This window comes from Podarcis filfolensis (assembly GCF_964270895.1).
Source record: "Podarcis filfolensis genome assembly, chromosome: 7".
In the NCBI taxonomy this organism is placed as follows: Eukaryota; Metazoa; Chordata; class Lepidosauria; order Squamata; family Lacertidae; genus Podarcis; species Podarcis filfolensis.
In genome coordinates this window covers 66,069,725-66,141,550 of record NC_139603.1, presented here as the reverse complement: position 1 = coordinate 66,141,550, position 71,826 = coordinate 66,069,725, and the positions used below count along the sequence as shown (strand labels likewise).

Here is a 71,826-nt window from a genome sequence, read left to right as displayed (position 1 = left end):
ACAGTCTCCACCTTTGCTGCTCTCAGTAATAGGACAGGAAGATAATGATAATATTAGTGAATAAGTTTGAAAGCTGCTATATTAAATAATGAAGGGGGAAAAGAATTTTGAAGTTTGAAAGATAAGACTTTCAACTGAGAAGAGCTAAACACAGCGGTCTGGCTCTGTTTGGAACATGGCTATTGTTGCTTCTAGACACCATTGCCATTTATGCTTGCCAGGGCTCACTGGTAGAGGCAAATCCTTATCAGGAGCTGCAGCTTTTTTAAGCCACTGGGAGCAACTTGGAAGATGTACTAGGTATATTCATCGATGTATTTCTTTTAAAAAATCCTGCTTAGAAAAAGACTCTCAGGAAACAGCTACTTGTGATCTGGCAGGAAGAGAATAATATAGTTTGGGGTTACGAATAGTAGCAGTCTGGTGTCAGAAGTTATGGGCGTGTGGACAGTAACTAGGAGACCAAAATATTTCCCTTCCTGTCTGAAACAGGGTCGGTCTACAAGTGGTGGCGCTTTTTGAGGGCATTATCTCCAGTTTGATTGCAAGGGTAGATTACCCTCTCTGGGCCATGTCTGCGGTAAGCTTGTTTTTTTTTACTTTTGTGATCTTGACAAGAGTCGTTTAAAATGAATCAGGTGGTGTTTCCAAAGCGTTTGCCGTTATGGGAGTGATGTTATCTTCTCCAACTTTTGCTTTAAACTAACAAGATTGCCCAAAGCTTAAAGCTTGAGATTTGCCTCAAAATCAGATCAGTTCTGAGCTCCTCTGCTTTAGAAAAATTGCAAAATATATCAGGTGGTTATGTTAGTAAGCTTAACAATGCCTTTGGTCTCCTTCACACATTAATACCTTGGCTATGTGGAATTGATAGCTCAGCTCAGCACAGCCAGCTCACCTCCCTTTCGGTGTCCTCTGTCTTATGCAAGATAAAATACTGTACTACACACTCTCTGAGCCAGACAGGAGGCTGACATACCAGATGAACTTTTACTCTTGTAAATCATTTTTAATAAGCTTATAAAATCTTTGGTTTCCCCATCTGAGATGGCACTAGGAGAACTCTATAGGGGAATTTTATTATTATTCACGAGGCCCGAGTCCTTGGGGTCTGTTTCTTTCTTTTGTTGCTATGCATTTCTGAGATCAATTGACTCATTACTCAAGAGAGTGGGCTGTGTGTGCGTCTCTTGCTATGCGCAATTGTTGCTCTCGCTGTTCTTTGCTGTGCCACTCATTCCTGGCTCCTTTGGCGTAACTGAGTGGGAACGAAGCCAAGAGAGCTGGAGCTGCTGGCATTTATTGATCACGTCCTTCATTAAAGTACTGGCTGTGTTCACCCCTTGTTCGGGAAAAGTGGTTCCTGGATTTCATGATGTATATATGATTCTAACAAGGTCCTTGTGAATTCTACCAATGGACAAAATAACATTTTAAATAAAGACACCCAATAGTCTGCCAGCCAGCAATCAAAATTCTGGAACCATTCTTTAGAACATTTGTGTTCTACAAGTGGGGCTTGTAACAAAATGTTGCAGCATGAAGTGCTCCTGTTAAGTGTTCCAGCCAATCAGGCATGTATTCTTCCAGGTTATTTCATTCTATTCCATTCCATTCTACTTAGTTTTATGTCCATCCATTGCCCTCCGTACCTGCACATCAGCTAGTGAGCATTCCGTAATGATGATAATGGTGATAATTTACTTGGAGATTCTGTCTACATGTAAAGCAGACTGTCTGCCACTGAGCTACAACTCCCACTTTAACAGTCATGGCTCCCTCCAAGGAATCCTAGGAGCTGTATTTTGTCATATACCTACAGTTCCCAGCACCAGTGGCGTAGCGTGGGTTGTCAGCACCCGGGGCAAGGCAAGTAATTTGCGCCCCCTAACCCGTGGATTTGCGCCCCCTAACCCGTGGATTTGCCCTAACCCCCAGATGTTGCGCCCGGTGCGGCCGGCCCCCCCTGCACCCCCCATGCTACGCTACTGCCCAGCACCCTTAACAAAACAGTTCCCAGGCTTCTTTGAGGAAGCCATGACTGTTAAAGTAGTATAATAGTGCTTTAAATGCGCAGATGCAACATGCACGATCGCCTCGGCTTTTCTGATGAAAAGGGCAGGCTGCACTTCTTCTGAAGACTAGAAACTGGGTCCACTTAAACGATAGCCAAAGAAACACAAACTCCAGATCAAGGTATTCCAACCACCCAGTCAGCCATGTGTTCTGCAGGCAATGGAGCAACCAATCACCTGCAAAGCTGGAAGTGACGCCGACTGCACGGTCAGCCAAAGAACCCAGTGTACTTTCAGTAACATCCCATCTTAGCACTGTCTCTAAGCACGGCAGAAACAAATCAGCTGCCGAGGGATTTTCGAAAGCAAATGAACAGCACTGCTTAAACAAAGCAAGTGAGTTTGCAGCAAACCTATGTTTGCAATAAGTAAAATGATGCAATTTTAATCAAATGAACATCTCAAAATCAGGGTGCTAGAGTTGTGTCCTGTTTGTTGTGCCTGCCAATATACAGCTGTGGAGACCATTTGGGATATGGAACTAGGAAACTGATGTTCAGATTTAACTTTTCCTTGCTGTCTGCAAGCATTTTTCTCCAGCACATCTGTTCTTTGTGGTTTGAATTGCTTTAGTTGATCCTCTGGTGTCAGGTGAATGCACTGTCTTTTCTTCCCAGTGGCATTTGTGCTAGGTGCTTAACAATGCAATTCTATGCATGTGTTCTCAGAAGTAAACCCCACTCAAGTGGTGTTTATAGGATTGCAGCCTTTGTTGTTGTTGTTTAGTCGTTTAGTCGTGTCCAACTCTTCGTGACCCCATGGACCAGAGCAAGCCAGGCGCTCCTGTCTTCCACTGCCTCCCGCAGTTTGGTCAAACTCATGCTGGTAGCTTCGAGAACACTGTCCAACCACCTCGTCCTCTGTCGTCCCCTTCTCCTTGTGCCCTCAACCTTTCCCAACATCAGGGCCTTTTCCAGGGGGTCTTCTCTTCTCATGAGGTGGCCAAAGTATTGGAGCCTCAGCTTCACGATCTGTCCTTCCATTGCAGCCGTAGTTGCTTTTAACTCTCTCAGTAAATTGGCATGACAAAGTTACATAAGTTTCATGTCAGATTATGGCTTCTCCCAAGGAATCCTGGGAACTGTAGTTTGATGAGGGTGTGAGGAATATCTGCCTAGAGATCCCAAGCCCTGCTCATAAAGTAACAGGGAATGGTTTAAACCCATGGTGTACATATACCCTCAATTAAGGACCTTCCAGATTGATTCCCACTCAGAAATAGTGACAAACACATAGTGGCAAATGAAGGTTGTGGAATTAAAGTTGGTTGGGTGTTCTTGCCCACTGGACCCGCTCCCACCCACCCTCACCCCAAATTGGACTTTTTGCTATAAAGGAAGTGATGGAGAAATGCTTTAGAAAGTTTGGGATAACAACTTCTTGACATTACATTGTATAGCCTACCTGTCAACAAATGAATGCAGGCCAAATAAAGAGCCGCTGCTGTCAAATCTCCCTGCAAACTTTGTGTAAACAAATCAGGATGAATGCTTATTAAACAGGTTGTCCGGATGCTACCTTGGTAGCATTTTCCTTTGTAACTTGGGGGCACCAATGCTGGTAAAAAATGGGATATTCTGCGCAATTTATTCCCTTGTTGAAGGAGGAGGTTGCATTCTTATATTCATCTAAGGGGGAAAGACTAAAATAACATTGTAGAAAAAGAGTAATTTTCAGTCTAGCATGGCCTTTAGGTCAGTTAAGACGTTTGCGACATTCCTGTGTTAAAGCGTCCAAAGTGATTTTTGAGAATCAGTGGTATCACCAGCATTTTAGAGCAGAGCAAGAAGGAACTCATGGATGTCTTTCTCCCACTTTTTTTTTGCTTTGCTCTTGTGAAAAAGGTTCTGTACTTGCACCACCGGCATTATGTGCACATACAGAATAAGTGACTGTATGCCTGCAAATAAATTGTTTCGTTAGCAATCGTAACTCTCTTTCTCTCTCTCTCTCTCTTCTGCATGCCTGCTTCCGTCCAGCTGGGGGCTGGCTGTCGGGCGGACAGGCCAACGACGTCACGGAAAAGCCCTGTCTCTGATCAGATGGGCTTAATATAAACCAGGTTTGCTGAGAAAGAATTAGAGAGGCAGCCCTTGGACAGAAGAAGGATTTCCAGTGGGAGAGTGGATCGGTGTTCAACACTCTCCCGAGAACTAGGGAGTGAGATTAACGGAGTCGCCTGTGGTTGGAACAGAGAGTAAAAACAGCAACAAGGTAGTGTTGACTTTAATGAGCATTGATTCGAATGCATTGCTTTAGCACTGCTGGCATGTGAGTAGATAGACAAAAATGTGCAAGTTGAAAGAGTGTTCAGAATTTGCATCAGACCAAACTTTATTTCTTTGTTAGACTATTAAAGTAACAGCATAGTTAGCTGCACATTGCAACGAGACTGCTCTAAATGCATCAAAGGAAAGGAAAGGCATCTTATTCTATCCCTTTTTAGAGAGCACAGTGTTAACTAGAGCCACAAAATAGTAGTAAATGTGTTCATATGTCACATATACAGAGATGAGCTTGATATCTGTTCACTATCATCTTTGGCTGAAAAAGTTGAAGTGACTAGTCAGTAAGGGAGAAAAGGAATAGTCTAAATTTGCATTGGATGCTGTTTCTGTTTCTGACCAGCATTCCTTTGTATCTCTCAACCCAAACAACAGGCAAGGCCAAATATATTAGCTTTGCAGGTTGCTGCAAAATGCATGAAAATGTGTGCACCTGAAATGTCATGGAGTGGAGTTTCCTTCTTTGCTGCATATTTTTGTTTTTAAATTGTTTGGAAGCCTCCTGAGGAAGTTCTCACGGAGCTTGTCTGAATGGCAAAACAAATGCATTGCTTGAAAAAGAGTTGAACTTGTGAATGCTTCTGCATCTGAATTTTGGAAATGGCCTTCAACAATCTTTTGGGCAAGTGCTCTGTTTGTTAGCTGGAGAGAAGTGATGTGAACTGAGAAAACTCAAGCATAAGCTTGGATAAGCAAAATGTCTAACTTAGCTGTCATGTTGGGAACTGGAGAGCATCAAAGCAACTTTCCTAAAAATGGTAGCTGCAAATGAGAGTGGCCATCAGGAATTAACTTGCTGCATTGTACCGCCCACCAACACTCAACAGTCCTTCCTGCAAAGTGTAATTAAAAGCCATCTTTAGACAAGGGGAGAGCACCCAGCTCACTGCTCCAGAGATGAGTTAGGGGCTCCCCAGTTTGACTGGACTTCTTGGACAGTAAACCATGGTTACTTATTTGTAGTGTTTCCTCCTCCTAACTGATCCTTTAAGGAGCAGAAAAAAGGAACTGAGGTATTTAGGAAAACCAAAGCAGGGGGGAGACCCAATGATGTAACTAACACCCTAGCCTCTGACACATCTATGAAGAAATACCCTGAAGTCATTCTTTTGTATGGTGTAAAACCAAGTTTCTTGGTTGCTTTGGGTGTTTCCCCCCCAGATGCTGTAGTACCATGAGAGGTGACCAATGCACTGATTCAGAGCATCAATCACACATGGACCACATGTCCACTTTTTAGATTGCTGCTAGTCCATATGAATGTGCAAGGTTTGCAAAGGGGGAGAGTGCTCTTGTCATGTGCAAACAGCAAAAAGATCTCAGAATCAGAAATAATCTCAAGAGGTACTTCCTATTATCATCACTCGTAGCAGCACCATTGACACTTCCAGGTGTCAAGTATTTGCAGATCTCGAGAACTCACCTGTTCAGATATGGGACAGAGAAATTCAACGGTACATATAACACTTGTGATTTTACTGTTGTTGTTTTTTTAACCAGGGCTGGGAAAAGCCATGACTCTGAACAATGTCACGATGCGTCACAGCAGCAACACCTTACAATCGCAGCAGCAACGCTGGAGCATCCCAGCGGACGGGAGAAACCTGGTGGTTCAGAAAGACCCCCACGAGTGCAACCGACACAAAAGGTACACCGTCAACCCCGAAGAGTATTACCGAAGAAGCTGGTCGTCGGAGTCTTCTGACTCTGTCATCTCCTCCGAATCAGGAAACACCTACTACCGAGTGGTACTCATCGGGGAGCAAGGAGTTGGCAAGACAACCATTGCCAACATCTTTGCGGGTGTGCACGACAGCATGGACAGTGACTGCGAGGTGCTCGGAGGTAAGTCGTTACGTTCCATGCTGCAGAGGTTTATTTAAAGCCTCTTGTGTAAGTGGTGATTAGCTCTGAGAACTTGGAGCTCCTGATATTGAGGCCGTGATTCCCTTGGCTCTTAGCCTCCAAGACGATTTTGGCACATTGGGTGCCCAGTGATGTAGGGTGGAGATTACGGTGGAGATAGTGGAAGGAGATTCTCTGTTGTCAGTGCTTTAAATCTGGCCAAGTGCACATGAAGCAGAGTGGGGAACCTTTTCCCCATGGAAGGGCTGCTTCTGCTTTTGGGCAGCTTCCCATGGGCTGCAATGGGACTGGTGGGTGGGGCACCAGAGACAAGAATGGGAGGAGGAACACTTTTATGCAGTAGTAGGCTGATTTTTGAACACAGCCCTCTCTGTCCGACCATCCAGGCAAGAAGCAAGCCACTATCAGAATTCAAAGAGACAGGGAAAACACCCATGGAAGATGCAAAGCAGGTTTTGAGAGGGGTGGCCTGGAGGGATGGGGTAGGCAGGGAGAGTTTGAAGGGCCAGATAGAGATACTTGAAGGACTTCATTGGCCCCTGTTCCTGAGGTTCCCCACTGTCCGCATAAAGGAAAGGAGATAGGGTTTATTACACCGCAACAGAAATCAAATCTTCCACATATTTATTTATTTTTAAAACAAAAAATCCTGTCATTTCCACAAGATACTCAGGGCAGCTTCTCCCAATAGTGGTGGCTGTGGAGTCCATTTATCACTGGGCCTTTGGTTGTGCGAGTGCTCCCTGCTTCGAATCAGTGTGTGCCTTCTCCTCAAATATTCTCAATTACAAACCAGACTGACTTAAGTGACCAATGACTTTAACAAAGTTTACATGCTACAGATTAGACTGATATGCAAAGTAGGATTGTCACATACAGAAACACAACAGCTACAAGCTTAAGAAATGTTTTCTTAGGGCAGAAGTAAAGTTCCTATAAGTCACAGTTGATCCGACAAGAAATAAAGAAGAAAGAGGAAATGAGAAAATAAACGTAGCTTTACGAGATTAGTACTGGTCTTGATCTAAATTAACAACCCTGTTGCAATATTCCTACTGATATGACAACAGGGTTAGAAAATTAGCAAAATAAAGAGGTTGCATGAAGAGAAGTTTGAAGTTCAAGAGACTAACAACGGAATCCTATAGCTTTCATTCCCAGCTTGCAACATGGAGCCCACTCTCACATTTTCATTTTCTGAGTGGTTTTCAACTAAATATTATTCAGAGTAGACCCACTGAAATGAATACACCTAACTTAATCATGTTCATTACTTTCACTGGGCCTGCAAAACTTGACTACAGTACTGCTCTTCGGGGTGGAATTAAACATGGCACTGTTTAGGGAAGTTTTTAATATTTAATGCTGTACAGTATTGTTTTTAACACTCGATTGGGAGCCGCCCAGAGTGGCTGGGGAAACTCAGCCAGATGGGCAGGGTATAAATAATAAAGAAGTATTATTATTATTATTATTGTTATTATTATTATTAATGTTTCATCTACACAAGCATCGCAGCTTGCTACGTGGAACGATTCCCCACTCTCCTCCCTCCTGCACCTTGTGTTGGGGGCTCTCTGAATGCCCCCCCCAGCCAATATCGCAGGGGGAGGAGTGGAGGCAAAAAACAAACAGTCCTTGTACAGGGCTTCTGCTGATGGGGCAGGTGCTAGGTGAGTCCCACCCTTTATTATCCCTGGACAGTGCTAATAACACACATGATTAATCCCAAAATGTTGAATTCAAAGAGCATTTAGTAGTAATGATATTCGTAGTAGCAGGCATTTGGGAGCAATGATATAGCATTGCTAGGAACTCATAGGGAGTTTCTTTTTATCGTCTCTCTATTACTCAGCAGTGATTGGCAGGGTGCCGCTGTGGGCTTTGTTATGTACTGAAATTCTCACCCTGGGCCAGCAAGGGAATACTGTAGATAGTTTTCACTCAGGTCCACATATGCAAATAAGGGATTGAAAGTGACGTTCAGTGATTGGATAGTTACAGAAAGTGGTTACTGTTGCATTGTAGTGGAGCTCTAGATAAGCAAGCTGGCTGAACCCTTCAGTTCAGTTCTATTCTGGCCTGTGAATAAACAAGAGCTGTTTGAAGAATCGCTGTGTTGCCTGATATGTTCACCCACAACTTAACAGGCTTCGTGGCCACTTTCCTTTCTATTGCCTTCTTTCACATCCCTCTCTATTGCCACTTGTCTGCCTGCTGTCTTTTCCTCCCTGCTCACTCTTCTCCTCACCTTCCCTTCACCTCCTCAGGCCTCTTTCAGGCTTTTCTTTCCCCTTCCCCTCTTCTACTTTATTTCACCTGATGCTGTTGCCTTTCTTAGAGGAGTGTGGTGGGGGAACCTCAGACCTGGTTCTCCAAGCCTCTCTGTTTGCCCTCAGGCCACCCACCACCCCCAAATGTGTTTTGAACTGGCTGTTTTTCTCACTCTCTTGGAGCATTTTTGCCTGGCTGGAATTGGTCCCTGAACTCTTAACAAAACCCTTGCTGTTGCTTCCCTGGATGGAGGATAGAGGGGGCTGTGTGTGTGTGTGTGTGTAAAATGTAGCCCACTGCACAAAGGTGAAATTTACATTTGTTGCACCATCTGCAAGAGGCAGATGAGCCACATTAGTGACCAAACACTTGCTTAAATAATTTTATTTTGCCTGCTGGACTTGTTTCAATTAATTGGCACTGAGATTCTGCCTTTCAACAAGGCTTGTGTGGCATCATATTTATACAGTGGTACCTCGGGTTAAGTACTTAATTCATTCCGGAGGTCCGTTCTTAACCTGAAACTGTTTTTAACCTGAAGCACCACTTTAGCTAATGGGGCCTCCTGCTGCTGCACGATTTCTGTTCTCACCCTGAAGCAGAGTTTTTAACCTGAGGTAATATTTTTGGGTTAGCGGAGTCTGTAACCTGAAGCGTATGTAACTGTTATGTACTGAAGTTCTCACCCTGAGCCAGCAGGGGGATACTGTAGATAGTTTTCACTCAGGTCCACATATGCAAATAAGGGATTGAAAGTGACATTCAGTGATTGGATAGTTACAGAAAATGGTTACTGTTGCGTTGTAGTGGAGCTCTATATAAGCAGGCTGGCTGAACCCTTCAGTTTAGTTGTGTTCTGGCCTGTGAATAAACAAGAGCTGTTTGAAGAATCGCTGTGTCATCTGATATGTTCACCCACAACTTAACAGTAACCTGAAGCGTATGTAACCCGAGGTACCACTGTATACATAATAAAGAAACAAGAGAACATTACAAACACATCGGCTCCAGCAAGCGGACTGTTCCCATGAAGCACTGGCAGGGTTTGCTGCTGCTTTCACTGACAAGCTAACAGGAGATAAAGGCTGGAAATCCTCTTGTACGAGTCACACCATGGTGAGAGAGCTTGGTTGCTCTTTGCCAGAGGCTTTCCCCAGCAGGTCTTACTATGTGATTAAAAGGAGAGCCTCAGATATTAGTTATTCCTTGAGCTAATAGGCATTGGGCTGCTTTTGTTTACTATGAGGCAGGAGGGGAGACTGAAAGGGGAAGATGGAGAGATACACACACAACACCAGGATCCTCTACTTGAAGGTGATTCTCCATTTTATGGTGGTATTGTGAAGAATTCACTGGGTGCATTCTCTTGTCCTCATATATACTAATTTCAGTCTTCAGTGAGAGAGGGCTCTAGCTCAGTGGTAGAGCATCTGCCTTCCATGCAGAAGGTCACGAGTTCAATCCCCAGCATCTCCAGTTAGGTCTAGGAGAGACCCTTGCCTGAAGCCCTAGAGAGCCACTGCTCATCAGTGTAGGCCATATGGAGCAAGATGGACCCATAATATAATAATAATATTTTTAAAATTTATTTATACTCCGCCCCAGCCACTCTAGGTGGGTTCCAATGCATATAAAAACACCAGCCGCTAATAGTAACAATCTGATCCAATATAAAAAGTCACAATAACTTTAAAATAAGCAACTTACATCAAACAAAGAAACATGCAAGAATCCATCAGAATCTAATAGCAAACAGCAAAATCAAACACAGGCAAATAATAATGAAACAGTTTGCACTTATCAACCACAATCAAAAAATTACTAATCTATATTCAATTAAAACCCCCCCAGCAAATCACAATGCATAAAATACCACCAAACATTCTAAACCATGTAAAATGATCAAATTGAGAAACAAGGCACACAACTGATATGGTCTGACTCAGTATAAGATAGCTTCCTATGTTCCTAGACTACTGTTGCTTACATAAGCAAAACTCAAGAGCGTCTCAACAACAGCTTGAAGGAAGGTGGACAAAAATGGGGGGTGGGGGAATTGTGATAGACTCCTAGGGGGTGAAGGGAACATGAAAACAGTCTAAGGCTCAGTGATCATTGAGTACCAACACTGGTTGCGTACACACCATGCATTTAAAATACACTACTTCCCCCAAAGTATCCTGGGAACTGTAGTTTGTTAAGGGGACTTGGAATCAGCACCCGTAGCAAACTGCAGTTCCCAGGATTCTTTGGGGAAGCCATGGCTGGTTGGATGCCATTTTAAATATACAGTGCAGATGGGGCCCCAACTTTAGAAAGGAAAAAAATGAAGAGAAAGGAATTAAGATTGCAGAGATGGGGGCAGGGAATCAATTTATCATATTGTCTGGGGAGCTTCTATAGACCAACTCTGGGGCCTCTAAAATTCTCTGAATTATAGGTTGGCTTTAGTACATAATCCTTCCCCTAAAGATAGTCAGACATGGATCACAGATGAAAGAAACTTGCAGGAAATACATTGCTGTGTCTGGCGTTTTCGCACATTCATCATATTTAGCAAGAAGCACTAATGTAAGGAAGAGTTATTGCCGATTGAACATCCTACATGGGAACTGCTTGTCTCTTTTTGAAAAGAAAGGCCAGCGTCCCTTTGCTTTCCACACACTTTTGCCCCAGGCGAAAGCTGCTCGCAGCGGCAATGCCTGTTCACCCATAAACTGAGTGAAAACAAATATTTTCCATTACTAAGCCTAGCTGGAGCCTTTGCGTCTGCCTGAAGCTCCCATAGGGTCAAACGTTCAGTATTTGGCTTATTTCTTCCAGTGGGTCTTCTTCTTCCTGTTCTTATTACTTTCCTTTGGATAAAGATAACTTCAGAAGAGTGAATGTAATCATTTGTCTTACCAGCTTCATTATGTCTACTAAGGAAATTATACGTCCATGTAGCTCATGGAAACTATAAGATCTTTGCCAGAAATTGTTATTTTAATGACAAATTGTTGGAAGATTTGCATCAGAACTGAAAGAGCTATATACACGCCCCCCCAACACACAGCTATTTGCAAGTCTTAGAAGATGCAGTGGAAGGAACAAAGTTAATAAAAACATTTTTGGTCAGCAGTACTGCATTGTTGGTATAAATAGAATCACAGATTTGGTAAAAACCTTAAAGGTCTAGTCCAACCCCCTGTTGATGCAGGAAACCTACTGCTACAGCACCCCTGATAGGTTGCTATCCACACAGAAGCTACAAAGCAATTGATTTTTATCTGACCTTATACAAAGGCTGAATTTGGTTCCCAGATGGAAACAAACAAATCCTGATATATTTTTCATCATTGCAATAGAATCACAGGAGATCCAAAATAATAACTTGTTGTCAGAGCAAAATTATGTTGGCTCAAAAATATCTCAGCTGTTGAGTTTCAGAGAATGCTTTCCATTACGTTGTGTGGACAGGTATGGTTTGTCTGATGAAGAGTTCTCTGCAACCCCAAAGCCTGCACACTCTTACACCAGTTTAATTTGTTTAATTAATAATGAATGATGCCTTTGTTTTGGGATCAATATGATAACTGTTGTCAACTATCATACAGTTGTAGGGTTGCTGCGAGATCCTAAATAGGAATCTTTTCTATAACAGCCTGTGACATTTCCAACAGCTTTCTCTCCAGCTTTCGAGTACATTTTTTTAAAAAATGACACTGTGTTGTTTTTCTTCTAGAAGATACCTATGAACGAACCTTGCTGGTAGATGGTGAAAGTGCAACTATCATACTAATTGACATGTGGGAGAACAAGGTAGGATGAAATATTCATTTTGCCATGCTGAATTTTTCAAACATTGCTTTGGAAATTTGACTTTAAGGGATCTTAAAAAACAAGCAAACATCCAAATGTTAATCATTGCTAAATTGTAAGGCAAGGAGATGAATCAGATTCAATAAGTTTGTTCTCTATCTTTATTTCATTTTTAAGCTTATAAATTCAACAACTGCTATGCTTGGGAATATATTATGATTACTATCATCATCATCATCATCATCATCATCAATTCTATACTGCTTTAATTCTTCAAGAAAAACAATCTCAAAGCGATTTACAGCCTACAAGAAAACATCAAATAACACAATCCAGAATAAAACATTACAGAAGAACGTCAACTATGAAGTGTATATTCAAAGCAGCATAATTAACAGGAAACTAAAACATTATCTTAAAGATTTCAAAATTAAAATCTAATCTAAAACTAAAACATTCTCTTAAAAGGTTTCAAAATAAAACATTACAAAGGAGGTCAATTACAGAATGAATATTTAATACAGCAAAAAACAAAACCCAAACCTATTTGAAACATTTCAAAAGAAAACATTACTAAAGAAGTCAAATATAATGCACATATAATTATCAAGAAACTTAAATATTCTCATAAGCATAGAACATATCTGCTGCTGTTGCTACCAATCCTGCCAGTGGTGGCGGCAGCTCAGGCTCAATGATTCGTGTCTGCACTATGCATAGCTGGCAATGTTTCCCTTTTTTAAAAGGAAATTCCCTTATTCTGAATAGGATTTCTCGAAAGAAAAGGGAAAAGTTGACACCTATGACACTATGAGACAGCCAAGATGATCTCTGGCCTCTTCAGCAGCCTCAGCTTTTGTAGCTGGAGTCAGTCAGCGCCCCACCCTCCGAGGCCAGGTGGGAAAAGGCCTGCAAGGCAGGGAGCAGGTATTCCAGGACTCACAGCCAATATGTTCTCCAATATTGAGAAGCAAAACTTGAAAAAGTTTCAAGGGGCCTTTGTGATGATTAGAAGTCTCTGGGATGAGCTCTTACTTTGTGCAGGGAAAGGTTGAATAACAGCAGCTGGTGGCTGGATCAATCATATTTGCCTGGTGCCTCAGAGTCCCATCAGTCTGTTCCATCCATATATGAGATCAGGCGGATGGTGGAAAGAGACAGGGCCTTTTTGGTGGTGGTATAAGGACTATGGAATGTTCTCTTGGGGAGATTAGCCAGGCTCCCTCTCTTCTTATATTTAATAGTAAACTGATATTGTTGTTTAAGGGTAGTTTAAGTAACCTGCATTTAATGATGTGTTCTTTATCACATTTTAGTACTGTTGATATCTAAGTAAGTCATACCGAGTGCACACCTATTGAATAGGTCCCACTTGTCCTCTGTTTTACTGTTGATTTCTTTAAATTGAGCAACATTTTACTGTTCTTTTATTATATTGCAATTTTGTGGAGCATTACTTTGTTCTTATTTGTTTTATTGCAATGCAGTTATTTCTGTTTTAATAGAAAAAATGATATACAGTATAAGTAATAAACAACTCAACTAAAGGTTTAGTTCCACGGGGCCACTGTTCGTGGGCATTTGAACTAACCACCACTGAAGTGTTACATATTTCATCCTTTCTGCAAATCTGGTCTTTCAAAGATCTAATTTTGCGCAGGGTGGCAGTTCCACACCATCAGCCGGCACTTGTGGGTTTTTTTAAGGGGGTGGCACATTCCTAAAGGTTGCCTGAACTGGCCCTAAATTTACTTAAATCTAAGGACTCTCTTAATGGGTCTGTGAGCTGTAACTTAAATCTCAATGAAGACATAATGCACTGTTTTTCTGGCAGCCATGCATTGCTAGAACTTAATAGGCGTTGTTAACGGTGCACTTATGGAAATAGTGGCAGTGGTGGAGGAAAGATTCATAACCTAGGTTTTAATAATAATAATAATAATAATAATAATAATAATAATAATAATTTATGTCCTGCCCATCTTGCTGGGTTTCCCCAGCCACTCTGGGCAGCTCACAACATATATACAAACACAACAAAGCTTCAAACATTAAAAAACAGAATATCCTATATGAACAACAAACAAACCAATAAACCAATCGTCTCCATAAACAGGCAGCACCAGTTTCTCAGGCCGTGACTGATGCAGCACTATTTGGTCACTATTCTTTCATCGTGTAGAAAAAGCAGACCTTACTACACATACACACCGTCGGAACCTGCTTTATACTGAGTCATATGATAAACCACACGATAACCATTGATTTATTTAGCTCAGTATTAGCAGTGACTCTCCAGGGGGTCAACCAAACCTCTTAACCAGCCTTGCCTGGAGATGCGAGGGATTGCCCGTGAGATTTTCTGTATGTAAGGCAGAAGCTCAACCACTGAGCAATGGCCTTTTGCAAACGTACCCCATGGACACCCATTTACTTCTGTTGCATCTTTCGATGGATTCCCATTGTAAACTGCTTTGAGAGATGAGCAGAGTATAAATATAATAAATAAATACACTAAACCAAGAAGATAGCAGAGAAGATGTACATTCTGAATTTCTCCTTCTCCCCAACCCAGGTGCCATGCCTTCCTTTGCATCTGGTCTCCCCATGAGGTGCAAAGTGTTTTTCGCCATATCTCTGCATAAATACATCCAGCTACTGTATGTTTGGAAGCAGAGAAAAGGGAGTAGGAATTGTTTTTTTAAAAAAAGCCTTGATGTTGAGATTCCATTTTGCTAGTTCCCTTCTCTCTCTTTGATCTCAAAGGGAAGCAAATTGGTTGTTGTTTTTTTACCAGTTCCTATAAAAATGCAAAGCATTTTCACACATTACACATATGTATAATATTATATGCACCCCACGTTTCCTAAAGTAACAGCACATAAACACACCCAACAGTGCATATAACATATAAAATACTTATGTATTAATGCTTATAAACTTATGCTGCAACAGCACAGCACTTTTTTATACATATTCAGTGTATAAATATATGGAGGGTTTGCATCTAATTTTGCATCTAATTAGTCAATTTTATATTGACAAATGCGAGAGCAGCTTAGACATAAGTGGGCACTTGGTGCTGCAAGAGACAGTCTGATGGTTTGAAATGGATCCCTCCTCCATCTCTCAAAGGATATATTGAAGGTCAAACGCAGAATTTAGATGCAGGCTTCAGCCACAAGTTAACCAATGACCACATAATGTAGCACTCATTCTGTAACCCTGAGCTACACACCAAAAGTAATGAAAACATGTTGTGGCAATATTTTGTTTGTTTCCTGTAGAGACGCAGGTCTTCCAGTTAAGACACCCAGTATTTGTTGACCCGCAATGCAATTATTATTTTTTTATTATTATTTAAACAGGGTGAAAACGGATGGCTCCAAGATCACTGCATGCAGGTTGGGGATGCATATTTGATTGTCTATTCCATCACGGACCGTGCAAGCTTTGAGAGAGCATCTGAGCTCAGGATACAGCTCCGCAGGGCACGCCAGACAGAAGATATTCCCATTATTTTAGTGGGCAACAAAAGTGATCTCGTTAGGTGCCGGGAAGTCTCTGTTTCAGGTAGGAGCTACTAGATGTCAACTGGTAGTGCTGTTACTTTGCTTCTATGCTTTTGACACTAACCCTGCTCAGAGGGTTTGTAATCTTAGATATGTCTATGCTACAAACAACATGTTCAGCTGTGTCTTTCTCCTGAGAAACCTTGGAAAATTTCATTCTGCATGGGAGATAGGACAAGGGCACAGCCACACCATATGTTTAGAACACACCCAACGCACACACTTAAAACCCCATGGATCCTGGGAACCACAGAGCTACAATTTGCAGTACCCTTAAGAAATGTACTGTGGCGCTGTGGTCTAAACCACAGAGCCTAGGGCTTGCTGATCAGAAGGTCGGCTGTTCGAATCCCCGCGACGGGGTGAGCTCCCATTGTTCGGTCCCAGCTCCTGCCCACCTAGCAGTTTGAAAGCACACCAAAGTGCAAGTAGATAAATAGGTACCGCTCTGGCGGGAAGGTAAACGGTGTTTCCGTGTGTTGCTCTGGTTCACCAGAAGTGGCTTAGTCATCCTGGCCACATGACCCGGAAGCTGTCTCTGGACAAATGCCGGCTCCCTCAGCCCGTAGAGCGAGATGAGTGCTGCAACCCCAGAGTCGTCCGTGACTGGACCTAACGGTCAGGGGTACCTTTACCTTTACCTTTTAAGACATGATAGTTCTCAGGATTCTTTGGGGGAAGTCACCTGCTTTCAACATGCGTTGGATGTGCTTTAAATGTATGGTGTGGATCTTCTCAAATGTCAACGGTCTCACAAAACCTATAGCCATAAGGCTGGGATGGGAACCTGTCGCCCTTCAGATATTGATGGACTCCAGTGCCCATCAGCTCCAGCCAGCATAGTCAAGGATAATGGGAGTTGTAGTCCAGGAACATCGGGAGGGTCACAGGTTCCCCATCCTTGCCCTAAAGGTTTCTTGGGGAAATTTCATGGCAGCTAACTGAATTCAGATAAGCCCTGTTCATAGGTATAACATAAATACTCTTGGGGTTGGACAATGAGTAAACACTGAAGCAAGGGTTGGAATATAATTATTACCAAAAATTAGCCATGGAATAGGCTGTCTAAGGCAGTTGTAGAATCCCCATGATAGGATGCTTTCACAAAAGTGGTGGAGACAGGCTGGGTGCCTGGGATTTTCTGTTGTTCATTCAGCTCTCTTCTTCAAAGGCAAAAGGCAAATCTCTAGCAAAATTTCTAGCAAAATTTGAAATCTCAGAAGCCCAAAGTGTGGTGGCTGAAAAGGAGTTCCATTATTTAGATGGTGGAATCCAGTGCCACCATGGATGGTGGAAGCAGACAAGAAAAAATATTTAAATTTGCTATATTTGCATAATTTATGCTTGCCTCTGAATTCAGCTTTTCCTGTCATAGAATGTGAGTATGCTGGGGTAGAACTCTGATAACTTTTAGCACAGCAACCAATGTAGCCCTGATTATATGATACGCCGTCTTAAGGCAAATGATTGGAGTGGGTGATTCTCTGGGTTGTTGTCAACACCAGCTCTTGTTTTTATGAATCTACCCCAGCTCATTGGCTCTTTGTCCATTGTTTAAAATAATGTGCAGTCACCTGAGCTCTCCAGCTAGTACAATGACAAATCCCCTTCAAATGTTTTGCAGAGGGCAGGGCCTGTGCTGTTGTGTTTGACTGCAAGTTCATTGAGACCTCGGCGGCCGTCCAGCACAATGTGAAGGAGCTGTTTGAAGGCATTGTGCGTCAAGTGCGGCTCAGGAGAGACAGCAAAGAGAAGAACGAAAGGAGGCTGGCATATCAGAAGCGGAGGGAGAGCATCCCCAAGAAAGCCAGGCGATTCTGGGGCAAAATTGTAGCCAAGAAGAACAAGAACATGGCCTTCAAACTTAAGTCCAAATCTTGCCACGATCTCTCTGTCCTTTAGGAACATTGGATCATCCTGAGCATTCTCTTTCCTGGACCTTCTTCAGCTCTCTTCTGAACAATAAACCAATCTATATTAGATTGGTCAACAAGAAATGCAAATCTGACTTGGACTCACAGTTGTGATTATTCTGATGAAATGTGCCAGCAATAAGGACAGCCTAATGCATGCAAGGATGAAGAAATGCCATTTATACTTTCCAGTTTATAGTTTAAGTGTGTGAGTGTGTTTGGGTTGGGGCGGGACAGAACTTTTGTCTTATAAACAATAACATTCCAAACTTACAATGAGACGTGTCCAAGGGGGGGATAAAACTGTTTCCCTTGTTGCCTTTTAGATAATAGTATAAGAAATTGGAAAGCATCGTTTATAAAACGGATGCCATCTTTTTGTTATTCTTTCTTACTAATTCTGTAAGCCAATGAAAAAGGGTTCCCACGAGATATGCCTTCTCCCTAATCAACCAGTTGACTTTCTTAAGTGCCCGCAGCTGAAAATCTTTGTTGGTTTGATATCATTTATCCCAATGAATAGAAAGATATCAACTGCAGTCAGATATTCAAGTGTTTGGTTAAATGGGAGCATTATTTACAGTGGGTTACATTGCCACAGAACACTATGGGAGATGAATGTGAATTTCACTAAATGTAGTAAGAATATTGGGGATATTAACTGCTAATGGCTGTAGCCCTAAAAACCACTTACCTAGGAGTAAGTCCCAGTGAGCTCAGTGAGGCTAACTACTGTGAAGGCATGTGCAGGGTTTCACGGTAACTGTATAATAAGTGTTGAAGTGTTTCCTTGATGCATCTGGAGCCATTCGATTCTCTTAAAAAACATAGGTATAGGAGAAAATTGTAATACAACTTTCTGTTGTGTTGTAACACAAAATTGTTTATATTGATAGAATAATTAGGAAACGTAAAATATAAAATCAAGTGCAAAATGCCAAGTTTTGGGAAAGAAAACCTCCTTTTCTAATAAACCACAAAGAGATTTTGTGCTGAAATCTCACGTTTGTATTATGCCATTGTAACTTTCTATTTATTGTCTTTCAACTATTTGCATTTTTAATGGGTGAACTGTTAGGAGTGGGAGGGTAGGGGGAGACATAGTGTTGAAATGTATTTATTAAGTGATTTCTTAAGAAAAACGATTTTATTACTGTTTTCTATATGATGTCTTTTGGACTATTTACATGCCTTGTAATAAATCAATAAAAGGTTTCACTGCCTTTGAACCTAGCAAGAAATCTCAAACTTGATTGAAGCTTAGCTCATACAAGAAAAGTTGCTGATTTGGTGTTACTTGTGAGAATGGGAAGAGAAATTAGATAGGTTCACATTTTGATGCGAAACAGCCTCATTCACAAATCAATGCATGAATTGAAAAACAGTTATTCTGTAAAAGTCACACTTCAGATTTTGCATTGCTGCTTCCCAATGGAAAAAAAATGCATTTAAAAAGGGCACAATGGGGAAAGGGGCATGCAAAAACGTATATATTCGTGAAAATAACATGAGCATCTTAGGAAATGCATTATAAAATTGCATTTTATTGGGGACTGAAATTGGCTTCCATTACTTATGTGTTACTTTTTGTTTCCCCTTAAACTCCCCCTACTAGCACAGCTAGGAGGCAAGGTAAAGGTAAAGGACCCCTGGATGGTCAAGTCCAGTCAAGGGCGACTATGGGGTTGTGGCGATCATCTCGCTTTCAGGCCGAGGGAGCCGGCGTTTGTCCTCAGACAGACAGCATGACTAAACCGCTTCTGGCACAATGGAACACCGTGATGAGTACCAGACCAAAGGGAAACACTGTTTACCTTCCCGCTGGAAAGTACTTTCAAACGGCTAGGTTGGCAGGAGCTGGGACGCAGCAGCATTGCGGGGATTCAAACCTCCGACCTTCTGATTGGCAAGCCCAAGAGGCTCAGTGGTTTAGACCATAGCACCACCCACTTCCTACAGCTAAGAGGCATGCTAGACTGGATGGTTGCAGCCACTGCCATGTCTATTTTCCCTATTGCTTTTGGGGCTTACTCTCCTCCCCACCTCCATGTAGCAAAGCTACATCAGGATCCAGAGGCAATAAAGTTTTGCAGCATTACAAAATAGGGAAGTCATTGAGAGAAACCAGTGCTCGTATCAACCTTAGGAAAATGACAGCATGCCTCTTGAATTTGCACCTTAATCAATGAGTAAATATTGAGGTTGTGAGATATCGAGATTTGCTTTGCTAGGCAGCATTTATATTTTGCTTTGGAATGCAGTTTTAAGAAAGCGCTCGTGATAACTGACTTCCAAGTGCTGGTGATCTCTTAAGGAAGGAGCGATGTGTGATGGTTGTGGGAAGACCCGTATTTTCAACACAGGCCACACCAAACTGCTGTAGAGCAGGAGGTGACCAGTATTGATCAGATTGCAGGTAAGAAGTGTTTTAGAGGCCCTTCCACTACTTCTTGTATGGGAATATACAGAGCTGTCCTATGCTGAAGACTAGCCAGTACTGTTTGGCATCAGGATTTCAGATACGAATCTGTCTCAGCCCTAGCTGGAAATGCATGTGATTCAAGCTGCAACCTTCTGCACACAAAGCAGTTGATCTACCACTAAGCTGCAGAACTTTCCTTACAGCCATCCCTCTGAGCCACTTTTCTAATAACACACTTTAGAGACCGGAAATGCCCTTGGCGAGGTGAAAAACTGCTTGCAGGAGTGGCTCTATTTACGATACGATAATCTTTATTGTCATTGTCCCATACAGAACAATGAAATTGAAAAAAACCTACAAAAGACATTCAAAAACCAACAAGCCTGCTATCCCAGCTATCCCAACCTGGTTAGCCCCCTAAAAACTCTGATACCCAATTTTTAAATACAATATACTCCCATAGAGACTCCTTACACTGCATTTAAAACTAAAATCGCATTTGGATAGGTGGCTAGTCCTAGTCTTATAACCCTGTACCTTCTTCCAGAAGGCAGAAGCTGAAAGAGATCATTTCCAGGGTGCGCACTGTCCTGCGCTATCTCTGCAGCTTTCTTATGCCACCTGGAAGCATAGATTTGATCCAAGGTGGGAAGAGTGTACCCAATTATTCTCTCCGCAGTCTTTACAACCCTGGACAGCATTGTTTTTCCCCTGACCGTGCAGCTCACAAACCACGCACACAGGCCATAAGTTAATACACTCTCAGCAGTACAATGGTAAAATGCCATCAACAGGTCCTTTGAGAGATTGTTTTTCCGGAGGATTCTTAGAAAATATAATATATTTATTTAAGGTTATTATTCATTTTAATATGTATATGCTGCCTTTTGGGCAAAAGAGGAAGAAGAAGAAGAGTTTGGATTTGATATCCCGCTTTATCACTACCCAAAGGAGTCTCAAAGCGGCTGACATTCTCCTTTCCCTTCCTCCCCCACAACAAACACTCTGTGAGGTGAGTGGGGCTGAGAGACTTCAAAGAAGTGTGACTAGCCCAAGGTCAACCAGCAGCTGCATGTGGAGGAGCGGAGACGCGAACCCGGTTCCCCAGATTACAAATCTACCGCTCTTAACCACTACACCACACTGGCTCCCCATTGCAATTAAAGCTGTTTCAATGCTGTTTCAATGCTAAAAACAATGGCTGTACGAAGTCTAGGTTGTAGTTCAGGGATGGGGAACTTCAGGTCCAGCAGCCAAACAGAGTTTCCAGTCCTCTCTGTATGGCCTGTGGGACTCTTACCAGGCCACACTCCTCACTAACCCTGGCAGGCTGGAACTTTGAACTCAGAGGTCTTTGAACTCTGATAGGCTTCTGGCTTGCCTGGATAGAAGAGGGAGGATGTATGGTGTGTAGAACTTAGCCTACTGTACAAAAAAATAAATCAGATTCATTGCTCTGCCCTCTGGCCTGGCAACCACTTGCATGTGGCCCCCATAAACCTCCCCAGAAGAGAATGTGTCTCTCAGGCTGGAAAAAAGGGTTCCCCATCCCTGTTGCAGCTGATCTCTCTCTAAAACCTGTTGCTGCAGTCCATTTCCGAAGAACCATTGACAACAGAAATCCTCTCAATCTTAGAATTTTCCTTAAACATTAAGGTTTTGTTCAAAAGCCCAGCCATGTATCTGTTTGGCCTTGTTTCTTAAAGAATCGTTCTGATAGCATGGGGGGGGGAGTTAACCCTCCTGAAGGGTTTTCTACAAAGAGATTTGAGAAGTAGATTGGAGATTTATTAAGCAGCCAATGGATTTGAAAAGGAAAGGATCAGAACTGGGTTTGGGTCAGATGATCCAGTGACTCAGCCTAACGTACTTCGAGAGACATAAACATCAAGTTTCTGGGACAGAAACTAATAAGATAATTGCAATGTCATCTATAGAGATCTGGCAGTGGCTGTGGAATCTGTGAGTCATAGTCCTGACTGGATGACGGCAGTGATACTGAAATATATGCAGCCTCTGTATAAGGCAGGAAACAGGAGCATAGAAACCCATGATCATGTGAAAAGAAGAGCTGCCATAATAACTCTGTTTGGATTAGAGATTATTATCTATTAAACTTGTCAGATGCTATATCTTGCCCAAGGGAACCCAAAGCGACTTACAGTCCATTAGGCTAATAACATGAAATAAGAATAGTTAGAATATATTAATTTTTGGGAAGGGCTGCAGCTCAGTATTAGAGCATCTGCTTTGCATGTAGATGGCCCCCAGGTTCAACCTCCAGCACCTGCAGGTAAGGCTGGGGCTGTCACCTGGATGTCACGCTGGAGAGCTACAGCCAGTTAGTATAAACTAAGCTGAGCATCTTAAAGACTACATCTTAAAAAGCAGAGACATCACCTTGCCAACAAAGGTCCGTATAGTTAGAGCTATGGTTTTCCCAGTAGTGAGGTATGGAAGTGAGAGCTGGACCATAAAGAAGGCTGATCGCCGAAGAATTGATGCTTTTGAATTATGGTGCTGGAGGAGACTCTTGAGAGTCCCATGGACTGCAAGAAGATCAACCCTCTCCATTCTTAAGGAAATCAGCCCTGCGTGCTCACTGGAAGGACAGATTGTGAAGCTGAGGCTCCAATACTTTGGCCACCTCATGAGAAGAGAAGACTCCTTGGAAAAGACCCTGATGTTGGGAAAGACGGAGGGCACAAGGAGAAGGGGACGACAGAGGACGAGATGGTTGGACAGTGTTCTCGAAGCTACCAGCATGAGTTTGAGCAAACTGCGGGAGGCAGTGGAAGACAGGAGTGCCTGGCGTGCTCTGGTCCATGGGGTCACGAAGAGTCGGACACGACTAAACGACTAAACAACAACAACAAGCTGAGCTCAATAGACAGATGATCTGATGCAGTTTAAAGCAGCTTCTTATGCTCCTAAAAGTCCATTGGAAAAATTCTGGGTGCCTCCAGTGGGATCATAGAATCATAGAGTTGGAAGGGACCATGAGGACCATCTAGTCCAACCCCCTGCAATGTAGGAATATGCAGCTATCCCATTCAGGGATTGAACCTGCAACCTTAGTGTTATCAGCCCCACACTTGAACCAATTGAGCTGGGTCATTGGGATATCTGCACTGTTTTAATTTGTGTAAGCCTTCTTGAGTCCCTGCCTGGGGGAAATGTGTGATGAGTACACGCAGCTCCTTATTTGTGCACCCACACTTCGGTGCAACAGGTGTGACCCGAGGTTGTCACTCTGTGAACAAAAGGAGCTGCCATTCTGTGAGCAAAAATCTCCTTCCGTTCCCAGACGGATTCCTTTGAATCCAATGAAAACAAACCATTGTTTCGTTTTTATTGGCACATATGCTTTAATGCAAAGCTGAAATGTCTGTGGAAACCATCCTACAGGAAAGACTCTGTGGTTTTAGCAAGTGTCCCGGAAAAACTGAGACGCCCTGTTGTTTATTGCAAGAGAACGACAGACATTTTGGTTGCCGTGATCTCATGCGATTTCGCGGTGGGATTCCCCTCCCTGCCCAAAGTGTGGTGTGCCCCCCAAAGTGCTTTTTATGGTGGGAGGGGAACCCATGGCGCAAAATTGTGACCACAGCAACCGAAATAGCCACTGTGCTCTTGAGAAGATGGCATCTGGCAATCTGGTGTCCTGGATTTTGGCTTCAAGGTGTTGGAGGGCATGGTTTTGGGGAGACAGCTCCTATTAGCACCAATGGGAGCTTTCCCCCCTAAGCCTTATAGTTGTGAGGGAGGGAGCATTTGTTGTCAAAGTCACCACTGGGATGTAGTAAACACTCCATGTCTCATACACTGCAGTCCCACTTGAACTCTGCCCCTTATTGTCAAGGGCTGGGCAGAGAAGGATGAGTGGTGGAGACCATCTCCCCATCCTGACCCTTCCAGGGAGGAGGAAGGGGAAGACAGTGTACAACAGGGTTTGTGGGAGGTCACAGCTCAGAGGCAGTTGAGGGGGAAAGTTGGGATATAATGGGAGAGAAGGAGCAGGCAGAGCTGGAGCAGCAGCTGGCTGACACATTGTCACTAGAAAGCATTTCAGACCCACCATCTCCCAGACCCCGGCGAGCCTTAAAAGTAGGAGAACAAAGAGCTTAAAGGCAGAGGGCACTTAGTGGCACCCATAGAGGAGAAGATGGTGATGATGATGAATGAGGAAGTGGGAGAGAAGGGGGGTGGAGATTCACTCAGGACAATGCCATTATCCAAGAAGCTGGGTTCTATAGCCTCTCTCTGTAAAGTTTGAAGTAAAAAAGGACTGTAAGAAACTTTTCCTTGACTTTATTCTTTCCTGGGCAACCAGCCGGGAGTCGCTGACAGCATCCTGATACCTATGCCTGTAATAAAATAAAAGCACAGGTTTAGGAGCTCATCACCCACTTAAATACCAAATTGATCGCTGTGCTCTGTAGGTGAGGACCTCCTGAAGATACCATCACATCAGGCGTTTCATTCCATTCAGTAAAGAAATTGGGCCTTTAGTGTTGTGGCACCCACTCCTTGGAATGCCCTCCGACTGAAGATTAGACAGGAGCCATTCTTTTTTGGCCCCTACGGAATTCCTTCCTCTTCCTACAAGCCTTTTAAAGTAAAGATCTTTCCCAACCTGCAGCTGTATTGGAATTGCTTTGAAGAGCTTTTAACTGTTTGTTCGCTTGCGTGTTTTCTGCCCTGCACACCTTTAGGAGGAAGAGCCAGCTATACCTTTAATAAACAAAATAAAATAATGTCTAGTTTGGCCCTGATGGCGCAAATCAGGTCATAAGCAAACATGCAGAACTGGATATGGATAAATACACACACACACACCTTTGTTTGCCCTGCCAGCATCATGGCTTTCATAAAGAACTTGCCCTCTCCTCATGCTATCTTCATACCTTAGGGAAGATAGGCCATGTGTGTTTCTCTACTTCAGGACCAAGAAGAGAATATCCTTTCTCAGATGTGACAACCAGAAATGTACACTGTACAGTATTCCAAATGTGGCTGTCCCATAGATATGTAATCTTGCAGAACCCATGCCTTTTTCTTTTATTTGCATAATGGCAGTATAACTTGCTTGTAAGAGTGCTGATAACGCCAAGGTTGCCGGTTCGATCCCTGTATGGGACATCTGCATATTCCTGCATTGCAGGGGGTTGGACTAGATGATCCTCAGGGTCCCTTCCAACTTTGTGATTCTGTGATTATTATATTGGCAGTTTTATTTTTGATTCCTTTACTGATGATCCCTCGCATGGAATTTACCACTTTCACAGCCACCACACAATGGGTCGACATCTTCATTGAGCTATGACCACAAGGTCTCATTCCTGGTCAGTCACCACCAGTTCAGTCACCATTAACATATATATGAAACTCTTTTTTTTGTTTTGCCCCAATGTGCATCAATTTACACTGGTTTACATTGAGTGGCAAAGCAATTGTCTCCAAGAACATTGGAAGCTGCCTTATACAGTCATACCTCGGGTTGAATGTGCTTCAGGTTGAGCGCTTTCGGGCTGCGCTCCACGGCAACCCGGAAATAACGGAGAGCGTTACTTCCGGGTTTCACCACTTGTGCATGCGCAGACACTCAAAATGATGTCACGCGCTTGCGCGGAAGCGGCAAAACGCGACCCTCGCATGCGCAGACACGCTGTCACATCTTACGTTCCATTCAGGATGCGAATGGGGCTCCGGAACGGATCCCGTTCACATCCCAAGGTACCACTGCACCGAGTCAGACTTTGGGCTCATACCAGTTTGGTGGCTCTCCGAGGTTCCATGCAAGGATATTTTCTGGGCCTACCTGGAGGAGCCAGGAACCTCCTGCTTACAAATAAGCTATCGGCCTGCCCAAACCATATCTGTCTTTCCAGCACAGATACTGGGAGGGTGATGCTCACAAGCATACTGCACTTAGCATACGTGCAGGAAATGCCAAATGGACAGTTATACTTACAATAGGAAGCAGGAACCCACTGAGTGAAAAGTGAAGTATGAGACTCCAAACACTCCCTATGACTGGTGGCTCTTAGCCCTTTGCTGACTCATTCACTATCTAAACAACTGGGATAGACTTTTATATACAGTGTGTGGGTTGGCTGCTACATGTCTTTGGAATGAACCGGGGTTTTCAGTAATTCAGTGCCTCGTTTGCCACCTCCCACGTTTACCTTAGGATGGGCCAACTGGCATCCAACCCCAGAATTTCAAAACACAAACTCTTACAAGCAAGGTATAAAAGGGGGGAAAAAACGCATGGAGTTCTGCAAGATTTGACTTGTTTCCCCACTCCCTGATGAATTGTTCTCTTATGGGTTAAAATAGTTCAAACTGAGAGCCAAAGTACATTTTACACCCAAACACAATTAATTAATGAATACATTGAAACCCCACCCATTTCCTTCAAGGAGCTCAAGGTGACATACCTGGCACTCAAACCTTTCATATTATTCTTACAACAACCCTGTGGTGCTGGTTAGGCAGAGAGTTGGAGACTGTGGTGTAACTGACTTGTAAAAGCGATATGCGGTAAATGTTTTGTAGAGAGATGTTTGCTAGCTGTAAGCTAAGGTGTGAGTGCAAGGGGGAAAGGGAGAGAGGGATGGGATGTTGGGGTCGTGCGATGATGGGCTGGATGTGGAGTTAGGACAGGTGTGTGTGAAGGAAAGAGGCAGGTGAGTTTGGGAGGGAGAAGCAGAAGGGTGGCTGGTTTGGGTGCTGAGGAGCAGAGGATAAAGGACAGGATTAGGATTTGCCTTGGGTATAGATAGAGTTATAAGCACATATTACAGAATACGAAGCATCCAAATACTATTGGAAACAAACCCAGTGTGTGATCACATTTATATTTCTGATCACCTTACCTCAGAAAGGATATTGTACAGTTGGAAAAGGGCAACCAAAATAATCAAGGGGTGGGGGGGGGTGACTCCCTTAGGAAGAAACATTGCAGCGTTGGGGACTTTTTAGTTTAGAAAAAAAGGGCAAGTTAGAGTCAACATGAGCGATAAAATTATGCTATTTCAGCTCTGTCAATTTCTCATTTCCCAGTCTTAAATTCAGTTCATCACATTTCTGCATCAATTTGCGATTATTATTATTTTAAACAGAAAAAGCCTTCATGAAAATTCACTGGCGTTTTAGTGTAAATTTCTCCCAATAAACCCACCTCTGGTGGAGGAAGAAAAGTGCAGCACCAGGATCCTGCCCTATCAACAAATTTTGTAAGCTGTCTTTGTAAGTTTTAAAAACTGAAAAGTGGTACATACATCCCCCCTTTTTTATAAACATTGAAGCATAAGATTTTGTTTGTTTCGTTTTTTTTACAAGGGTGGGGGACTGAGGAAGTTTTACAAGATAGTTCTGAAAGAACATGAATAATTTTTTGTTTTGTTTTGGGTTTTTATTTTGGAGAAAGAAGCTGCTGTTTTGGAGATCTTTTAAGCTCTGTGTAAAAGGGTGGCTCAGCTGTGATGTCATCCTAGGAGCCTTAATGAATGAAATTAACGGATAATGGAATATCAGATGAGGCAAGAATACGAGGGAAAGGGACGTCAATATTCAAGAAATGGGTAGGTGGAGGAAATTATAAGCAGGGAGGAAAGCTGTACAGTATATGGAAAAACTGACTCAAGCATTAAACATCTGAAGGCTTGGGTTCCTTTTCATCATTTGCACTCAAAGAAACTGCCAGAGATAGACATTTTGCTGCTGATTTACTTCCATTAAGAGCTACTTCAGTCACTTCTGGACTCTGAAATATTTTTGAGACACTTTGATCTTACCCCCATCCTGCCTCATTCACATGTACGTCCTGGGCGGTGGGGACACACACACACACACAGTAACTTCATACAAGGCCAGCCTAAGACATTTTACAGCCTGAAGTGGAGCAGCAAACCATTCCCTCACAGTTCAAGTTGTAGAGCGGGGGTGGGAGCTGTTGGGTTGGTCCCATATTCCTTTCTGGGGGCCAGATGGCAGTGGTATGTGGGGCCAGAGGCAAAAGTAGACAGAGCGGTAAATGTGATTTTTTTCCTTTGTGTAGTAGCTTCCACTACTTAGTTTCCACACACAAACCAACACTTCTCTATCTCCATCTAGGAAGCGAGAAACAAGGATATATTCCAGTAACCAGGCAAAGAGGGTGCAAGCCAGACTGGCAAGGGGTGTGGCAGGGGTTCCCCGTTGCTGGTATATATTACCTCAGAAAGCTAGTCAAGTTATATTGGTGCCTGAAGCAAAAAGATATTCCAACCTTCCGCACAGTAAACACAGAACAATAATAAGTTACATTTTTTGCTGTAGGAAAGACAAGCTGTCTGATGGTAGGGCTGGCCGTGATAGGACCCAGTTGTTTGGATCCATTCTGCTGCACACATGGAAGCCTTGCAAATATAAGCTGTACCATTAACAGAGGGAGCAGATTCGGGAAGATGAAGCCATGTGTAGCGTACTAGGGCTGTTTGTTGGTTCCAGCTGAATTCCAGCTCCAAAACTATATCGGGCTAATTCAGGTCAGCCCAAGGTTTGGCTGGAGTGGGCTGAGGTAACCCCAGATCAACTAGGCTCAGTTCAGGTCCATCTGTGGCAGTCTAGGGCTGGCAAAGGAGGGAGACCCTCAAGTGATGAGAACTGAGGGTGGGGAGGAGATGCAGGGAGGAAGCTGGCCTGTGTGCATTCCTGTCTCCCTCCACGGCATGTTTAATGAAGGTTTGAAAGCACAATAAAATACTGTGCAAGGTCCCCAATTCAGTTATGGGCCTAGATCTGGGTTGGGCTGGTCCCAGGTTATCCTGGGAGGGATCAGGTTTGCTCTGAAGCACCAGATCATGCCTCAAATCAGATAGGGTGGGCTGTGTACAACCCTAATTTTAACTCAGCTCTGTTTTGTCCATTGAAATGAATAGGGTTAGCTCCATTTGCACATCAAAGCTGTCACCGCCATTAAAAAAAAAGTCTGGATCAGAGGGAATGTCTCTGTGCTAAGGGAATGATGTTTGAGGACATATTTCTTATGGGCTTCTGAGCAATGTGTAAAGGGGTGTATACAATGGTTGGAACCTGAGCTGCTGACCTGAACCCTGAAATGCATGTAAAAGGCCAGAGGAAGAGCATTGGTCCTTCCCACATCCTCTTTCAGTTCTATGTGTGAGCTCAGTTCAGCACGCAAGTTGCCGACCAGAGCCTTAAAAAGCACACAAAGCTTTCCAAGGCTCAGACTGTCGTGCGTCTGAACAGTGGAACAGAAAGCAGAACATCTAAGAGGGTAAGAGGGGAAAGGAGCCTAGGGCTATGAAACAAGCTGGGAGACAGCTGGAATGCGAGTGGAGAAAAGATTCGGTCGAATGCAATCAAAGTCTGGTGAGGGCTCATGACTGAGCCTACCTAGCAGTAGTGAAGGCAGCAAAGAAGGCATACAGTGGTACCTCGGGTTAAGTAAGTACTTAATTTGCTCTGGAGGTCCGTTCTTAACCTGAAACTGTTCTTAACCTGAAGCACCAGTTTAGCTAATGGGGCCTCCTGCTGCCGCTGTGCCGCCGGAGCACAATTTCTGTTCTTATCCTGAAGCAAAGTTCTTAATCTGAAGCATTATTTCTGGGTTAGTGGAGTCTGTAAGCTGAAGCGTATGTCAGCTGAAGCGTATGCAACCTGAGGTACCACTGTACTTTGTTGTCACCATTGCAACCATTGGAGAACTTTTCTGGGTAGCGCAGGGCCTCTTCTTTCAATCTGGCCTGAAGGAATTGGTAGAACCGACGGTAGCTTGCTATGACTTGCTTGCAAAGCATTTCGAGGACAAAACTGCTTACATCCACTAGGATCTTGACTCCACTGTAGTAGCAGATAAATCTCAAGGGGTGTCCAGAGCACTATTTAGTCCTGTTGTGTTGGATGAGTTTCAGTTAGTAAGGGACAACGATGCGGACAAGGTGCTTTGATCAGTTAAGGCGACAACGTGTGCTTTGGAACCTTGCCCAACTTGGCTAATAAAAACTACCAGTAGCAGGAAGGGGACAGTTGGCTGGGCCAGGGAGGTGATCAATGCTTCCTTCTGAGAGGGGGTGATTCCTTCCTGCTTGTAACTTCCGACCAGCTGCTAACCTCTCCTTCTTGGGCAAGGTTCTTGAGCGGGTGATTGCAAACCAGATCCAGGTGTTCTTCAAGGAAACTAATTTTCTAGTTCCATTTCAATCGGGGTTTACACCTGGTTTGGGCACAGAAATTGCTTTGGTCACCCTGTATGATGACCTCTGTCAGGAGAGAGACAAAATAAATGAGTCCCTGTTAACTCTCCTCAACCTCTCAGCGACATTTGATGCCATCAACCATGGTATACTTATGGAGCGGCTGTCTAGGTTGGGGGTGGATGGCACCGCTTTTGGTGGTTCCAGTCCTACTTGGATGGATGTTTCCAGAAGCTGATGCTTGGGGAGTCTTTTTCGGCCCTGTGGAGCCTTCCTTGAGGTTCCTCAGAGTTTGATTTTATCTTCTATGCTGTTTAACATCTACAATAAACCACTAAGTAGGGTTACACAGAGGTTTGGCTGTCAAGCCCTACTTCTCCTTTACATCTGCAGGTGAGGCAGTGGGTGTGCTGGACTGTTGTCTTTCCTTGGTAATGGACTGGATGACAGCCAACCAACTGAAGCTAAATTCAGATAAAACTGAGGTACGGTTAGTGGGTGGTTCCCTAGACCAGATGGATGAGAGGTTGCCTGCTCATTATGGGGTTATATTCCCTCTGAAGGAGTGGGTACGTAGCTTGGAAGTTGCTTGAGGCTCAGGTGCCCTTCGTTGTACAGAGTGCCTTCCATCAGCTTTGGCTGGTGGTCCAAAATCCTGAGAAGTGCGATTTGTTGAGGGCACTGAAAGTTGTTAGGAGACCCCTTTTCTCTTCACAGAGCTACAATTCCTAGAGTGTTTTGTCAATCAATCCCTCTTCCCAGGGAATTCTGAGAACTGAAGCTTCATTGCCCTCAACAAAATAAGTTTCCAGGATTCTTTGGGGAGGGAACCATGACTATTAAAAGGAGTATAATAGTGCTTTGAATGAATGGGATAGTACTCAGCTAAGTTTTACTCAAGAGTAGACCCATTGGACCTGATTCAACAAAATAGATATGCTAGCAGGAGTCAACACAACAGGGCTTTTGCCCCTTTATCCTCCCTCTGTGTGCCCCCACCCCATCACCTCTAAGGAGTCAGGAGAAACCCCAGAACGACATTTCATATAATAGTTCTTTAACTGTATGGTTTATGGTTTGGATGTGACTGATTAACTGATTAGCATCATAGATAGGTTATGATGGTGCACCAATTCCTGATTTTTTTGAGCTTGGCTGATAGCCATTATAACCAAAATAATGATATGATTGTAACTATGGACTGTGAAGGGTTATCCCTTCTTTACATTCTTGATAATTGTTGCTCAAATATTACATGTATTGAAGCAGCCTCATTCTCGGTATGTTTTTCAACCAGTTCTATGATTCAATCAATAAAAACTCACATGAAAGTTCAGGGGGTGAAAGATATGTGACTTGGAGGTGTGTTTGAGTGTGAAAGAGGGATTTGCTCTGCTCCAAACTGCTCCTTTGCATTTTATTTACCATGGTTGCCATTTCAAGCCACACCTTTCCGTTTAAGATCGGGACTTGTCAATGAAGGAAGTTAATGTTTGATCAAAACCCTGCAGAGAGGCTTAGAAACTGCCAAGGGTTCTGAGAGACACAGGCAGGCACCACCATCTTGGGCAGGTGTGGAAATACCCTTCAGAACAGATCAAGGTTTTTGTGCACCAGGTAAGAGGTGATCTTTTAAACAAGATTTATTGGGGAGGTTTTCATACCGTATGAGATTCTTTTGATCGTTCTTGTCTGTGAGAATTTGCTTCCCTGCTGCTTGTTGAGGGCTGTTTGCTGTTACGAGCCAGTCTCTGTTAGGAGTTTCTTTTGTTTGTTAGAAAATCCAAAAGTTCCTTTGTGGAGGACGAGACTACCAGTGGCTATTAGCCACAATGGGTATGTTCTTCTACCTGCACTGCTGGCGGCAGTGTTTCTCTGACTCCGCTAACCCAGAAATAGTACCTCAGGTTAAGTACTTAATTCGTTCCGGAGGTCTGTTCTTAACCTGAAACTGTTCTTAACCTGAAGCACCACTTTAGCTAATGGGGCCTCCTGCTGCTGCTGCCACACTGCCGCCGCGTAATTTCTGTTCTCATCCTGAAGCAAAGTTCTTAACCCGAGGAACTATTTCTGGGTTAGCGGAGTCTGTAACCTGAAGCGTATGTAACCCAAGGTACCACTTTAGCTGGGAATCACAAGTGAGGAGAGCACTCTTGCACCCAGGTCCTGCTTCCAGCCTTCTTTTGGCTGGCCACTGTGAGAACCAGGACGAAATGGGCCTTTGGCCTGATCCACCAGGGCTTTCCTTATGCTCTTATGTCCCTGTCCACGTCAGGTGACACAATCTATATTTCATAGTTCTGCAGGTAGAACTGGAGGGAACTAGAGAGAGAAAAGGGGAGCTTGCACTAAGCATCCTCCCTAGAGGAAGGGTGCAGACGGTGGACTGTATGATAACAGTAGTGAGCCCCTATTATTGCACTCTCAATAGCATCCCTGCTGGGTGTTCCCTCGGTTCCCTGCTACTTCGAAAGCCCTCACTGTTTCTGGGGATTCCTTAGTTTGTGCCTTAATTCGTCCCTCTTGGAGTCTATTTTCTATCCTTCTTTGGTTATAAAGAACCAAGAGAAACCTCACTCCCTTACATTATAGGGCAGTTAGGACAGGATATTGTTTTTAGGTCCAAAGGTTCTTTTCCTCCGGTGCAAAGAGCTTTCTTAGGTGGAGGAAGCCTCCTTCTCACTGAGGAGGGGAACCTTTGGATCCAACCCGTCTACTTGCTGTGGGGCAGAAGAAGGGACTTGTTGCAATGGAGAGCCCCATAACCTGTGCCTGTCCTACCTTCCTGCCAACTCCCCTTGCTTAACTGGTGATTTGCTTTGTCTGAGTTTTCCTTTTATTTAAAAAGAAAATCTGATACCTGCTACCTCCCAATGAACAAAGGGGAGTCATATCCTCGTGGGAAAGGGTTTTTCTGTCTGGAGAGGCCGCATGGTGGTTCGCAGTGGTGGCTGCTGCCCATTGTGACAGGCAGGGAGGCCAACAGTAGATGGCGCCAGAGGGGCTGAACCAGCTAATTCTGGTTTTATTCCTGTCCTCCTCCCTGCAGAGTTCTACCAGGGGCAACACTAAGGAGAAAGCTGACAGGCAGTGGCAGCCCCTGAATTGGTTGTAAGCAACAAAGCAGGCAGGTGGGGTGGCTGAGGGGAAACTGAGGTTGGTGGGCCAGCACTCCATTAGCCCCTTCCACTGGTAGTACAGTTGAATGGAGTTACTTGCTTGCCTGAACATTTAAACCTGCTCATAACAGCTACTCGAGATCTTTTCTGTGAATGTTTTATAGGAATTGGAATAATTGGAATGGAAGTTTTCACCAAGATGCTTAAAATATATCCACATCACTTTGGGTGTCTCCTCATACTGCATCTGGTAAGTCAAGAAACACCATAAGAACTCTCTAAATAACTATTTGGGAAGAAACACTTTATTCTGGCCATATGCCATGGCAAGTTCAGAGATCAGGATGGGAAGAGTCTTTTGTTGTGTGCTTTGTTTGTTAATTTATTTATTTATACATTTTCTAATTTGCTCTAATCCAGAGGATCATGGCAGGAAAATCAATGTCCTTTTCCCACAGCAGCAACAGATAGATAGGAGGCAGGCATTGCCCCTTGTTTGAGTTAATGAACATAGCTGTCAACTTTTCCCTTTTTTAAGGGAAATTCCCTTATTCTGAATAGGATTCCTCACAAGAAAAGGGAAAAGTTGACAGCTATGTTAATGAATGTGGATAAATCGCTTGTGAAAATTTATCAGCATTATAGAGTGACTTTCTCCTGATGTAAAGTTTTTGTATGCTTTCTTTGGGCAATATATACATTTTCACAAGCAATTTCTCCATATGTAATGCGTTTTTTGTAATTTCCATGAATATGTGTATTTTTATGCACTCTTTCCCCTAACAGACACGTTTGTGTACAACTGGAGAACCGCACCGCAAAATTTAGAGAAGCGTGAGTTTTGAAATATAATTGCTGTCTGGTTTGTGCGTTGCTTTAGGAAATGAGAATTAAGGAGTCAAATATCTTCCCCATTCCTAGCAATAAGTGGACACCTGCACAATTTTGGGAAACTTATTTTTTAAAAAAATACTTTCATTTTTAAAATTAATGTTCAAGAAAGTTTGGAAGCTGTTCAGTTCCTAACTGTACAATACCAGCACAGGAGAAAGCAGCAAACAGCATTAAGACTAACATAGCAGAGCAATGCATCACCCATTTGTAAACCTTTCATTTTAAATTTTTGGAGAGAAAAAATTGGGATCTGCTTCTTGAGTCCCACCTTGGGATGGGGGAGAAATTTGTTTCACTTTACATTTTTAGACAAACCAACCTAATTTTCACTACCTGAAACAGTACACAAACCAAAAGACAGCCATTCTCTGGAATTTGTCATGCAGTGCCCCAAGAAGAAGAAGAAAAGTTTTAAGATTTGTATTTTAGGGGAAAATGTGAATAAAAATGCATATGCTTCTGAGAATAACATATTATTACAGGCCACCCAAATCTGCAAAGCAGTGTGAGATTCGAGGAGTTTCAACTGCATTCACCCAGGGTCTGTGTTTCCTTTCGGACAATGAGGCACAGCAGAGACTGTGGTGTCTTCATGATATATGGTTTATTTACACACAGTGCTTTTTTCTGAGGGGATGCAGGGGTACGCATACCCCTAAACATTTTGTGAACCTAAGTTTGGCCTCATTGAGGGTCAATATTTCAATATGAGTAGGAAAATGAGAGTCCCCCTAAACATTTTTTAAAAGAAAAAAGCACTGTTTACACATATATCAAACCTGAGCCCATGATGGAGGTGCTGACAGCACTGAGGCTCCAAGATGTTCTTGCTTCTTCCATAGTCACAGCAGCCTTGAATTTAAGCAGACCTCAGCCATTGCTCCCTGACTCTCCCTCCATCCTGCTGCTTACTATCTCCAGTGCAACCCTAACTCCTAACAGCAGTCCTAACACCTCCACTCCGAAAACGCTGGTGCTGGCTTTTGAAACTAACTTTCAGTTGAGGGAGGGAGCTCACGCATTTGCAAATGAGATTTACCCTTGATCTTTTGTCATCCTGATCATTCATTTCCCCCCCCCCCCTGCCCCCCAGACTACTCCCTCAAGTTAGTCCTGGCTTAATTAGCTTTTGACACACCACAGGAACAAACCTACACATGTCTACTCAGATGTTTACCCCATTCTATTTAATGGGAATTCCAATTAACTTTGCATAGGATTGCAGTCTGTTAGGACAAGTAGAAATCCGTGTGCCTTTGGGGTAGAGGTATTAGAAGCAATACTTTAGCATGTTGACACTTAACTAAACCCTCTGCCCAGAAGCTCCCTTACAACTGACCTGTATGTTGTCATCCTTGAGTGGGATATCTATGGAAAGAAATACGATATTTAAAATATATATCAAATTAAGTTAAATTATTCCCTCTATTTCTAAAGTTCAGAGGGGAATGTGGATCCTTATGTAGCCAGAGAGGAATAATATATCACGAAGCTTATGGGAACCCTGAGGTTGGCAGAAGTACAAAAATCCTATGGAAGAAAACCCCCAAAATAGCCCCATGAAGACTGAAGCAGACTCAGTGGCCATGGAATGCTGACATATTGCTGGGGAAGCGAGTGGGAATGGAATGGAGTATTTTTGAGAAGGGTGTGGCTGGTTAAACAGCAATACTACACTCTGCAAAAATTTGTTGCAGATCCCACTTGTCAATAGCACAATACCTGTTTTTTACTCTGGGAACCAAATGTCCATTTATATTTTAAAAAGCAGATATATTTCATAATTATATTGTGGAACAGGCACCCAACAACACTTCCTCACATCTCTGACTTGATATATGGCATGATTGGATTTAACCTAATTGGTTTTTCAGCACCAAATTAACTGGTTTGTTGTCATCTGACATACGCAGCACAGTCCAGTATCAGTGACCCACACTACATTATGCCCACAAACTACATATTCATCTCCTTGAAGTCCCCATGACTTTCGTGTGTCTGATTCGGGGTACACTTTTCCCCAGGCAGGTGATCTGGATTGTCTGCTCCCTCTGCAAATCAGACAAGCCATAGGCAGGAGTGGTCCAAGACATTTTGCACCTTCCCAAATCCATGTCCAGAAGCCAATCAGACTGGCAGTTGTATCTTACTTTAATAGCTATCCTGTAACAGTATTCTCATTGGCAGTAGGGAGCAGCAAGCTACCTTAGACCACACAACACAAGCCATTTGGCACACACAGCTCTGTCCTCCAACACCTGCCCACCCAGCACTGCCGCCTGAGGCAGCTATCTCTAATGGTATAGCTTGCCCTGGCAGTATAAAGGGTAAAGGACTCCTGGATGGTTAAGTCCAGTCAAAGGCGACTATGGGGTTGTGGCACTCATCTCGCTGTCAGGCCAAGGCAGCCAACGTTTGTCCGCAGACAGCTTTCTGGGTCATGTGGCCAGAATGACTAAACTGCTTCTGGCGCAACGGGATACCGCTGGACGGAAACCAGAGCGCACGGAAAAGCCATTTACCTTCCCGCCGCAGTGGTACCTATTTAGCTACTTGCACTGACATGCTTTTGAACTGCTAGGTTGGCAGGAGCTGGGACAGAGCAACGGGAGCTCACCCTGTTGCGGGGATTTGAACCGCCGACCTTCTGATCGGCAAGACCAAGAGGCTCAGTGGTTTAGACCACAGCGGCAGTAATGGTCAGTCCCCTCCCGAACAAACGATAAGGATGCCCCACGCTTCCTGCATATTCTAAAGGAAACAAATGTGTCTGCTTTCTCTTCTGCTGTAGACATGGAACCATGGATTTTTGTACTATGGCTGACCTGACGTGAGAGCCTATGAATCATCATGCTGCATTTTTAATATTTCTTGCCAGGGATTTTACTGACGGTTGAAACTGTCCTTTGCTTGCAGCCATTTCATGCAGGCGTTGGAGCAGCTGCCAAACAGTAAATGGAACGAGGAAATAGAAGGAAGTGCCCCTCCTCACTGTTTCATTAAATAATGATTCACCAGGCAGCCCAACATTTTACAGCTCACATAAAACATTTCTAATTGACAGGGAAGGATCTATACACTGATATAAGAACTAAACTTTGAACCCTGGATTTCAGTTAGAGAATTGGACTTTGCTCTTTCCAAACAGACATATTTCCCTATAAAATATGACAAAAGCAGACCTCTATAAACACTTCACCCAATAAAAGATCTTGTTTAATTATACAGAGCTCAGTGTATTCCTTTCACCCATTTTGAAGAAAGGAAATGCTATGAACATCATTGGGGCATTTGGCACAATGTAAGCTAGTGGAACAGATAAACTAGAGAACTAGAGAACCTAAATTAGGATAGGAGCACACACACAATTTAAAATGGAGAGACATTCATGCATAATTGCTAAACCATGGCTTGGCCATCAAGGGCATGCATATTCCCGTTTCTCCTCACATGTTCTGATTCTGTAACTTAGTCCCACAAATCAAGCAACCAACAGGTTGTCTCTAAGACAGAATCTGAAAATCACTTCAGATCATTGGTTCCAGTTCTGGTTTAGAAGCAATCTCTATTTTATCAGAACTGGGCATCATAGTAAACTATGGTTTGGCCAAACCAGGAAGTAAAGGAAGAAGCTAGAGCTTGAGATGGTGAGATGGAAGGGGAATAGGAGGAAGGAGCACATAAGCCTGAGCTGGTGTACTGAGAGAGAAATGCCTCACCTTCTGCTCTGGCAGGTGTGAACTAGCAGAGCTTGAGAAGCAGCAGTGTATCTGCCACTCTGCTCTACCCAAGTTTGGATTGCTTTGAAATTAAAACAAAGGTTCCCCAGCTGTAAGAACTTGTAGAACAGATGATTGTATATGTATTTATAATGAAGGAAAAGAGATGAAAATCCCTGATAAAGGCAAAGAAGGAAAGGTAAAACAGTTGATTAAAGGACAGAGAATGATACTCCTTTTCAAGTATTCATTCTTTGGAAAAAAATGGAACTAGAACAAAAATTTCCTCAGAACACAGTGTTAGTTGTGGGCTATTCTATGTACAAGCAAAATATATTAAGGGGTGGGAGGTGAGGGATCACTAGAAAATGGACTCCATGCCACATGTTTGTTTTTGGCAAAAAAGACCACCTTAGCCTTCGCAGTATCAGTCAAATGAAAGTCTGAAAGAAATGTCCCATGTGCCTTTAGTTTAAAAGGGCAATAGAGCATATGCGTTAGAAAAAGCTTTGCTTTACAGCATCTATTATCTCTACAGGAGCTCTTGCAAGATACTAGGTGGGGAATCAACCTTCGAACAACATGTGCACATGCAACACTTTAATGGACTGTTGAACTTGAGTCATTCCACCCACCCTTGAAGGCTCTGTAGTCACCCTAGCATTTATGACAAAAGGCAATATACGCTGATCCTATTGTGGAAACAGCATATAAGAACTATGCATCTGTTACGAAATGCATGTTTGGCTCCAGAAGGTAGCTACTTGCATTTCATGAGCTCAGTGGGACCAACTTTCAAGTGTGTGTAGGATTGCATCTTTACTTACGCAGGCTTCATTGTTCTAAGCAGCATGAATGAGTTTGCAAATACTCACAGTATGCTAAATCTTCCATTTTCACCATTCACATTTTCTAGTGGGGAACTGCAAAGGAACGAATCAATTCACATTCTATATCTGATTATTTTCGAACTCTAAAATCTGAAAGTCAAATTCTCTTGTGGGCATCTCTGGATTGCTTAGACTTCTGCAAACTTCACATATAAAAACTTAGAAGCTATGTTACTGCTAAATAGCTATCTATTCATCTATATTATTGTGTCACACAGTATCTATCAAATGTTGTAAGGAGAAATACCCTTTTTCAGCCAATGCAGTGTCACCGCTGCTGCAACAATGACACAGAATTACAATTATACCGCCCTGGTAGGAGGACCAAATTTTTATTAATTAATATGGACAATATTAATAATCTGGGACCCTTTCTTATTTTTCCTGCAGGTCATTTGCCAAGGTACAGATGACCCACATATAAGTGGGCCTCTGGAGGACAAGACTTTTTCTGTTCAAGAGGGGAGGACAGGAATCACCTATATCTATCGGGTAAACGGATGTCTAAATACCCTTTTCTAAAAACAAATACAAAAACACAACCCCCCCACACTTTCAAAACTGTTTGATATTTGAGAATGGGAAACTGGAGTTCTGATTTGTTTCTTTTCCTCATGTACTAGTTTACATTGCAACCTCCGACTGTCAGGCTGAGACTGACTGGTGTGACAGACGGCAAAATATATATTTACCCGAAAGATTGGTCTCTGTATGTTAATGGGTCTCTGGACTGGGAAACCAGAAACGTCTACAATCTACAGGTAAAAGAAAGATGTGACATTTTTGTTTCTTTCTAATATTTTATTTAAATACTCCCTGTCAAAGCCCTCTCAAGTTGGCTTCCAAGTACACTATAACTAAGTACAGCCATAAAAATGAATAAAAACCAGTCATAAAAGCAACATCCATCTCAAAAAATACTAACCCATCACAATGACCATAGGGACATGGGAAGCTGCCTTAGACACCAAGTTACATCACTGGTCCATCTTACCCAGTACTGACTGCACTGGCTGGAAGTGGCTCTACAGGGTTTCAGACCAGAAATCTTTCCCACGCCTACCTGGAAATGCTAGAGATTGAACCTAGGAGCCTTTGCATGCAAGACAGAAACTCTACCACTGACCTATGGCCCTTTCCCTTAGAACCAATAGGTAAAGGTAAAAGGTAAAGGACCCATAGATGGTTAAGTCCAATCAAAGGCGACTATGGGATTGTGGTGCTCATATCGCTTTCAGGCTGAGGGAGCCAGTGTTTGTCCACAGACAACTTTCTGGGTCATGTGGCCAGCATGACTAAACCGTTTCTGGCGCAACGGAACACCGTGACGGAAACCAGAGCACACGGAAACGCTGTTTACCTTCCTGCCACAGTGGTACCTATTTATCTACTTGCACTGGCGTGCTTATGAACTGCTCGGCCCTAGGAATTGGCTCCTATGACTCAGCTGCAGGCGTTATTGGACTCTTAGGGTATACTCAGGGCTTTTCTCCAACTGGAACTCATAGGAACTCTGTTCCGGCACCTTTCAGGTTGGCACCATTGCCATTATAAGAGAACAAGGGAGACGTTCATGGTGAGTTCTGGCACCTCTTTTTCTAGAAAAATAGCACTGAGTATACTGATTATTTGGACCCATTCCAATTTAGGTTCAGTCCTGGATCCGGGAACAAATGAGCTTTCATCGCCTAATGAATGACCATTATCAAGAGAATGATGATATGAAGCAGAAGAGGGGAAACCACAATGGTATTTCCATATCACTCCTAACATGCAGTTCCATCCTAGCCAATTCAACTCAAACATGGAACAACAAAACTTTGTGACTTACTGTAAACTGCTTAAAAGGGTTTTGGTACAACAAAGTGGTATCTAAATCTTGTTAGATATACTTATTGAATGACCTTGTTTTGATATCTCTTCTTTCTGCCTCAAATTAGGTGGAAGGTCTGGATGAAAATGGGCAGAAAGTGAAAGGCCCATATTCTATCACAATAAATGTTATCGATGTCAATGACAACCCTCCACAATTTTCGCAGAGAGAGTACTTCGCAGCGGTGAGACAAAACTCCCGCCCAGGTATTTATTTCAACATTTACTTGACATTATTTGGGGCTTGTAATGATTGACAAATATGACATTAAGATTAACTTAAAACTGTGATTGTTAAGCTGTGTCCGAGGTGAAGAAAGGGGGGGAAAGCAGAGGAGCTAAAAATTTCATAGACAATACCAAAGCTACTCTTTTGTTACAGAAGAGGTTATCCACTTCCCAAGTATAGTCATACCTTGGGTTGAAGTAGCTTCGGGATAAGTATTTTCGGGTTGAGCACTGCAGCGACCTGGAAGTAACAGAGCATGTTACTTCCAGGTTTCGCCGCTCGCACATGCGTCGACGGTCAAAATGACGTCATGCGCAGAAGCGGCGAATCATGACCCGTGGACACGCAGGCGCGCGGACGCAGTTTACGTTCACTTCTGGATGCGAATGGGGCTCTGGAACGGATCCCGTTCCCATCCAGAGGTACCACTGTACAACTTGCACCATCACTAAGCATACAATTGCAGGGCATCCCTGATCTCATGACTCTCCAGTTTGCGTGCATATGTGTTTCAGTTGTGTGTTTGGTACCTCATCTGGAAAGCTGTGCTCATTGTGGGCTGAGTAGTATATTATCCTACTTCTTTTCAAGTGGCTATGGTTGAGTCTGGCCAAACCTCCCCATTTCCACATTTCTCCCCCCTCTGGGTACCACAGCTGAGAATGTGAACCTGAAAGCTGACAAAATGGAGTTTCAAATGACATAAAATAAGAGGGTAAATGCACAGTAGTCATGAAACCCAGAAAGGTGTGGGTTTTTTGTTGTTGTTTTTTTGTAATTTGCTTGTCAAGTAAAATCAGCCAGAGGTAAATCAAACCCTTTATCTTTTTATGTGGCATGGCAACCATTTATTTGTTTTGTGTGCCGTGAAGACCAAATGAGAAAGCCACTTTGAACTCACAGAAACCTATGGAGAGATCTACATGATTAAGGACTCAAGTTATTATTGTGCCTGTCTGGTATGCGGATACCAGATTGTCTGTTGTCATTCTCTTAACAGAATAAACGATCAGCCACTTTGGTCTTTGTTCGTGGTATATGTTTATTTATTGTTAGATATGCTTGTTCCAAGCTGTGAAAATAAAAAAATAAATTCTAAATAAATAACTCCAGAAAGTTAAAAATCCCAATGTGAAAGGTCACTATCATATTTTTACCTAGTGTGCTAGAATGCCAAGAAGACCTATTGATCTTTCTATTTTATAAACCAGGAATTTTGCTGTTTATTGTTCTGAAAACATTGCCCTGTTCCTTTAAACTAGGAAAGTGTGGATTACTGTCGGTGGTTCGTCTTCAGTGGAGAATGCTACCTTCTGTTTGTCCTTTTGATACGTCTTTATTTTTCTTTTTACACCCAAACAGGAAAGCCCTTCACATACGTCACTGCTACTGATCGTGATGATCCCACCACTCCTCATGCGCAACTGAGCTACAGCATTAGCAAACATTTCCCAGACCCTCATCAAACGATGCTTTTCCAGATTAACAATGTCACTGGAGCAATTTCCACAACTGCTGCTGGTAGGCAGGTCTACTTGTGGAACCAAGTTCCAAACAACTAAGCAGTCTGACTTGAAAAATTGGGCGAATCATTGTTAATAATATAAGGTGGTCACATCCAACCCCCCCCCCAAATTTCTGAACTACTTAGATTTGTGGGGAAGAAGCAGCTTTGCAAATGTGCCTTGAATTTCTGAGTGAATGCCTAGTACAAACCAATAGCAAAACACCCTATATGTTTTAGTGAATGTGAGATCAGATTCTATGCTACTTTTGTTAGTTGTTTTGTTCTCTGAGATGAAGGTAGAAGCCAGAACAAGACATATACCCCCAGACATTCCGGAAGTCAGTTCTTAAACCGAAACCATTCTAAAACTGAGGCGCAGTTTCCCTAATGAGGCCTCCCACCCCCGGTGCCCTTCCACTATTTGAATTCCGTTCTTAGACCAAGGTAAAGTTTGCAAACCGGGACACTACTTCTGGTTTTGTGGAGTTCATAAACCCAATCGTTCGTAAACAGGACACTTCTTAAACCGAGGTACCACTGTAGAGTAAAGTCTGTATGTAAACGATGGCTTGCAAAATTGGACATAGATTTAGGAATGTGCATTCCCTCCCTCCCTTTTTTGAATTAAGTTCCTCCTCCCTTCCTTTGCCAGTATTAGCTATGGTTTAGTTTTACATGTGCAGCAATGTAGGTGAATACATTTAAGACCCTTTATGTTTGGGTACTAGATTACTTGCAAGACTACCATCCCTCATATATGAACCCGACTTCTTGCTGAAGACATAAGCACAGGCTCGCTTAAGTGTTCCAGCTATCTCAGTGGTCTTTCTTGTCAGATTAAAGGAAAGAAAGTCTTATCAGAAGTTGTATCAAGGCTTTGGACATCTCTCCTGAATAATGATTGTCTTGCCTCAAACTCCTACAGTCTTCTGCCATATGTTAAGATCTTTCTTGTTTTAGTAAGCATACATGTCCAACCTAGTTTTAGGGCACAATCCTAATTACTCCCCACTCCTGCTGATGGGGTTTTGCAGAGCAGTATGGCCATGCGGCCAGGTTTGGCAGATGGCAAGACACCAGCTGAACCAGGATACCAGGGCAGAGGGACACGCAGGCCATAAAGGAGGGTTTGGATTGCGCCGCCGCCTATGACAATTCTTTTACTGCTGTTTCTATGGAAAATTCTTTGCTCCAAATCACCATCATCATCATCTCACTGTTTCAAACTGAAGTGTGCTGTCAGTTTGGACCTTATTGTTTTCTGTTTATGCTAGGAAGCATCTTGGACTATTTTGTAGGAGAGGCATGATATAATTGTTTTAAATTAGAGGAACGTATACACCAGGCATAGGCAAACTCGGCCCTCCAGATATTTTGGGACTACAGTTCCCATCATCCCTGACCACTAGTCCTGTTAGCTAGGGATGATGGGAGTTGTAGTCCCAAAACATCTGGAAAACCGAGTTTGCCTATGCCTGGTATACACCAATGAAGGATACGAGGGAGGAATTCATTCTAGAGAGAAGAAAAGAGGGGGAGGCATGTGAATTTTTAGTGACAGGTGAACCATGGTTTTCAAGGAATGAGTATCATGGTTTTGCTAGAAAGCAAAGGGAAAGATAGAGAAAGATATCTAAAGGAGACATTATGATAACTGCTGTTGGTGTCCATGTAACCCAGTTAACCAGAACTACAAAATACTTGTGTTTCCCCCAGGAGTAATGGGTTCAGTACCTGTCAACAGTAGTGACGTGATTATGATATTTGTGTCAGCTGTCAAAAAGATAGCCATGGTTAAGCCTGCCAAGCAGTGCTTTTTTCTGGGGGGACGCAGGGGTACGCATACCCCGAAACATTTTGTGAATCTAAGTTTGGCCTCATTGAGGGGCAGTATTTCAATATGAGTAGGAAAATGAGAGTACCCCTAAACATATTTTTAAAGAAAAAAAGCACTGCTGCCAAGTGAAGGGAGAGGGAATTTTCTCTGGGTGAAAAATGCATGTCATTATTTGCAACCTTTGCAATATTACATTTGCAGAGGGTTTTTGTCAAGAGAACGTTGGTGCCAGTTCAATAATTGTTTCATTTATTCTCTGTTTGATTTCCAGGAGCTAAGTATTTAAATCCAGCAGATGGGATCAATTATACCATCGCTGTGAGAGTAAAAGATATGGCAGGGCAGTCAGAGAATTCCTTCCCCAGCGATGCTGACGTGATTGTCACCGTGTTGGAAAACCTCTGGAAGTCTCCTCCACTAGTAAAGCTCAAGGAAAATTCTACAGAGCCCCACCCCATGAGAATCACTCAGGTAAGATATGGCAATCGCCAACAAGCCCAGGAATCAAATCTACCATCCAAAGTCTGATTTTCAATTTCCCATGTTTACGTGCTCCATTCATCCACAAAACCATTACCACAGACGTACAATTAAAGACTGGGTCACATCTCAGGGAAAACCTTTTTAAACAAAAATGTCTCCAGTAGGCACCTAGCTATCATGATACTAGGCACCTGTCTTGATTCCAGAGGGCTGGAGTTGCAACACTAAAAGCCCAGTTTCTAGTGCAAGCTAAGCACCCCTTTGGGGCATGTGGCACTCTCAACAGTGCCCATCTGAGGACCGCAGTTGCTAGGCATGGATATATGGAGGGTTTAAACCTGCTGTTTTACTCTTCTTTGAAATGATAGGTACAGTGGAATGATCCAGGTGCAAAATATGAAATCCGGCAAAAGGAAAACCCTCCCACTAAACTCCCATTTATGGTTGCCCAGAACGGGACTGTCTATGTAACTGAACCACTAGACAGAGAAGTAAAAGATGCAGTAAGTATGTGGAAGAGGGCTGTCAATATACTTGTAAAGTTGGAGGAAGCTAAATGATTGTAGGTATGTCACTATTGATACTCCAAATGTTGATCTGGTTTCTTTTTTTGTTTGGTTTGCATGGCTGCACACTAAATCAGGAGTGGAGAATTGGTAGACATGCACCTATTTTTGGACTCCAACTCCAAATAGCCTCTGGGCAGATCCATGCCACACATTTAAATCACATGACTCCCCCCCCCCAAGAATTTTGGGAACTGTAGTTTGTTATGGGTGCTAGGAATTGTAGCTATGTGGAAGAAACTACAGTTCCCAGGATACTTTCGGGGAATTCATATGCTTCACATGTGGGCTGGGTGTGCTCTGAAACCAAGGTGTGGATCTGCCACTGGCCACCACGGCCGATGGTTAGCAATGATAGGAATTGTAGTCCAGTAACATCTGGAGGGCCAATGGTTAGAATGGATCTGACAATTTTGGTTTCTTTCATTCCCCCCAACCTTAATTTCAATTGGATCCATTTCTGCACCAGTTTGCCATTTTTAAAAGAAAAAAACCCTATGAAATTGTGTAAACATTTTTGTATGCATTTCCACTAACATACAGATTTTTGCAAGCAATTTCTCCTAATATAATGCATTTCTATAATACATTTCCTAATATGCTGCACATTATTTTCAGTGTCATATAAACTGTGCCTTTTTGTGCACAATTTCCCCTAATGTGTGCTTTTTCGGTACTCTTTTTTTTTTCTTGCATGGAAAAACTTCAGCGCAAATTTTCAAGGACTCACATATTGATTTGGAAAGTACGAATTGGGTCGATTTGCATTCAGATGCAAGTGGAACTAATTCCCCCCCCCCCCACTTCCACCTAGAGCTACATATCCCCCATTGCAGGACTAAAATAAACATTCACTATTGTTGCAATTCCTAATCACAAGTTTCCCATTTTAGTATTCCTTTTACGTGGTTGCAAAAGATAAAGACGAAGACATATCACTATCTTATCCACTGACCATTAACGTCACAGTTGAAGACATCAATGATAATCCCCCTGTGTGTGACAAAACTTTGACTATATTTGAAGTTCAGGACAACGAACCTGTAGGTAAGGAAACACGACAAAAATTTACCAGACAGCTCCCTTGGGAACCAGATAGCTGAAACCAGTGCCAACCTTAATCACAGTGCCAATCAAATGTGAGTGAAGGTACAATCATTTTGAATTTGGACAGCTGTGCCTCTGATATATTTTGCAGTGCATCAGTCCCTTGCCTGCAGGCCTGTATTACTAGCAGCTGTGAGAATAGTGGGGTAATTTCAGGCTTTTTGTTCTACATTATTTAAAATATTGTCTTTCTATTGCTTGGGATTGGTTCCTGAGATATTTTCACAAGCACTGCAAAGTCTGTAATCCTGCACATCCTTTACCTGGGAGTTAACCCCACTGAACTCAATAGGGCTTACTTCTGGGTAGACACAGGCTCACAACACAACGTGTTTTGTTTTCATCTGCTTTGTGTTTATTTGCTGCTCGACTAATTTTGACTTTCTTTGCCGCCACCAGGGAATTTCATAGGAACTTTTCATGCTTCAGACAGAGACCAGGAAAACACTTTAAACTCCCGCCTATCCTACGACATTGTGGACCAGAGCCCCAAAGTGCCTTTTGATAATATGTTTCGCATCGAACGCGGAACTGGGACAATCAATTTATTTGCCTCTGCCTTAAACAAGGAGCTAGTCTCTAACTACTCTTTGATGGTGGAGGTGAGAGATTCAGGTTGGTATTGCATGCCAAGGCCCTGTGACCCACAGTTCCCTAATGGATAATAAACACACAGGCATGAGCATTTTGGTTTATGGGTTTATGGGTTCAAATAGGCCACAACTTTATGGGTTACAGTTGTGAGCAGTTTGTCTTAGGCATTGGGTGAAGCCAGGCTATATCTCGACTCCCGCCTGTCTGCAAGGACTCCATCTAAGGGTAAACCACCAATAGGGGGGGTCCTATGACTTACATCAAATAGGGGAACCCCAAGAGGTCCCTGTTAGGGTTGTGGCATGGCCCTAGCCCATGTCTGAGCATCAGACAGAATCCACACACATACATCGCGATCCCTTTAACAGGATACCCTTAATGAGGAGGGGCAGGCAGAGGCTACAACCTTTTCTTGGCTTGGCTTACCCAATGCCTAACTTCACAAAGTTGTGACGATTGCTATGAGGTAGACGAAAACCAAATGGTTGGTGCCACTTTGCCAAGTGGAAAAAATTCCCATCCGGCCCCAACAATATGTCCATCACCCATAGATTTCCACTCTGATGACTTCTTCTTCTTCTTCTTCTTCTTCTTCTTCTTCTTCTTCTTCTTCTTCTTCTTCTTCTTCACATTTTTTATTGGTTTTTAAACATCACAAATAAAATAGCATTATCATATTGACAGTTTTATTTTCAGTTCCTTTCCTAATAATCACTCACATGGAATTTGCCATTGTAAAGATTAAAAACAACAACAACAACCCAGAAAGTTCCCATCATTAAAATAACACAGTCAGCAACAGAATAGAATAATAGAATAATCTTCCTAAATATCAAAATAGGCCTGAGTAGATGAAAACATAAGAAAAAGACCTACTGGATCAGGCCAATGGCCCATCCAGCCCAGCTCCCAGTTCTCACAGTGGCCAGACATATGCCCATGGGAATCCTGAACACAGCAGCAGTCTCTCCACTGGTATTCAAAGGTATACTGCCGCCAGCAATGGAGGTAGACCATAGCCATCATGGACAGTACCCATAAATGAGTTCTTAAATGTTCTTAAAACAACCAACTGATGAGGCCTTTGGGGAGGGTGTTCCAGAGGCTTAGTCTACAACTTGAAAAGCTCATCTCTGAGAGGTTTCTAGCTGGCAATTCATCTGACTGCAGTATTGCTAGTTGGGTCTCCTCTGATGATCACAAAGAATAGTTTGGCTGGCCTCTAACAGCAGAGGCAGCCTGCTTAAAGCAGTCAATTGAAATGTTTGAGAACCCTTGTTCTACATAGAGCAGCCTTGAGCATGATCCTGTCCTGTTCTTATGCCAACAGTATTCCGAACGCTGTGCAACGTACAGATCAATGTCATCGATACCAACGATCAGATTCCAATCTTTGAAAAATCGGACGTGAGTGTTCTTTTAACTGGTTTTGCTTTTGTAGTAGCTAGAAAACGCCTGTCACTCGATCAGGGATCTTGGGACTCATCTACACGGAGGCAGAAAACATGTTTTAAATGTGTTGTGCATTGCAGTATACAAATGTGACACTAGAGGGCAACAATGAGCTATGCACAATTCAATGTATTTTTCAAAACTTTTTTTAAAAAAAGCATTTGCACAGCGTTTTTTCATACGTGTGTAGATTCCACCTAGATCCAATAAATGATTGCCCCCTGACAATGAAAATGTGATATTGATGTAGAAGCAGGTTTTTGCGTATGCAGTTTCAGTTAGATATAAAATCATAGTGTTGGGCAGATTGTGGTAATACGGAGCCCAGAGTGAGGACATAATTTGGCACCCTCTCCCCTCTTGCCTTCCATGCACATGTTGTCAAATGTACTACGTCATAGTTTTGCATTGGTTCGGCGCCTTGTGTGTGGGGGAACCCATCCCCACTGCCCTAAACCAGGTGTTGTTTGGATGTGACCCTTGTAGATGAGGGAGAGCCCACTGTCCACCTTTGTAACTGGTTCCATTGTCAAGCTATTTCTATCATTAAGAAGTTTCTCTTCATCTGTTCTGATTGTTGTTGTTTCTTCTTTTCTCTTTAGTATGGCTCTATGACTCTTCCAGAAAACATACCATTGGGAACAGTAATACGGGAAATCCAAGCCACAGATGCTGACGAACCCTTCACTGGAAGCTCTCAGATTGAGTACACAATCAATAAGGGAGACCCCAACAACACTTTTATAATAGTGACAGATCCAAAAACAAACAGAGGATATGTTCAAATTAATAAGGTGAATAAATTTTGTTTCTTTCCCTGATGGATCATGAGTAAGGAAAGCTTAACATTTAAGTGAGGTGGGCTTAAGAACTTGGCCATCCACTGAGGTAATTGGAGGAGACTCTTTTTGGCTACCCCACCTAAGGAAATTAAGCAAGCTGTGACCAAGGGCTGGGCCTTCTCTATCCTGTCAGCAAGACCATGGAATGCTCTTATCAGAGTTTTGCACCTGACTTCCAGTTTTTAAAAAAATCTATTGGTGGGAATGAACCTGTTGTTCTCCAAATGTTGCAAGACCACAATTCCCATCACCCTGACCTTTGGCCATGCCGATTGGGGCCAATGGGAGCTGGAGTCCTACAATAGTTGGAGGGCCATTCCTGCTTTATCACATGTCAAAAACTGGTACAACATTAGTAATAATGCCTCTGAGGATGTTCAGAGCTAAATTTCCACCATACGGAGCAGCCATAGGGATTAGAGAACAGCTTTCAAGGCTTCCCCCAAAGATTCCTGGGATCTGTAGGTAACCCATCACAGAGCTGAAATACCCAGCATCCTTAACAAACTACACTTCCCAAGGGTCTTTTGGGGCAGGCATGTGATTTAAACATAGGGTGTGGATGTGACCAAGATCCATTACAGTGGTACCTCAGGTTACATATGCTTCAGGTTACAGATTCCGCTAACCCAGAAATAGTACCTCGGGTTAAGAACTTTGCTTCAGGATGAGAACAGAAATCGTTCTCCGGCGGGGCGGTAGCAGCAGGAGGCCCCATTAGCTAAAGTGGTGCTTCAGGTTAAGAACAGTTTCAGGTTAAGAACGGATCTCCGGAACGAATTAGGTACTTAACGCAAGGTACCACTATATTTGTTCATCTAGCTATTCCTTTTTTTTTTTTAAATAATTTTTTATTAAAGGTTTTTATAACAACAACAGACACATAACAAATACATAAACAGACAAAAACAAAAACAAAACAAAAAACATGTACCATTTCATATCTTAATTTCTTATACCTTTCTTCCCCGACTTCCTCATGCCTCCCTTTTCTGTATTCCAAATTCTTATCAATTACTCAGCAAATCTTCCCTTATTTTAATTTGAAATTAATCTAATCTTCCTTATTCTCCTTGTCTTAACCCTTGCTAATAGTAACCATTTACTTTCCAGTCCAACATCATTCTAACTTTCGTTAATTTTGTAATATTTCTTTAAATAGTCCTTGAACTTTTTCCATTCTTCTTGTGCTGCTTCTCTTCCCTGGTTTCGGATTCTGCTCGTCATTTCTGCCAGGCCCATGTAGACTATCACCTTCATCTGCCATTCTTCCAGTGTGGGTAGTTCTGTTCATCTAGCTATTCCTGATACAACTGGGTTTTCTCTCCCTGCTTTCCTAGGCTCTTGATTTTGAAACAACTGATGTGTATAACCTCACAATCCAAGCCACAAATCCTGAACCTCTTGTGACTGGGGTACAGTACAATTTAAGCTCCATTGCTTACTTGAGAGTCATAGTTATTAATGTGGAAGAAGCACCAGTTTTTCTCAAAACCACTCATACAGTTGATATACCTGAAAATGCTACTGTGGGTACTTTTTTGACAACAGCGACTGCCTTTGATCCAGAGGGTGACTCGATAAGGTAAAGATGAATTTCTCTCTAAACTTAATCATGGTCAAAGTAGACTTTACGTTAATCATATTGTTGAATTAAGGTGGCCAGCTGCAACAGAGAGCGGGACTCCTGCAACTTTAAAGGTTGTGTAGAAGAGGGGATTTCAGGGGGAAAGAAGATAAACATTTCTCTGGAAGATGGACACTCAGGGCTTGTAACTGTGTAGACATTATCTTTTTGCCCAGGCTTCCCCTGACCCATAAGATCGGACTCTGCTTTGATCTGTTTGAATTCCCTTAATACATATTTGTATTTTTTTTCTGTATTGTTTCATTTATTTAACAAAATTTATATCCCGCAGGATTGTAATAAAACATTGAAGCGGTTTACAAAAAAAGCTACATTTAAATTATCAACAAAAGACAGAAACAGGTTTTTAAAGACGTTCAAAAGATAATTAAAATCAGTGGTAAGCTAAAAAGGAGATTAAAACTCATGTCGACATTTTACATGTCCAGATAGGCTTGCCTAAACAAAAATGTTTTAAGCTGGTATTGAAAATAGTGTGGTGAAGGCTCCCAGTTGATGTCAGTAAGCCAGCAGTTCCATAACGTGTAGTTTCTGCCGCACTAAAAGATAAATTTCTTACAAGAGCAGAAACAAGTACCGGTATTATGTGGCACATACTGGGTAAGGCAATCCCGCAAATAAACCAGCCCCAAGCTGTTAAGGACTTAATATACAAATAGTAATGATTTGTGAATTTGGGACGTTGAGGTCTGTGGAATATACAAATTGTAACACCTTGAACTTGGGACGCGGGTGGCGCTGTGGGTTAAACCACAGAGCCTAGGACTTGCCGATCAGAAGGTTGGCGGTTCAAATCCCTGCGACAGGATGAGCTCCCATTGCTCGGTCCCAGCTCCTGCCCACCCAGCAGTTTGAAAGCACGTCAAAGTGCAAGTAGATAAATAGGTACCGCTCCGGCGGGAAGGTCAACGGCGTTTCCGTGCGCTGCTCTGGTTCGCCAGAAGCAGCTTAGTCATGCTGGTCACATGACCCGGAAGCTGTACACTGGCTCCCTCGGCCAATAAAGCGAGATGAGTGTTGCAACCCCAGAGTCAGCCATGACTGGATCTAATGGTCAGGGGTTCCTTTACCTTTTAACACCTTGAGCTTAACCCAGTCTTTATTTTCATATGCTTTTATACTACTGTTTTACTGATTTTATGTTGTATTTTCGTTTTAGTGATACTGTTTTAATGTCAATTACTGCTTAGATACATACACTTATATACACCCAGGAAGCTGTGACCATTAGGTGTGGCTCCCCTTCCTTTCTTTGCATTACAGAGAGGGGGAATGAGTCAACAGCGCTATAGCGTCTATGCAACTGTTTTGATAGGACATTCCTGTATCTGTAACCAGCTATCAGTGAAAGCACATCAAGCTTTATGAATAAGCTGGGTTCTTATATATTGGCCTTCTTCTTGCAAAGGTACGCCCTGAAAAGTGATGCCAGGAAGTGGCTGCGGATTGACCCTCTCAATGGCACAATATATACTGCTGCCCCGCTGGACCGGGAAACTCAACAAACCTACACAGTGCAAATAGTCGCAACTGAGCAAAGTAAGAAAAAAAAGAAAGGAAGGAAGTTACTCCCAAATTAGAGGTGACCCAGGACAAAGTGCCCCTCCCTGGCAGGCCCATCCTACATTGGTGCCCCTCCCCTTACATAATGGGTGTCAATGGCACCACCATTAAAAATGTCACACAGCTCCCTGGACTGATACTACGTTAAGCACTCTGGGATTTTTAAAAGGATAGCTTATAGCTCTCTGGTACAAAGGGCAGATGTTTGTGCCAGTTGGCTACATACATAGCCTGGATAGATAATAATAATAATAATAATAATAATAATAATAATAATAATAATAATAATAATTTATTATTTGTAACCCGCCCATCTGGCTGGGTTTCCCCAGCCACTCTGAGCGGCTTCCAACAAAGATTAATGTCACACATTAAAAACTTCCCTGAACAGGGCTGCCTTCAGATGTCTTCTAAATGTCAGGTAGTTGTTTATCTCTTTGACATCTGATGGGAGGGTGTTCCACAGGGTGGGTGCCACTACCGAGAAGGCCCTCTGCCTGGTTCCCTGTAACTTTGCTTCTCGCAGTGAGGGAACCGCCAGAAGGCCCTCGGCACTGGACCTCAGCGTCCAGGCAGAACGATGGGGGTGGAGACGCTTCTTCAGGTATACTGGGCCAAGGCCGTTTATATTTAGATATTTAGGTGTTTATAATTCCCAAATGCAGAAGCTTCATGCCCTCAAGAAAACATGTTGGATAGACTGGAGAAGATGGAGGAGTCTAACTCTCCCTCACTTGTTTTCTTCTTCTCCTTCAGTATCAACTAGCAATCTGTTCATCATCATTTTAAATGCAGAGAGGCTGGCACATACTATAGTCATGCGTCCACATAAGAACATAGCAAATGATGCTCCCAAGTGCCACTGCTGGCATTTCACAGATGTTGGCATGCTGAACACCCCATCCCAGTCAGTGGCAGAGAGCCTCTGAAACTTTGGAGAGCCCCTGCCCATCAGTGTGGAATATTGTTTTGCACTCTGTTCCACTCCACAGCTAAAGCATCTCGAAGCTCCACAGCACAGCTGAGACTGAACCTGAAAGATGTGAACGACAACCCTCCGAGGCTAGATAAGAACGTTGTGTTCTTCTGCCACCCTCTCCAAGGAAACGAGAAAACGAAAATCGAAGTTTCCGATCCGGATGAACGTTCATATGTTCAGAGATTCACTTATTCCCTTGTTGGTGCAGATGCAATACAAAACTGGAATGTTTCTAAACCTGATGGTAAGTTTTTGATCAGTTCCATGGCAAATGCAACCCCAGTGCAACCGAGCTATCCATTTTAGGAAGGAGCTCTATAGCCTTTTTATGGGACTCTGAGTTAATGATGTATATATTTTCAGAGATGGGGAAACTCTGATCTTCCAGGGGTTGTTGAACTCCAACTCCCATCATCCCTAACATTAGCCCATGCAAGCTGGGGCTTATGGGACCTGGAGTCCAACAATATCTGGAAGGCCTCAGGTCTGCATCTCTGCTTCACAGGTTATCTGTTATTTTTAAAACTGTTCAATATTTACGCATTTGTGTATGGATTCCTGCCTATTGTAGAGACTCGGACCCAGCGAAGACACGATAAATGCAGTCACATTTCTTATTCATGGCACAAGGATTCTTGTCTTAGTTTTCCCGATTATAATGCTACCACTTCTATCCTGGAATCTAATGTTCCTTTATGGAACTGTGGCTTTTTGATCAGTATACTGCCATGCCGTACTAAATTTTTAAACATCATGTGATATCACAATGCAAAACTGCCATGATTTTCTGGGCTGACGGGTTGTAAATTCCCGCCCCCCCCCCGAAGCAAGTAACATGGGAGTGCGCACTAAACTTCCTCTAGATTCTGCTAGTTTTCTAGAGGTGGCTTTTATGTCATATGAGAGGTCACATAAAATGTAGAAGCTATCTGGTAAGGAAACTTGGGTGAAACTCTGGGAAAGAGCATGAATCTGCACCTGCAGCTAAGATTCAGGTAACAGGCTTGACCCAGCCCATGTCCCATAGATTTCCATGCTTACATTTGCCATTTAAATCAACGGGACAATGAGTATCCAATCATTTGCTTGGATTGCCCCCCCCCCAATGAATTCCATTTTACAGGTCTTCCTTTTCACTTATTTATTACCAGATAGACAAATAGCACTCTCAGTTCTCTGAGCGCTGGTGCTTATGTAGCCATAATGGCAGTACCCAAAAGAGACATATGAGCGAGCTTAGGGGAACCCTAAGGTTTGCGGAAGTATAAAAAATATTGAAGAGGGGGACGACTCTGATTTGTTGGGTGAGGATTCCTGAAACAGACCAGTGAGGACTGATGGCCCTCAGTGGATACTGAATGCTGACTGACAATTGGGGTGGGTGTGGGTGTGGGTGTGGGTGTATAAAACTGTGTGGGAGGAGGAATGGAGTACTATTGACAAGAGCATGGCTGGCTGGCTGGGTGAAATGCCACACTCCACAGTGCAACATTTTGTTCCAGGTTACACTTGCTCTTATTATTGTTGTCACCATCATCTTGCTTTTCTGTTAAAAATTTACCATCCACTGTTTATATTTACAGGCTTACTTGCCTACATTTCCCCAAGGAACATGAAGCTTGAAGAGAAGGACTATGACGTACCATTGAAAATCAATGACAACGGAAGGCCTCCTATGGAAGGAGTTGTTACTCTGAAAGGTACAGTGAAAATGGTGTCTATGCTCTGCTTTCCCCCCCTTTGGCTATTTTCTCTTAATGCCTGGGAATTTGTGGTTTTGTCCACAGTGAGACTGTGCAAATGTACAGAGGAAAATAGATGCTTCCTGGCAATTGATGATGGACCTTCACTTCCGACAGTTGGGATGGCAATTGGAATTCTGGCTGGAGTACTGCTAATCATTGGTAAGTGCCTGTTTTAAATGGGCCTAATGGTGAGAGTGGGACGCGGGTGGTGCTGTGGGTTAAACCACAGAGCCTAGGACTTGCCGATCAGAAGGTTGGTGGTTCGAATCCCCGCGACGGGGTGAGTTCCCGTTGCTCGATCCCTGCTCCTGCCAACCTAGCAGTTCGAAAGCACGTCAAAGTGCAAGTAGATACATAGGTACCGCTCCAGGGGGAAGGTAAACGGCGTTTCTGTGCGCTGCTCTGGTTCTCCAGAAGTGGCTTAGTCATGCTGGCCACATGACCCGGAAGCTGTACGCCGGCTCCCTCGGCCAATAAAGCAAGATGAGCACTGCAACCCCAGAGTCGGCCACGACTGGACCTAATCGTCAGGGGTCCCTTTACCCTTTACCTTTAATGGTGAGAGTAGGGCTGCCAGTAAGAATGGGCATAATTCTCCATTTCAGTTTCTCTTTTTTCCCAATTTTAAGTTCATCTCTCCACATTTCTGCATAAGCTTATGATTTCTTTTTAAACGAAAGCCCTCATGAATATTCATCAGCACCTGTGTGCTTATTTCCCCAAATATATACATTTTTGTACGGAATGTTGCATAAGTTTGCAAGTTCAATTGTTTTTATTCTGAACAAAGCAGGATGATGATGCTGGACCTCATTGCACTCGACTGGACAGCAGCAGTTGACAGAACTTAAACAACTTGACTGTTTTGGGGGGTTTTTTCCCCACTTTCCAAAACAAGACAAACTCCTTGGGGGAATTTTAAAAATAAATTTAAACACTGAAGGAGCCAAGATGACTGACTGGGGAATTTGGCTTTCAAACATGCAAACAAAAGCAATATATATCGAGCACAGGTCTTTGTGGTTTTTGGAAGCCGTCAACCGTTGGAAGCAAATTGAATAAACAGTTATTTGGATTCATAGGGAAAGGCTATTTGAAAGCATGAATTGGATAAGGCAGGCTGAATTTGCGAAACTTTTGCTGCAAGGGGGACAAACTCTATGAGACACTCCCTCCCATCACGTTTCGTGCAAACTTAGCTTGGAAATGAGGGCTGCAGTCCACAACTTAGTGCCAGGAAGAAACAGTCACCATGGAATAATTGTAGACCCAACTATGCACTTTTGCACGGCTAGGAACAGTTGCAACTCTCTCACACTGAAGGAAATCGCCATTGACAATCTTTCTTTAAGGATGTGGGCAGAGGATTGCTCTATCACAACATCTCTAGGGTGCAAGCCCCACCAACTTGAATGGCTTTGAAAGCGAACTAGACTGATTCAAAACAAAAAAATTTTTTTCCTTCCAGTAGCACCTTAAAGACCAACTAAGTTAGTTCTTGGTATGAGCTTTCGTGTGCATGCACACTTCTTCAGATACACTGAAACAGAAGTTGCCAGATCCTTCTATATATCTGGCAACTTCTGTTTCAGTGTATCTGAAGAAGTGTGCATGCACACGAAAGCTCATACCAAGAACTAACTTAGTTGGTCTTTAAGGTGCTACTGGAAGGAAAAAAAAATTTTTGTTTTGACTACGGCAGACCAACACGGCTACCTATCTGTAACTAGACTGATTCATGCAGTATAGATCTATCAGTGTATAGACGATGCAATGCCTTGGCCTACAGACTTATGAGATCTATAGACAGAGTTAGAGATCAATAGGTTTCCTAGATCTATAAGTCAGGGCATTGCATTTAGGATAAATTAAGATGACAGGTAGCAACTGAGCTTGGCTCCCATTGAAAGGTGGCACTGCTGCCTGCCCACCACTAACATCACCTGCAGATCTGACTGAGAGGGCAGTGAGTAGTGGCATGTGCAAGTTGAGTTGGCGAGGGACTTTTCTGAGCATCTGGAGCACTTTGTCCAGTGCCAAACCTGGCTGACTGCTGATGCTGTAAGTGTTCATCAGATTACATTGTTGGGCTGTTATTTTAAACGCACACAATAGGAAGTAAGCCCCATTGAACACAGAGGACCTTAAGAGTAAAAATGTTTTGGGTTGTACTGTAAAAACCTGGGCCTGTTTTGCCTGCAAAGTGTTTGCCAAAGCTAATTTTGCTTAAAGTGTGAGATAAATATCTCCTTTCCCATTTTGTTCCCTCAGGTATCATTTTGGGGGTCGTCTTTCTCAACCTGAAACGCAAAAAGGAGTATGAGCTAAAGGCCCAGACAGCAAATGCTGTGAGCCCATCTGAATTGCGGAACTTGACGTAATTGTTTTACCAAAAGGAACAATTCCATTGTGGGGTGTTTTGTTTTTTTAACTAGTTTTGTTGTTATTATCTGCTCCCATTAATAAATTCCGTATTTTCCACTAATCCGAAAATACAATTGTTACCTTTTCCCCCCTCTTCCCCTTTCATCCAGAAATACAGACCTATACTGAGGTTATCAGAGCCCCCCAAGTCATTTTGGTGCCAGAAGACTTAACTATGATGCAAAAAGTGTGTTAAATGTTTAGTGTATATGTTTTTCATTATTTGAATATTACCTGTAAATAGGAACAGGAGCATGGCGCATAGGGAATGGAGAATGTTCGTGGATGCCCCCCCCCCAGGATAATTAGAGCTTGGGGTGTGTATGTATTTTTCATGTGGCTATGGCTTGGAAAAGGGTTAAATCCACTACCTGTGAACTACAGTCCCAAAATTGCATGCACATACACAAGAGTATGTTAAATGGCTACCAGGCTAGTGCTTAAATACAAGGCTGTGTGATAGGAAGGTTTAAGTGTAAGAAATCTTGTCTCAGTATAGGAAGAACTACATGCTCTAGGAGCCTACATTTATGCTTCTGAGTCGTTTTTTTAAAAAAAAAAAATTGTGTAATTTTAGCTATTTTCTATATTTAGCATAGTTACAAGCTTTTTGCCAAGGACAATATTATAACATAACAGACCCACTGATGGAATCATCTGAGAATGTGTCCCATGACTCTGCCTCTTAAAACCTTGTAAGGTTCCTTTATTAAGCACAAAGTCAACACAGGATCTTTGTTCCAATTCCCCTGCAATTCATATCTTTTGAGCTTTTAGGTATGACTTCTAGAACTAAAACTATGCACAAATTAACCTGTTACTAATTAGTCTTCATCGTAAATCTGAAGTAAATATATACAGGCGCTTTTGCATCAAACTTTGTAAGACGGCGGAACGCATAGCTGTAGCTTAAATGGGGGTGGGGGTGGTGATGAGTGTATTTGGTTTAGTAAAGTACAGTACATCTCTGCTATTCATAGAATGTGGAATGTTGACCATAAAAGTGACCTATTAATAATCATACCACCCTTACGCAGATGGAACAAGTTGGGCAGAGATGTATGCACTTTGCCCTGAAATAAAACAAACTTAAAAACTTTGCACCAAAATGGAAGAATTGGGATGGACCAGATTTGTAAGTCACACATGCAAAAGTGACATGGACCAGAAACAGATTGATTTGTTCATTCATTCTTTATGACCCAGCACAGAATTCAGGTTTAGGGAAAATCTCTCTCTGTCTGTCTTTTAAAAAAGTATGTTTCTAGTCCTTTTATTGGGAGAGAAATCCTGACCTGAGGCTCATATGTTGGATGAAATACCTGGGAAGGAGCATTTGAGAGAAGGCAGCTCTCCAGCTGTTAAGAACATTAATGGCAAGAACAAACAACTTAAGACAGGCCTGAGGGTTTTTTTTAAAAAAGGTTCTTAATCAAAATAATGGACTGTAAATGTCCAATTTTCCTCTGAAGCAGGGCAGAAATAACTGGTATTTGTTCCCCCAGCTGAAGAAGCTGACAATAGAAATACAGTGGTACCTCGGGTTACATACGCTTCAGGTTACATATGCTTCAGGTTACAGACTCCGCTAACCCAGAAATAGTACCTCGGGTTAAGAATTTTGCTTCAGGATGAGAACAGAAATCATGCTCCGGCGGCGCGGCGGCAGCGGGAGGCCCCATTAGCTAAAGTGGTGCTTCAGGTTAAGAACAGTTTCAGGTTAAGAACGGACCTCTGGAATGAATTAAGTACTTAACCTGAGGTACCACTGTACCTGCATTATTTGACAGTATCTTCTATACAATGCAAAGTATCATTTCGAGTATTTGGCAAATACGACGGACAAAACTGTCACTTTTGGTTTCTCTAAGATTCTGGTTTTTTTCAAATTCAATTTGCACATTTCTGCAACAGTTTGTTTGTTGTAGTTGTTGTTTCCTCAGACACACTCTATGCAATTCCGCCCAATACAATGCATTTTTGTATGCTATCGTCACAAATGTGCACATGCGTGCCCACTTTCCCCTAACATATGCATTTTTGTATGCATTGTTTGGCTGGAGGATGTGTCTCAAAATTTAGGGAAGTGTGAACTTAGACTGGTAGCTGTGCTTCGGTTCACATCATGTTTCAGTAAATGCAAATTTGGTAGGTTCACAATAAAGCCAACTTTCTCCCCCATCCCCATTGGTGAACATGTGATGAAAATATGTAATTGTTATTGTTTTGTAATACGTTATGGGACATAGACATACAAGGTCTTCATCTTTCATCTGTCTTCCTGGAGCTCCAGAACCGTGGAGTGGATTCTGCCACTTGGACTCTAATTTCTTCACTTTGAATATCCTCAAAAGCTTTTCTTCTGTTTCCATGTTGTTGTTTTCTCATGTAAATCAATAAAATATGTTTTATAAAAATATGTTTGCTATTGGTTAACATAGTCTTCTTTATTTGCGGCAGCTTGTTGCCCAGTCTGCTCTAGAGCAGTGCTACTTAAAAGTGGTGCCCAATGGACAGATCAGTGGTGCTGATCTGTGAGCCGTTGGCTGCTGGTCCGCAACAACCCCAGCACAGCCCAGGTTGGGTGGGATGCTTCAAGGCCTAAATATGGTACCAGTCCCTGGCACTTGGAGAAAAGAAATGCCTGTCCACCACATCACAGGAGGGGAGAGTGCTCCTGTGCTCGAATCCTGCTTTCTGGATTCCCACAGGCATCTGATCGTCCACTGTGAGAACAGGATGCTAGAATAGATGGGCCTTTGACCTGGTCCAACAGGTTTTTCCTATGTTCTTACATCAGATAGTTGGAGAAGTACTGCTCCATTCTTGCAATTTTCTCTACTAATTCATTTGAAAGCTCCTTCTTTCTTTTTAGCAACCCATTCGCGGTCCATGACAATGCATCTCTCGGCTAGCTTTTAAACCATTCAGAAGGTGTTGGTTGTTTTCACGGTCACAGATGGAGCTTAACAAAATTATCTGCTTTCTGTCCTGTACTCATTCCCAGATCCGTCTTAGCGTCTAGCCTGATATCTTTTATTTCCCACAGCTGTCATTATTGTTTCACGTCAGCAATTATGAGCAACACCAGAAAATCCTCAAACCACCCCCTAAATAAACCCCATAGTTCTTTCGAAGTGCCTGAAAATTCCTTATTCATATAAATATTATCAAAGAATTGCAGACTCCAAAGGAGACACAAAAGAATGTTGTCTCAGAGAGAATTAAAACAAGGGAGAAAATTTGAGTCAGGAAATTTTAAGCCTAGTTGGAAAGCTACAAGACTGGGGCTATTCACTTTTATTTAAGAGTTGAGATTTACCTATTAAACAGATGGGCTTACTTCTGAGTAAACATGATAGGTTATCCCATTTCAGAATGGGTTGAACCTTGTGAACAAGTTATAGCAATCCTTGTCACCGAGATTACCTGATACTCAAATAATTATTATCAGCTTATGGTAACATGGAGTTGGGCTTCCAGTGTTGTGGAATGTTCTCCCTGCTGAAATATGACAAGTCCCATCAGTACTGGCATTCTGCTGGCTCTTGAAGACATGCCTGTTTAGACCGTGGGATAAATCAGCCTCATATAACCAACATGCTTAAGTCTAATTAATGCATGAAAGGGTTAAGACCATAGAGTAAGCTGTCCTGCCAGGCTTAGCTAGGTCACTCCTCACCTTCGGAGGAAGGGTTATCAAACTTATTGTTCTCTCAATTCCACCATATGAACCCTACCAGTAAGGAGGTCTAAGCTGGATACTCTAAGCTTAGACCACGTGGCTTAAGCAAACCATTTTTGTGTTTGTACACAAATAATTTAAAAACATTTACCATTTTGGAACTTAAGTTATACTGCCTGTCTTTTCTTGCTGCTGTATGGAAAAGCACATGAAACCAAACCATTCTTAACCTACCAAATGTGTATTCCCTTTCTATGCAAAGAGAAGTGGGGAATTTTGGAAGCAACTCAGAAGGGAATATTTTATAAGTCTGAGAGCTACCACACTTTATTTTACTGCATGTTTTGTGATTTGGGGTTCTCTCACCAAAGAGTACTTGCTCTAAACCTGGATTTAGGCACACAGAGAATTCTCCTTTTATTTTACCATATCTATTTTTCTTTTAAGCAAAATTTACCAACATAGACACTTATTCCCCTGATCTCCTGACTTGAACTTCCTGTTTTAATTGCTGTTTTAATTCTTAGGACTTTTAATGGGTATTTTTATTGTATGTTTTAATTGTGGATGATTATTTTAATGTTTGATTAAATTGTTTTACTGTGCATTTTAATTATGTATGGCTGTATTTCTATAATTGACTTTATACTTGTAAACTGCTTCAAAGTCAACTTGGCAAGGATGGAATATATAAATTAAACAACAGCAATATTGCTGGCTCAAGGAGAATCCCCAGACATTCCCTTAGAATTCTTCCCCGCAGAAAGTGATGTGGTTGGACTAGAATAACCCACTTTCTGTTCTTGTGTAGGAACAGTCTGCCAGGGATGAGGCAGGTAATAAGTAACCAAACAATTAAACCCCTGTGTTGCAAACAATTATCAGTAATATCCAAGGCAACACGATGACCAAGGACAACAATGTGATGTCAATATAAACTCTTTATATAATCTATACAGAACATTGAACAGTATGAAATATACGAAATATGCACTCTCTGCAAAACCAAATAAACAGAAATCTTATAAATCTCTGAAAATCATTGCTTCTTTCAGAGACTTGCATAGTCTACAAAGACTTTCAGAGACTTATAAGACTTATGTTTATTTGGTTCTATGTTTTCAAGAGAATCCATCAAGAGTGCATATTTTGTGATTTTCAGAGATTTATAAGATTTTTGTTTATCTGGTTTTGCAGAGAGTCTGCAACTGGAGTCACAGGAAAAAAGCAGAGTCAAGAATACCTTGTTTAAGCCACGGTCCCAACCCTAATAGGAAGCCTTTAAACATAGCTCTTTCTGCCCAGGTGAGGGTCAGGGGGAGGATCAGTGGCTTGCGTTGGTGGCAGGACCAGTCCACAAACCCAGAGAATTTCACTCTTAAGAAGATGCACCAAGCTGCGGTTCTAATCAACCATCTCTCAAGGCACACAAATATCGAAGTTCCTGGTTTCATCCCTAGCAACTCCTGATGTACTCTCTGTCTCTCCTTTCCTGTTCAGGCAGCCTACAGAAAGTCTTCGAAACAGTAATGAAGTCTAAGCCCAGCTTCCTTGAAATCTGTGAGGAAGCCATAACTTCAAGAAGAAGGAGCTTCTGTTCTGTGCTCATAAGCCCTAACAAGGAACAGTCGTCTATATTACGGAGCTACAATTCTAAGTCTTCCCCTGAAGATGCCACATTGTGTTTTTTTTATAATAATTTTTTATTCATTTTCCAAACATTTTATACAATCAACTCATATTAACTCTCACATTCATCAATTTTTGACTTCCCTCAGTTTCTCTGCCAATCTTTCGCTAAAATTTCTATTGTTAACGCATTTCTGAACTTATTATTGCCTTTAACCGTTCCTCTTCCTTTCTCCTACTTTCTTTTTTACAATATTTCTTAATTGAAGATGCCACTTTGTTTTTTTTTTAAATAATATTTATTAAAGTTTAAGGGTTACAAAAATAAAAAATAAAAAACACCATTTTAAACAGCAAACAATACAACACATCACAATAAGTAAAGAAAAAAGGATGAGATATAAAAAAAGAAAGAACAAAAAAATAAAATCCATTAAACAGAAAAAAACACAAAGAAAAATACAACAAATCTTCCCATAACTTATCTTTCATTAGCTTATTTCCTTGACCTCCTCACACCTCCCTTTTTTGTATTCTAGTTCGATTATCTATTTCAGCAAATCCTTTCCATCTTTTCAAAATTTTAGTCCTGTAATTTATCTTAATATAATGTAGCTTTACTTTCCCTCCTTTCACCAATTAACAGTCAGTTTTTCCCAAATCCTTTGTAACATTTCTGCTAAAGCCACATAACATCATTCCAACATCCTTCTAACATTCATTAATTTTACAATGTTTCTGTAAATAGTCTTTAAATTTCTTCCAATCTTCCTCCACCGACTCTTCTCCCTAGTCTCGGATTCTGCCAGTCATTTCCGCCAGTTCCATGTAGTCCATCACCTTCATCTGCCATTCTTCCACGGTGGGTAGATCTTGTGTCTTCCAGTACTTTGCAATAAGTATTCTTGCTGCTATTGTGGCATACATAAAGAAAGTTCTATCCTTCTTTAACACCAATTGGCCGACCATGCCCAGGAGAAAGGCCTCTGGTTTCTTCAGAAAGGTATATTTAAATACCTTTTTCATTTCATTATAGATCATCTCCCAGAAAGTCTTAATCCTTGGGCATGTCCACCAAAGGTGAAAGAATGTACCTTCAGTCTCTTTACATTTCTAACATTTATTATCGGGCAAATGGTAGATTTTTGCAAGCTTGACTGGTGTCATGTACCACCTGTAGATCATTTTCATTATATTCTCTCTTAAGGCATTACATGCCATGAGCTTCATACCTGTGGTCCATAACTGTTCCCAGTCAGCCATCATAATATTATGTCCAACATCTTGTGCCCATTTAATCATAGCAGATTTCACCATTTCATCCTGAGTATTCCATTTCAACAGCAAGTTATACATTCTTGACAAGTTCTTAATTTTAGGATCTAGCAGTTCTGTTTCCAATTTTGATTTTTCCACCTGGAAGCCAGTTTGAAGATGCCACATTGTTTAACCTGTTCAGTGTTTTAATTTCATAAAGTAGGTGAATCCTGAGGCCCACCCACCCACAGCCATTACCATGGTCTCTAACTGGATGGATAAAAGCACCTTGAAGCATTTTTCAAAATGCTGACTGGTTCCTATTAACAGGGAATTGACTAGTATTCTATTGATAACCTGTCAGTGTGTTTGGGGTTAATATTTATGGTGTGACACTGAGATGTGCAAACCAAACTGCAAAACGTGAATAAAGCCTTCATGGAGAGAGGTATAAGGAGGAATTAAGGACGTTCATGGCCCCATCTTCTCTGTCATTCCACCCTCAGATAAGAAGGATTGCTTTGTTTATATATCTAGCTCCATTTTTGAAACTAAAGTTTGGCTAAAGCTGTAAACTCCAAAGGAAACAGGAGACTGTTGCTTTTTCAAAATCTCTTCTAATGTAAACGCTTCTGCTTGCAAAAATCTGATGAAATGTTGCTTTTTAAAACAAACTGTCAAATGTTTGGCAAATGCTGCAAGGACATTTAAATACAGCAAGCATCCTTAGCAATTTGCTGGTGGGGAGGAATCCCTGACGCATTCAGTATTTAGGGCTGGGTTCTCACATAAGAAAAGTCCCGCTAGATCAGGCCAAAGGCATCCTCTTCTCACAGTTGTGAGAAGCCATTGCTTTCCCCCAAAGAATTCTGGGAGCTGTAGTTTGTTAAGGATGCTGGGAGTTCTTAGGCGGTCCTTATTCCCCTCCCAGGGGCCACAATTCTCAGAGTGGCTTAATCATCAAGCCCTCTTCATATGGAACTCTGAAAATTGTGGCTCTGTGATCATTCTCATCCCTGGAAAAGATCTCAGCCCTGAGAGCTTAGACAATCATCAGCAGTCAGAGTAGCAGACTAGAGCAGGGGTCACCAACCTAAGGCCCGGGGGCCGGATCAGGCCCAATCACCTTCTCAATCTGGCCCAAGGACAGTCCAGGAATCAGTGTGTTTTTACATGAGTAGAAGGTGTGCTTTTATTTAAAATGCATCTCTGGGTTATTTGTGGGGCATAGGAATTTGTTCACCCCCCCCCAAAAAAAATATAGTCTGGCCCCCCACAAGGTCTGAGGGATGGTGGACTGGCCCACGGCTGAAAAAGGTTGCTGACCCCTGGACTAGAGGGACCAGGAGTCTGCTGCAGCAGAAGGCTGCTGCACATATTAAACAGCCATGTTTCAGATGTGGTCTGTTGCACTATTCTACAAGCTGACATCATGGGCAAAGGACCAATCCTGCCCAGCTGGATAGGGCAATATGAGCTTACAAGTTTTGGCATCAAAAAACATTTTGAGCAGCTTCATGCTTCTATCTTTACATCTGTTTTTCTCTTGCTTTTGGATGTCACTCTTGGAACATCAAAGGGAGCCTCACAAGAGCCAATGAGAAATCGTTTGAATGCTAATTTAATATATTCTGTTTCTGGCTGGATTTACTTAAGGAAATGAACGCAGGACTTATAAAACAGGAAGAGTTTTGAATTGGATGATGCACAGCAGTGATTCATTTGTGCTCCCTGAAATGTAAAAGAAACCTTCTGGACTTCATAATCGTTATTGCTGGTGAATACCAACGCAAAATGATGAAGGGCATTTTCACTGACCCCCCCTCCCCCTTTCCCGAATGAAACTTTTATTATAACAGCACACATATTTGCAAGAGACATATCCTTGCCAGCTTTCTGTCTTCCTGGCAACTGAAAATCCACTCTCCGGAGTTGCAGCAGCAATGGACACAGAGCAAAATGTGCGGTGCCAGTCAAAAGGATACATACCACATGATGTGTGGCAGTGAAACATGACCAGACTTAAGAACAAAATTAGATTCCTGCTGGATCAAGCCAGTGGCCCATTTGGTCCATCATCCTGCTCTCACAGTGACCAACCAGAGGCCTGTGGGAAGCTTCGAAGCTTAACAGCACTCTCCCCAATTGTGAATCACAGCAAGTGGTATTCAGAAGCATACTTCCCCTGACCGTATAGATGGGACATAACTATCATAGCCAGTAAGGTAAAGGTAAAGGGACCCCTGACCATTAGGTCCAGTCGTGACCGACTCTGGTGTTGCGGCGCTCATCTCGCTTTATTGGCCGAGGGAGCCGGCGTACAGCTTCCGGGTCATGTGGCCAGCATGACTAAGCCACTTCTGGAGAACCAGAGCAGCACACGGAAACACCGTTTACCTTCCCGCCGGAGCGGTACCTATTTATCTACTTGCACTTTGATGTGCTTTCGAACTGCTAGGTTGGCAGAAGCAGGGACCGAGCAACGGGAGCTCGCCCTGTTGCGGGGATTCGAACCGCCGACCTTCTGATCGGCAAGTACTAGGCTCTGTGGTTTAACCCACAGCGCCACCAGCGTCCCAATTATAGCCAATAGCCACCAGAAATGGCTCACCACGTGGGGTGCAGCAGCTATGCTAGCTTTCCAACAGGTCGGTCAGAGACCAATTTTTTATTTCTGTCTGAATTCAAGAATGTTGCTATGGGAGAAGCAAGACCATCTTGGGAAATGGATGGAGTATGCATGCACATTCAACTGCCTAATGGTGTCCGTGTCACCCAGGAGATTGCAACTGCAGAGATAAGAAGAGAAGAGTCATTCCGTCGTCCAGAGAGGTCACTTCCTGGTTCGCATGGAGAAGCCGTTTTCAACAGAGCCCAGCAACAGAAGCGCACAGGTGTAATAAGGCAGCATCGGGGGTTGAAATGTTGCACCCCTAACCATTTTGCGCTGGAGGCAACCACCCCTGTGGCCTCCCAATGCTACGCCACTGGGTTTTTTGTGGGGAAAGTATTGTGGCAAAAAAAAGTGGCTCACAACAGCACCCACCAAAGAGTTTGAGTGAACTTCTGCATTGATAGTTGGCAACATGACTAACAGACAAAATGACTCCTTCCTTTAGGAGTTCCTGAGGAACCCTTGGTCAACTCAGAGCACAGCTTGAAAACTACTGCTCTCTCATACCACCTTTAAAGGAAAGAAAAAGGGACCCCTGACCATTAGGTCCAGTCGTGACCGACTCTGGGGTTGTGGCGCTCATCTCACTTTACTGGCCGAGGGAGCCGGTGTACAGCTTCCATGTCATGTCGCCAGCATGACTAAGCTGCTTCTGGCGAACCAGAACAGCACACGGAAATGCCGTTTACCTTCCCACCGGAGTGGTACCTACTTATCTACTTGCACTTTGACATGCTTTCGAACTGCTAGGTTGGCAGGAGCAGGGACTGAGCAACGGGAGCGCATGCCGTCGTGGGGATTCGAACCGCCAACCTTCTGATCGGCAAGTCCTAGGCTCTGTGGTTTAACCCAAAGAGCCACCCGTGTCCCTCTCATACCACCTTTAACTCTCTCTAAATAATATACTGCCTTTCTCTGCCCTGCAGAAGAACGATGAATCAAGAAAATGTCTTTAAGCTACTTGACTCCTTTATTTAAACATTTCTCCACAGGAATTCCATAACCAGCAAACGTTCTACCTGTACTCCTCATGGCTTCTGTCCTTAAGCAAAACCCCCATATTTTGGAATTTTCCTACTGGTACAATTCCCAGTAACTGGTCTGAAGGAGGGTCATCAGGAATAAAACTAAGAGATCATTTTTGCTGGAAGTTTAGCTAGTTCGGAAACAACTACTGAAAAAGCAGACTTGGAAGTTGGAGGACATTTTTCCGCATATCGTCTAAGAGGTTAGAACATGTCAATCTTTTTTGCTTTATAGAAAATTGTGGTTTTGCAACTCCCCGTATTTTTGCATAGAGCTGACTAAAAATTTAATAAAAAGATCCTTAGATTATCAGTCATACAAATGCCTGCAGAATGTATATTCACGTCACAGCACATTTATTTTATTAATCCTCTTCCATTTATCATGATGGGGGAGGGGAACAAACATCACTAGCAAAATGTTAACAAAAATATGACAAAGTGCTAGTTATATAAGAGGCAAAAATAATTTCCAAAACCCTACACAGAATGTTTTTCTTTCCAAATTATAATTTACAGTCTGAATGGATTATATATCACAAAGAGATAGTACAATCCAGAGCAGGCCTATTTCCCCCCGCCAAATAAAAAGCTTTCAATTGTGGCTGCAAAGGTCATTGGTCTAGAATTGTTGTTCATACTCTACAGAAATGTGCTGTTTCTCGTCTCTTACATAATCTCTGGAATGCTTGAAAACATATTAAAATGATAGCTATTGTCTGCTTTTAAGCACAGCAGAAAGAAATAAGACTGGACCATTTCTGTTCTTAAAAGAAATCTTACTGGCAAAAAAATAAAATAAAATGTTGACTTGGAAAGTAACAACAACCCTAGTTTGTCCAAAATATAGTCTCCTATTGAACTGAGGTCCCATAGAATTCAATGGGGCAAGTTAGTCATGACACTCATGTCCCTTTGGTTTCAATGGGAACTAGGTTCAGCTAACTTCCTGTCTGGATCCAAGCCATATTCAATATATGAAATCATTTGCATATTTTTTTTCATTACCAGATAGACAGGTGGCATCTCTGTTGTCTTTTTGGTGCCTCCTGAAGACAAGCCCAAGTTGAGATCTTTCCCAGTCTACATCAACACTGGAAATGTATTTAAGATGTTTTTATTGTTTCATTCGTTGTTTGCCACCCTGCGCTCTCTTGAGAGAAAGGGCAGGATATAAATTCTAGCCTTATTATTAAGAATAAACCCAGACCATCGAACATCTTCTGGGCATTCTGTCAGAAGAAGCCCGCAGAGATTGGGGTGGGATGTAGAGAGGAACTGATGTTTGAGGTACCACCTCATTTGTCCTCCCTCAAGTTTCCCCACATACTCTGGGACCATTCATGTAGACTGACAAACAACCCTCAAACTGTATCTAGAAGGCAGCAGGTAGCCAGTGCAGATACAGAGGCATTTGCATAATACTGACCCCCTGACGTTCTGCCCTTTCAAAATGTTATATTGTACTGTTTGAACAGATGATATCCTCAGACTTTATATTCCAGTAAGAGGAAGTTTGCTTACCTCGTGGGTTTATTCATATTCTTCCCCCCTTGGGTCATACAAGATCATTCTCATTAGCATTGTTCTGATCTCAGATAATTCTGGGAATGATCCCAAGTTTTAGCTTGCTGACAAAATTTACCAGCTCCATTTAATATCCTAGAACGTGGGCATGCTGAGCACAAGTTCTGCTCACCAAAGATTTATATGTCAGACAAGGTAAGAGTCTTGCCAGGATGCTGTCAGGCAAAGTCCTTGAGGAAGATTTCCAAGTACCATGGGGGTGGGGTACAAATCTGGGAAATACTTAACCACCGTCTTTATTGTGAACATGTCAATACTGCCTTAAAGCAGAAGTGGGAAACCTCAGGTTGGGAGACCAAACAGGGTCCTTCAGACTGCTCTTTCCAGACCTTGGGACCATCATGGGTGTGCTCCCTTTTCTCCAGGCCACAGCCCTCACTGGCCATGCTCCACACCCTCCTCAAGCACTTTTGCCTGGCTGGCATGTGTCCTTGAACTGTGAACATGCCTTTTGCTTGCCTCGATGGAGAATGGAGAGATCTGCAAGTGTAAGGCATTCAGCTTATACTTAGGGCTCCTTCTGAAGACAGTTCTTCAGCTGGTGCAAAATTTGGCAGCCCAGTTGCTCACCGGGGCAAGGCAGTTTGAGCATGTTACACCGATCCTGGTCAGACTGCATTGGCTGCCAGTTAGTTTCCAATTAAAAGTGCTGGCTTTGATCTATAAAGTTTTAAATACCTCTGGACCACAATACCTCTCTCCATATGAACCTACCTGGACCCTGAGAACATCCTCTGAGGCCCTATTTCAGGTGCCTCCTCCACAAGAGATCTGGAAGGTGGCAACATGAGAATGGCCTTTTCTGCAATGGCTCCCCATTTGTGGAATGCTCTCCTCAGGGAGGTTTGACAGCTGCCTTCATTATACACCTTTGTCTTGAAGCAGGCCTTTGGCTGATTCACATCCGACGCCCTTTTAAAATGTGTTTTGGGACTTCCGGGTTAGCGCGATCAACTAATGGCGGATTCCCTCCGAGCTCCGGAGGGAATCGGCTGCGCAGGAGCTGGGTCTGGCCGCTGCGGGAACCCTCAGAAATCACAGGCGCTGAAGCCTGTGAACCTGGTGACTCGGCGGGCACCATTTGCGCCCCCCGACCTGCGAAGGAGCCTTTTTAAAGGCTTCGGAACGGGGGACAGGGTGAGCGGCGCGGTGCTGAGAGTCGACTGCTCCTCCTGTGGAGTGAAGCCACATGCCATGGTCGGAGAGCGCTGACTTCTTCTTGTGAACAATTGGACTCTAAAAGTAACAACCCATGAGTAGTACGGAAATTGGACTGGTAAAGGAAATTTTTTGTTGTTGAATTTGGCACGATCGGGGAAGGTGCAAACAGGAAGTCTGCCTCCCCGTCTTGTAAATAATTTAAAGCAAGGACTAGTTAACTAAGGTCGAGAGAATTTCTTCTTCTTTATTGGGTAAAAGATATTAATTTCACGATTTGGCAGTTTAAGTATAAATAACCTTATCGGAGGATAAGAGCTAATTTTGAGAGCTGAAGTGCCCCCCCCGGACCCGGGAGTGATCTGTGAGAGAGCCTGTTGAGGAGATATAGAAGAGTTTGACAGCTGTCAAAATTAGCTGTCAAGAAGGAAAAAGAGAACTTTGTTTCTGCTGTCTCTGCTGGAAATATTTGTTGCAATTTGGTTATACTTTGTTGAAAACAAGGAAGAACTGATACAAAATAACTTGACTTTTGGATTTGAACTGGAAAGAATACTAAGTTACCAAAATCCCTCTAGAGGGGGATTTGGGGCATTATAAGAATGGCTGGAGGAGGGAAAATTCAAGCTGGGCTGGACAGAGCTTTTGTTCTCTTGGGAAAGTTACAAGGCCAAATGGATGTTTTGGCTACAAATGTTGCAACTCTGAACTTAACAGTAAATAATATCATTGAATTTGATAAGGATTTGACTCAGGAAGCCCATGCAGCTGGACAAAAAGAGAAACTTGAGAGTTTTGAGAGTGTGGAGAAGGAGACATATGTTGTTTCTGAAGAAAAGGAAGGAGGAGCTGTAATTTTGCAGATGACAAAGGAGAGCCAGAGGCCTGTCATGATGGTTACAAAGGAAAATAAGAAATCGAGCCAGAG

At 42.7% G+C, this 71,826-nt stretch overlaps 2 protein-coding genes across 4 annotated transcripts; both read left to right on the top strand.

The window, feature by feature from the left end:
- The first annotated feature begins 333 nt into the window (after positions 1–333).
- Positions 334–19,019, top strand: GEM (GTP binding protein overexpressed in skeletal muscle). Of its 3 annotated transcripts, none has more exons than XM_083623428.1 (6): positions 334–580; positions 4,055–4,289; positions 5,861–6,205; positions 12,228–12,301; positions 15,670–15,874; positions 17,498–19,019. In XM_083623428.1, the coding sequence occupies exons 3-6, from the start codon at positions 5,875–5,877 to the stop codon at positions 17,773–17,775; spliced, it is 888 nt and encodes a 295-aa protein (XP_083479554.1). In that variant the 5' UTR covers positions 334–580; positions 4,055–4,289; positions 5,861–5,874; the 3' UTR covers positions 17,776–19,019. The 3 variants fall into 3 exon arrangements, with proteins under 3 accessions (XP_083479554.1, XP_083479553.1, XP_083479555.1); XM_083623427.1 differs by having other exon boundaries at positions 358–580; positions 12,225–12,301; XM_083623429.1 differs by lacking the exon at positions 12,228–12,301 and having other exon boundaries at positions 382–580.
- A 12,776-nt stretch (positions 19,020–31,795) lies between these two features.
- CDH17 (cadherin 17) lies at positions 31,796–60,302 on the top strand. Its single transcript, XM_083623254.1, has 18 exons — positions 31,796–32,030; positions 33,697–33,782; positions 39,426–39,527; positions 39,659–39,796; positions 40,976–41,114; positions 42,499–42,657; positions 44,752–44,951; positions 45,332–45,466; positions 46,423–46,576; positions 47,036–47,251; positions 48,561–48,637; positions 49,285–49,476; positions 50,865–51,109; positions 52,581–52,711; positions 53,728–53,958; positions 55,298–55,414; positions 55,502–55,618; positions 57,731–60,302. Exons 2-18 carry the CDS (start codon positions 33,714–33,716, stop codon positions 57,838–57,840), a joined length of 2,532 nt encoding a protein of 843 aa, XP_083479380.1. The 5' UTR covers positions 31,796–32,030; positions 33,697–33,713; the 3' UTR covers positions 57,841–60,302.
- Positions 60,303–71,826: the final 11,524 nt, after the last annotated feature.

Excerpts from the sequence above, each read along its gene's own strand:
- GEM (XM_083623427.1), top strand. The coding sequence starts at position 5,875 with ATGACTCTGAACAATGTCACGATGCGTCACAGCAGCAACACCTTACAA. Across the intron at positions 6,206-12,224 it reads TGACTGCGAGGTGCTCGGAG|AAGATACCTATGAACGAACC; the intron begins GTAAGTCGTTAC and ends TTTTTCTTCTAG. Across the intron at positions 15,875-17,497 it reads CCGGGAAGTCTCTGTTTCAG|AGGGCAGGGCCTGTGCTGTT; the intron begins GTAGGAGCTACT and ends AATGTTTTGCAG.
- CDH17 (XM_083623254.1), top strand. The coding sequence starts at position 33,714 with ATGGAAGTTTTCACCAAGATGCTTAAAATATATCCACATCACTTTGGG. Across the intron at positions 42,658-44,751 it reads AATTTCCACAACTGCTGCTG|GAGCTAAGTATTTAAATCCA; the intron begins GTAGGCAGGTCT and ends TTTGATTTCCAG. Across the intron at positions 48,638-49,284 it reads CAATCTTTGAAAAATCGGAC|TATGGCTCTATGACTCTTCC; the intron begins GTGAGTGTTCTT and ends TTTTCTCTTTAG.